Source organism: Thunnus maccoyii, chromosome 23, assembly GCF_910596095.1.
Source record: "Thunnus maccoyii chromosome 23, fThuMac1.1, whole genome shotgun sequence".
Lineage (NCBI taxonomy): Eukaryota > Metazoa > Chordata > Actinopteri > Scombriformes > Scombridae > Thunnus > Thunnus maccoyii.
The window spans coordinates 9,792,215-9,856,539 of record NC_056555.1 but is presented as its reverse complement, the minus strand read 5'-3'; the positions used below and the strand labels follow the sequence as shown (position 1 = coordinate 9,856,539).

The following is a 64,325-nucleotide window of genomic DNA, read 5'->3' as shown; positions in this document are numbered from 1 at the left end:
AAAGCTTTCTTCTTCTTCTTCATATTAGAGGCACTGTGAGATTAGGAACATGGGTGACTTCGCCGACATCAGATGGCACCGTCTCTTGTTAGGATCACCTCGGCCTTAACTCTTGATCTCGGACCGGTCGCCTTTTTCTTTGCACATCACAATCACACGCCGTCTTCATTCTTCTCGCACCCCCCACCTTCATACACAAACACTCGAATGTCCGTAGTATTTGTAAGACACTGCTTTTTATATCGCAGCCACGTTTTTTTTTTTGTTTTGTTTTTTAAAAAAATCCACACGAGGGCCAGAATGTATGCTGAATGAAATGAACACTGACCAGATGTATGTGGTTGATGCCTTTTTTTTTTTGATTCTTTCATCATAGGGACAGATTTTATTTCCTGTTTTTTTTTTTCTTTTCTTTTCATGGCTCCCTTTCTTGGTTTGGTTGAATGTGATGGTAATGGGTTCTTCGCCTTTGATATTAGCCGTATGAATTCATGGGTAATGCTGAATGCGTCCCCTTTTTTTTTCCCGGAGATGGAAAATGCTTCTTTGTGGTCCTGAGCTTTGAGGATGGGGAGGGAGGGAGGGAGACAAAACTGAAAAATTTTTTTGGGGGGGAGGGGGGGTGAGTCCACCTAAAAGGCCTTTCAGCTTTTGGGATCATGATACAGTGAAAAATATTTTGTGGCAGATGGTTGCAGGATATTCCTCCATCAGCGCTACTCATGATGAAACTATTCTCCATGGTGGAGTGTGGCTCTTATGTTTTCTTTTTCTACCTGTTCTTTGCATTGTAAACAGCATTAGCGTACCTGTTGTTGCCTCAGAATATCACACGTGTACCATGCCTTGACGAGCATCTCCGTGCTCCGACTTGAGTGGGCTTTACTTCCTCAGCGCTGCCTTGCTTTTTAGGCGACTCACCCCCCCCCCTCGTCCCCCTTCATCCTGACTGAGTGAGATGTGATTGCTACTATAGGCTTATACAATTCTGTACATAAGAGTTCACTCTGTGAGTGCACATTTGATAAAGTTTATTTATTTATATGTAAGCATTTAATAATAAACAGACAATATATTTAAAACCTTGACAAGACCTGAAATGTCGGGGTGGGAGGTGGGGATTTGTGGCTCGAGTCCACACATACACACTAGTTTGCGAAGTCTTGCCTGTGCTCTTGTCAGGGAGGGAATATTTTTAAAAAAAACAAACAAACAAAAAGGATGGATCTGTTGTTCTGGGACTTTTTTTGTAAAAAATAATCCAGACATCCTTGCATGATGACATAACGGGGGTTTCCAGGTTTGGCTGCACTTGAGTTCACTTGGGTTTACATTTGAATTGTGCATGTGTATTTATACACAATCTTCAATAAAGTTGTGTAAAGCTTTCTGCGGGTCCTGTTCTGGTTTTCTTCACTGCAGTGTCTCTGTCTGTGGTGTGTGTCTACAAATCTTGCCATCCCTGTCCCCGATGTGTTTCACTGTGTACCTTTTTATTAATGATAGATGGTACACTTGTTAGTTATCATCTTTACTCATGAAAAGAGGAAATATCCCCACTAATCAGTATCAAAATGAAAGAAAAAGAAATTATTTGTATTGGTTTGGGCTGTATGATCAATATTTTTAGTACAAATATAATGAAGCTGAAAAGCCTCAACCTCATGTTCTGCAGTTTCTACTCTTCAATAAGTATTCATCATCACAAGCATGCACTGATCATGGTCTTTCAGTAGAATAAAAAGCTTTCAGCCCTCTGAACCATGTATGAATTGTTGATTGATTTATTTTTAGCAGGAATTTAAATGAGGTTTGCCCTCCATTTTATCTTTGCCTCTACCTCAGTGTGAGCAGCAGCAGCTGCTGGTTGATCTGTGAGGAGGAACACGGTGTTCTCTCCGGGTTCTGACAGGTTCTCTGCCCGCTCACAGCTGGGAGGTTCCCCCGGCAGCGGCTCCATGCTGCTGGACCAATAGGAGGGAGGAGAAGAGGGAGCAACCAGTGCGCAGAGCAGTGCATCACTCGCTCAGAGGAAACAGAAACCAACTTACCGACAGTCACTGGAAGTCAATGTCAAACTAATGATTCTGGTTCTCAAACTTTCTCACGTCAAGGACCCCTAAACTGACTCAAATTAGACCACAGACCCCCATCTGATGAGATTTTTGCTTTTAGATGTTTTATTACAGAAAGTGTAAGAAACCAATGACCAAAATAGTCATACATCCTGTCATTGTGATGCTTATGGATGGAATTATAGTGAACCCCCTCAAGGACCCCTGGAGGTCCCTGGACCCCACTTTGAGAACCACTGCACTAAACAGAGATTCATAAAAGTTAACATCATTCTGAAACTTAATTTGTGATAGTCCCACTATTCACCTGAACCCACATATGTGTTAAGTGCTCATCAGACTCATGGATTGGTCCACCAGCAGATAATTAATCACTGTTAAGTTTAATGATCAAATCATTTATGTAGAAAGATTTAAGCTTCTCAAATCTGAGGCTGTGCTGATTTTCTCTGTTTTGTTTTCTGTAAATTAAATTTCTTGAGGTTTTGCAAATTGATGACATCACCTGTGACATTGTGAGGGGTGTTTTTTTATTTATAGACTAAATTATTCACAGATGAATTTCAAAAACAGATAAATAATGCAAACAATCAGTTTTTGCAAAAAGTTAAGGTTTTTTTAGACATCTATATAGCCTACAGCAAGTTTACATACAAGGGTGATTATACTTCACCAGACACTTTCTGATTGATTAGCTGGTGAAAGAAAAATGACAAGTACAAGAAGTAAGAAAAATAAAATATATGTATATTGTACCTTCAAGGACAGACGTCACAAAGTGCTTTAGAATAAAAGACAAAGAAGTCAAAAACAAACAAAAAACATACACAATATAAATAAATAATATAAGATAATAAAATATGTTAAAACAGGTTACAATTATCAATACTTTTGTAATTAAACAAATTGAATCTACTATATTTAATTACAACAAGCAAGGCAGACTCTTTACCATCCTTGTTATTGTTACATAAGGCTAAGAAATGCATCACAACAACATTAAAAAACAACAACAAATAGACAAAACTAATAGTCTACCAGATATATGTTTATGATGCAGTACAGTGCAGTGATATGTTGTAAACTGATCCAGCTTAATCCATGTCATAAAGGTGATGATGATGCTGGTGCATGTCTAGTGATGCTGTTGCTGGTTCTCATTTAATCATGAATTAGCGGGTTAAAACTCCCTCTGGAGGAATTCACAGTGATGTCTGTCAGCTGTTGGATGCAGCCAGCGGATGGCGCACTCTGACCGCTTATCTCCTCTGCTGGTGTTCACCGGTCAGAAAAAACCCGCCAGAGTGGGAGCTCTGTGTTTCCTCTCATCTCTGGCCGCGCCTACACCCGTCCTGACGTTCCCCGCGAATTTTATCCACGCTGCTCCGACTAATCCACTCATTTTCCACACCTACCTGACATGCGGCGTTCGCGGAGGAAAAAAAAGGGGGCAACGAAACGCGTAAATTATTTCGATCTGGACTTCTGTACATGTTTGCGTTTTAAATGGAGCGGACTGGATGACGGGACAACTTTCCTTCACGACGCAGAGACTCAAACAGACAACAATAGATTATAAAACAGTCTGCTGCAGTTCAGCTGCAAGGTGAAGGACTGTGTGAGGAGCCGATGTGGAATTATTACATTTTTACCTCAGATTCAACGAAATCCCGGTTATATTTATATGGAATGAAAGCTGTGAGTTAATTGTGACTTTTTGGTGGTCTAATTTTAATATGTGGTTCTGTACACGAACAAAAAGGATTTAAAACGTCTTGTTTTTCTCCCTGTTTTAAAAAATGTACATTTTATTTCATGTTAGTTAAAACATGTAAGTAATGTGTGCTTTGGGTGATTTTTTACACGCGTTATTTAATGTTTTGATGTCTGGAGACAATATTTCTCAATTAGGCTATAAATTGTTTTATTTGTTCGACTCGTTATTATTCATATTTAATAATAAATACATTTTAATCTCAATTATAATTAAAATTAATACTATAATCCGCTCTTTGTGCCCTGACAATGCCGTGAACGTCGCCTCTGCCACTCAGGAAATCCACGGAGGGCCTCTCCGTCCTTACCTGCCATTCTGTCATTTTCACCGAGGTCATCTGAGGAGAGCAGCGAGTGCAGGAAATATGGGGAAGGTACATGAGGTATTCCCCCCTCCCTCCCCCCCTTTTCGATTCTTTGGGTGGGGTTTTTGTCTCGCTTTTTATCCCGGCGGCCACGTTTTACGCGCACGCCATTTTCGTGCGCTTTTACGCACAGCGGCTCTAAACTGAAATTGAGATTCATTGAGACTGGAGTGAAGAGATCACGAAGAGGACAAAAGGAGGCAAACAAACACCAGGGGCCAAGCGCTGGTTGAGGTAGTAGTTTGTGCTGTTGGTCGGGTTGTCATATTACCCCTTGTGGAGATGACTGCGCAATCTACTGCCTTGCCGGCGCTGGTGACTTGCGACAGATGGATCGACCGGATCAGCGTGAAAGACTGAGCTCACAGTATTGTTTCTAAATATAATAAACTAAATGGAACCGTTACATGCATTCACAATTATCAAGTGTCCATTAAAACGGCTGTGCGTAAATTAACCGACTGTAAAGTGGAGATGGATATGTTCAACTGAAACGCATGCGAAGCTAAAACATCCCTGCTTTTTATTAATATTTTTTAAATAAAGTAATCCCAAATTGCATGCATCATGTGAGTGTGTGTTTCTTTTCTCCAGGTCTTGTTTTAATTCGTTTTCTTTTCAGAAATGTCCTCAGGTTAGCCTGAAATAAATGATCATCCAAGGAAATTCAGGATGTGTATCCAGAAGCATGCATAAACTTACTCACTCACACTCACAAGTACTTCATTTGAAATTTAGATCATTCCTTTTATATGTAAATGTTATTCATGGCGCTGGAACTAACCATCGGACCTGTGTAATGTAATTGGTGGAATTTCTGACAGTTTAGGGACTGTACGAAAGTTATCAGGGGGTAGGGGAGTTCACAAAAGGTGGATTTTTATTTTGTTTGTTTGTTTTTTTCTCTGAAGGGAGAGATGTTTGAGTTTTTGTGAGAGTGAAGGAGAATGAATTTTAACTCAAAAGAGAACATGTCATTTGTTGCTATCCTACAACAGCACCCATCTTAACAGTAAAATGTGTCAAAATGACAGCTCTTGGTTTAAAAATAAAGAATAACTGGAATATTTGGTAAAGATGACAAATATTTTTAGAGTAATTGTGGGGAGGTTGCTGCAATTTTTCCAAACTGAAACATAATGCTCATTCCCTCTCCCCATTCAAATAATTTTCATACAGTCTCTTAAGAAGGCAGTGGTGGGTTTGGAAAAAGGCATGAGTTGTTATGGACCTTTAGCTGGCCTTCATAAACCTAATGATTTAACTGTTGTACCAGTTAGTGTTATAAAAACAAGTGAGGATTCACCTGTTCCTCTCTGTGCTTCCTCTGTGATTAATGCAGATACAATAGAGGAAATCAATCTGAGTTAATAGCTTTTACCCCAGTTCACCCAATCATCATTAAGAATCATGTCTGTGGGGTCCGCAGTACTGTACTGTATGAATCGACCCTGTTCTGTCAGAGTGGTTCCTGTGAAATGTTTGACATTCAGTGAGCACTCTGTAGTTCCACTAATGAATCCCTCTGCTGTCCACTCACAAAGTCTAACTAGTTTTTGGGAAGTCAGTTGAACCTTTTTGGTAGTTTTTACTTTCCCATAAGAACAACTCAGAGAATACAAACAGCAACTATATTGATCAGCTCTTCATGCACTTCTCCTCTTTTGTTTCTTGCTCCTTGAGACTGTTGGACCGCAAGCAGAAAGATTTGGAGAACTATTGATTTTGAGCACTTGCATATTCAGTTTAAGCTTTACTTCTACTTCTTCCTGTTTTTAATGACATAAAACTGTACATTTCTTACATTGATCTTTAACATTTATTGTCGTTTTTTTTTTTCATTTCTGGAAAAGAAACACTGAAGGTAAACATTGCCTTTTTTCCCCAAAGTCAGAGTTGCACAAGGAAACATTAAAAATATTTCTTTTTGATTTCATTAAGTTCTCTTTCTGTTATACAAAATGTACATTTCACATTCACAAACGGAGAGGTTGAGAGGGAGCACAATGGTCACTTAAAACGTTTACCCAATAGGCTTCAAACTTCCTCTTGCTACAGAAAAAACCTCTTCTCATTGTCCCATGATGAACCCAATTAACTAAGTAGAAAAAAAAACAACAGCAGTAGTGACTATTTCACAATACAGCAACTTCAGAAAGGGAAACCCACAGCCTGGAGCTGTAAAGCTGAAGGGACAAAGTAAACTTTCAAATCTAAGAGCTTCCCGAACACACTGGTCTCTCCCATGTATTTACAAATGTAGTGGAACTAATAAAACCACCTTAGAGGACTTGTCCACGTTTCCCTACACCTCATAATTGAACCTGAGTTGATGTGCAGCAGTTGGGTGGCACAATAGGATGAGAAAAATAAATTATATAGTCATTCTTTGACATTCATCTAAGAGAAAAAGGCTTAATGACAGAAGGATGAACATTCAACGTATATTCAGACTTAATGTGTTGACAGTTCAAAACATCACTCTCTACTGTAAAGTCTGGCTGTTTGAAATATTGAACTGTGACAATTGCTAAGACAAAGCTCGGGTGGTGTCAGGACAGTTTGAACTTAAAAAGATCCACAAATAAAATCAGAGAAATAAAAAAAAACAGGCTTTCAATAAATAGATAACTAACTTGGTAACTGCCAAATAGCTTATTTGATGGAAAAACAGCAACAACAGGTACATAATAACGACATGTACTAGATTAAACATTTCTTTCATGGAATGTATAGGAGGAAAAAATGCACATACGATCTTCAGGTAAATGTAAATGACTGCTGCTTGGTGGAATGTAGATAGATAGAGAATTGTCGACTGCAGAAAAAAAAGAAGAAAAAAAGAGAAGATAAATAGCCATGCAACACAATGGCACATACATATGTGATCTAACAATGGCTTCCTCATCCTGGCACTGCACAGTTTCCACATGAGCATCTTTGGATTCAGTCAATCGCTTGTTTTATGAAACAAGGAGACGTATTCCCGCTTCGTAAGTCAAGTTTTACATTAAAGTAAACCAGTGCTACTCCAAAACTCTACATATCCACTTTAACAGCTTCTATAAAACACACAGTTTGTGTTTAATTTCATGCTGCCAATTGTTCTGACAGAAATATTTCCTCAACTTGGAATCAAACTTTTTTTCTAAAATGAACTTTTTTTACTGACTCTCTGAATTGACTCTACCTCTCATCTCCTTCATCTTAACTCAAAGCAGCTTGCTGGGCAGCGCAGCCTGTATGAATACAGAATAATAATGTAGGGAAGGGGTGTAAACACACACATGCACATCACTTTCTGAGGTCATTATGGAAGTCTCGACGGTCACTTTTCTGTCTGAAATCCGGTGACTGAACTCAAAAAGATGACAAATGTTTTTTTGTTTCATTCCCTTCCTTCATGATGAATCTTTATCCTATAGCTCTTCCACTAAATGTCTAATAATTCTAAAGGAAAAACAACCTCAAATATATGTATGCATGGTTTCTGCACGTTTACAAACAAATAACATTGTCACTAATTCTTCAATACGTTACAGAAACACAAATTCAGTCCATATAAAAAAAAACAAACAGCAGTGTAAAACATTGCACCATCACTCATGTTCCCAGGCCTACAATATGTCACTGCATGCACCGACACACAGTTAATAACTACATCCAAACACGGTACGTCGTTATTCCCAAATCTGCGGGTCAAGCATCTTCAGCTTGTAAAACATGCAAAACATGTTAAAGCAAAAGAAAGCTTAGCTTTTTTTTCTCTGTGAAATGTTGGTTCAGCTCAACTTTGATTGTATTTCATGATTTTTTTTTTCAAAGTTATGAATTTAATTCTCCTCCCTGCTGCAGGGAATACTTGCCTTTTCAACCTTCCATAGATCATCTCCTCGGTGAATGGTGTGGGTCAGCCTAAAGTGCATCTACACTGATGTCCAAGTCATTTAATCCAGTGTTGGGTGTTAGTTTTGTTTTTTTCATAGAGGAATTTATATAAGTTTTAAGGATATTTTTTGATATTTTTGAATTTCACTGCTTCTACTTTTCTCAATGTAGTTAGTTAGCATGTATATTATATTACCTTAAAGCTGCACTAATCAATATATTTATATAAACAATCAATCAAATGGCAATGTATAATGTGATAGGGTTCACTCATAGTGACAAATGCACAGAGAAGCTAGCACACCATTTTAGCGCCTTTTAGCTCTTTGTTTTGGTTTTATGTCCCCACAATTTTATTGTTTCAGTTCACTCTCACCGCTCTCATCTCCATTTTCAGCAAAGTAGCTCTGACACCTCCAGAAAATGATCTGACTTTGCACTTTCCCTCAGCTGCATGGAGCTTTTTGGCTTATTGTTTTGGTTTTTACGACCTGCCGCTTTAATGATTTGGTTCACTAACTGCAAACAACCAAATCCGCTGAAGTCCAACAGCTACTGGAACCATGTACTTAAATTAAAGACTAATTTCCAATGTTTACATCTTAAAACTCGACATCAGATTAAATGACTTGACACAGTGAACGTTTTTCTTGCTTGTACAGGTGTTGAATGATGGAGCAAGTTTGGATTAACCACATCAAAATTTGTTCAGAAACCTTTTTGTCAAACTACATCTCTGCAATTGATGCAGAGAGGCTCAGATTTCCCACTTGACAGTAAGAACTGATTCATGAAACATGTAAATTATACCCCTCAATGTTTCATGTGACATAAGATTTCAGCCACTCTGGGCTCTTACTGACCAAAAGCCTCCCGAAATGATGAACAGCAATGCAGGTTCCAGCCAAAATCTCAGTGCTACAATCAGTCTGTAATCTGTAAGCAGTTCTTCAACGAGTGAATCCTTCAAAGCCACACTGTGGCGAAACAGAAAACGCAGCTGACCTGTCAGCTTGGTCCACGGTCATGAGATGAAGGAGGTATTTTTTTTTTTATAAACAAGTTGACTGTACAGTATAAGGGAAGCAAAGGGAAATAAAAGAGAGGGGAGCCAAGTTTACAGCACTGCAAGAGAGGGAAGGAGAGGAAATAAAGAGGTCTTTTCTTCACTTTGGAAGAGCATTCAACCATTTCAGCTTTCACATGTCTACAGAAGTTCAGGACCAGTCAACCTCCATCATCCTGTTGAACATTAAAGATTGTTCATCATTGACTGCAGTTCCCCCGAGCAACCACATTTGGTGGCAGACCGATCCTGAACATCCACAGAGACATGAAATACCATCTAAATGTTCTACTTGACCTTCGTCCAAGTAAGAAAACAATTGTGCAAACGGCACCGGGGGAACTGAAAGGGGGATTCTGAGTTCAGGATTAATCCTGTTGGTTTAAGAGCCGAACAGGCCCTTCTGGTCCTCCTGGGCTCATCCTCAGGGCTGACGGTTGCCGTACATAAGCGGTATGATGAAGACCGAGATGTCATCTCCAGAGCCCAGGCGCTCGTTGGTAATCCTCCAGCCTCTGTCCCTCAGCACGCCGCGCGCTCGCATCACCAGGTCCTGTGCTGCCATCGTATACCTGGCCAACAGAGGGAACAGTGATGAAGCATTCAGTTCACACAGAGAGAAAGAGAGAAAGAAAGAAAGAGAGAAGGCATCCCACCTGTGGAGGTCATCAGGGTCACAGTTGGCTAGGAAGGTGGTGACGGCTTCAGCTACTTCCTGGTTGGAGAGGACGTCCCACAGGCCGTCGGTTCCCATCACCAGAACATCATCAGCCCCGTGCTCATACTGCGTCAGGTTATACACCTTCACCTGCAGGCCAAAACACAAAGGGTTTTAATCTAAAATACACTGATGGCTCAGATTTACACATTTCTCTTTTCACCACTGACATTCAGAAGTGCTCCCCCCCTTTTATCTTTAATAACCCATAAAAAATAATAATTTAATAATTTCATGTAAACATGAAAAATGTATAAAAAGAAGGGAAGAGAATAAAATGAGACTATTATTTGCATCATAAATATATACTGTATGTACTTCTGTTAATGCTCTACCATTGTCTACTGTCATTTAAAGTCTGTTATTGAATTCACACATTTATTTAACTATTGTTTTGTTCTCTGACATGTTTGATTTTATACCTTTTTATCTCGCTTGAAATGTGTGTTTTTGGAATTCTTGTATTTTTAACAGCGTATGTTTCTTTTTGGGGTGTGTATATAGTTTACAAGTTGTTTTTATTCAAGTATATCAAGGGTATTTTGTTACATGTCTACTTTTCTGAGCAGTAAATCCTTCAATCAAAGGAAATTTTCCATTTCAGAAGACAATAAAAACAAGCTTCGCCTTGACCTACTTTGCAATAAATAAGTACATAAAAATTGTTTTAAAAAGTGCAAGTAAACTAAACCAGTTTCATTTGATCAAAAAAAGCCAACATGTCAACAACAACCAATCAGAACTTCAAATTGTAACTTTACAAGTCAAAGATTTCTTTGAGCAGCTGGAAAGATCAAGTACATTCAGCTAAAGTGGCTCAAGTTTCACAGCCATAGTGAAATCTACACTGACCCAGCCCTCACATGTAACAATGCGTGGCATTCCCGCAACTCGATGAATTAAATGCAGCTTTCAGTCACTGAGAGCATCTCGAGAAACCAATCGACAGTCTTCAGCAAGAGGTGAGAGTAGTGTTTGTGAGAAAAAGACAGACACAGACGGAGACGCAAAGTGCTGAGAGGAGTTAAGTCTTTGGCGTGAACCTGCTATGAACCCGGGTATTAATGAATAAAAGATCAAGCAGAGAACTCTGGGAGGAAAAAAAATGCAAAACTTTATAAGACAAACTACATCAGGAGATGAAAGCGCTTTGAAACCAGTACCAGACAAACAGACAGGTGAGCTCAAGTTCCTCTGCTGCTGAGGACCTTGTTCAGACAAAGAGGCAGCAAAATGCTACTTTCACAGAGGGTTTGCAGATATGACAGCAGGAGAACTAGGGTAGGTCATGTGACGGGGCATTTTTCTTCTCATATAGGACAGAAATAACGAGAAAACGAGATGAAATAAGGAATGGACGAAAGACAGAAGAAGGAAAGATTGATTGAACATCTGATTTGAATCATTAAGCAATCAATATGTTGAGATTGTAATTGTACCAGCTACAGGAAACAACCCCGGTCCAGGAGTTAATGGGTTTAAGGAGATAGATGCCACGTTAGTCCAGAATCCCTCATGCATGGAAATCCTAGCATGACAAAATGAAGCACAGTCCAACCGCAGACGAAATTAATACCTACTGTATTTCTCCATGTGCTCTTAAATGGTGTGAGCACCAGAGAAGGGACAGCAAGTTTGTGATGTTCAGCTGAAACTACAGAGAGTGGAATCAAACCATTGCTGCCAAAATCTAACTGAACTGGTAAGGTAACTGAGCATTAAAAGTATGTCTAATAAAACAAGATGCTCATGAGTGCATGTCAGTTTCCTTTCAAAGGCATGATTCATTTGTAGTTAGGTGAACCTGAAATGACCCACATACAAAAAAAAAAGAAGTTACATTTCAAAGTGTATGCAGCCTTTTAAAGTAAAGTCAACTTAAGCTTAGTTTTCAAGTCTTCAGTTACTGGATGTGTCAGAAGGTTATATGCAGTGCTAGCTCTTACCTCGGGGCAACAGGAAAGGAACGGCTTGATGTAGATGTTGGAGTCGTGAACTTTGAGGTCGTGGTCACCGAGCCCGCGGGTCACACCAATGGTTGCCAACACCCGAGCCTGGAAAACATACAGTTAGATTTCCTACATGTTTTTATGTTTTTCTTAAAGGGGACATATGATGCTTTTTGTGATTTTCTGTCATTTATATGCTGTTATACTGTCGGATGTCTATGTTAAACATGGTCAAAAGTCCAATATTTGAGGTGAACACATGTTAAATGCTCCCTGAAAGTCAAAAGCCAAGGCTCCATTTGCAGAGTTACCTCTACTGACAAGCATCCGTCTGTTCAGTAGCCTTTGTTGCTAAGGTTTTTCCACAGGTTGTTTGGGTCGTCCACTCGTGTATTTCTGCTTGATTTTGGGTTTGAACATGTACGGATGTATATGAGAAGTTTCCATTTTGTGTAAAGAACAAGAAAAAGAAGAAAAATCCGATTACTATTGTTTGTTTATGTAGTCTCTGAGAGCTAACCAATCAGAGTAAAGTGGGGAGGGACCTTAAAGAGACAGGAGCTAAAATGGCCTGTTTCAGAAATAGGTTGAACTGAGCGGTTGCATAAAGGGCCACTAAAACATAAATAAAGAGTTTTTTGAAATGTAAATCATGAGAAGATATTCCAGTAGTACCCCAGAATAAAAATAAAGACCTGAAAATGTGCATGATATGTCCTCTTTAAAGAGAAACTTTTGGTATTTGGGACTGCTATGTAACTGAAAATGCGTTCAAATAGTAAATACTTACTACAGCCACCTTCACAGTCAGTTAGCTATCAATGAACATATGGATGTAAACATGGTGTCTGACAGTCTGACAGTAGCCATGATGGCGGTGTTTCAGCCTGTCATAATGTACGACATTGTGTGGGTGGTGGAGCTGGTGCTAATTGCTCACAGTACAGCGTGTTGCCATATAGCTACAGAATGCACTATGGGGGGGAATTGTACTCGGTGGTATATTAGTCTTATTCCAGAAATATAGTTGTCTCAATATCAAGTTGAAATATTGTCGGTGCAGTTTGATAAAAAGAAAATCTATGAAAACATAAGCAGTAAATTAGGTTATATTTGCCATAAAACTAAATAGCTAAACATCTTTAATTATCAAATTCTTTTTCAGTATTTTTCCACTTTTTCATGCCTGTGTGAAAACCCTTTGCTTTTTTCCCCCTTTTGAATTCAACAGCTATTCATCAGACAACAATGGCGCTGTGTGGTTGACAGATGCTGTTTTCCTTTCTGATGGAGATTCTTGTTATGTCTCTCTTTGCATCAAACTGAATTGATTGAAAATATGAGACAAACTGACATGACTGAGAGTTTTGAAGCGTGTTGTGCAATTTATTTGGTGGAGTGTGTTTTCAGTTTCGGTCTCTTCTTCTCATCTCTTTCCTGCTGTCCCAGTGGGGATTAACTTCACTTCTCAGAGAGACGACTGTCATCTCCCGAATGGTGTGTGTCTGTCTGAATGTCTGTGTGTGTGTGTGTTGTGTTAGATGTAGCTACTGGAGTGAAACAGATGGACCGCCTCCTTTCTCTAGCGTGTGCGCACATTGACACACATGCACAATGTGTTATTTGCACATCAGAGACCGAGTGTTCACCCACTGTCTGGGTGGCTGGCAGGCACTGTAGCGTGCGTCTGTGTGTCAGACTGACAATGTTGGAACAAGTGCTTTACTGTTTCCTCTTCAGTCTTGAATTCCAGAGCAGATACACACACTTTCTCTCTTTCTCTTTCTCTTACATACACACACACACACACACACACACACACACACACACACACACACACACACTTGCCTTTTTCCCTTCACCATATATTAGTGGAAACTTGAGATCTTCATCCTCAATTGTCTTATAGGCCCTGTGTGAGAGAAAAGAAAAATAGACCAAAAAGCAATGAATGTATCTTTTCTCTCTCTTCTTTCTTTCTGTCTGACACAAATATATACATTCTATGAAAGATAACTACGCAAGAGGAGTGAGATGAATATAATTAAAATAAATCAATCACATTAAAGGACAAATCTGCCTGACCACATTTGGGCCCCTTTTGTCTGTACCGGTGGGGAAATTCAACTGCAAACTTAATTTTTAATCTCATTCTAGCTAATGATTATTCTCAGATTTATATTTTGATGAAAATATTCAATAAAGCTGCACTAATTGATATTTTTTTCATTTCAAATGATGATAATGTGAGTCATTTGTAGTGACAAATGCACAGAGGATTATCACACAACTACCATTTTAGCAAGCGGAGCATTTTAGCGTCTTTAAGCTCTTTGCTTTGGTTTCACGGCGTGCAGCTTTAATGTTTTGTTTCCCACTCATCGCTCTTGTCTTCCTGGTTTCCCTTTTCTGCAAAATAGCTGTAATAAACCCACTATACTCTACCTGTCCAGTGCTCAGTGCCAGAAAGACAAAGTTAGCATCTAGCTGGTGAACACAGTGGATTATTTAACAGCTAAAGAGACTGATCTTTTTCTCTGGAGTTGGTGGAGACTAAAACAGAGTTAAAGAGAGAGTGAACATTGGACTTACATTCTTGCATTGCTAACATATTAGCCATATTAACTTTAATATAATTGGTTTTACAGTTATTTGGTTTCAGAACATCTTGCTAAAGGACTGCAGTTGAAAATTAGCCAGCAAGATAACACATTTACAGAAATGTTAATTAAAAAAGGTGACAAAACTGTATGTCAGTCTGTGTTTACACTTGTTCTGCTGCCCACAAGTGGCCAAAAAAAGAAAAAGAAACTTAAGGCTACTTTAAAGTTGCAATATACAACATTCAGCCACTAGATGTCGCGCTATAACACCAACATCTCAGACCAAATCAAAGGTGTTGGTTACTTAATAAAATTGGGGGTAAAAAAAAAGCCAACAACTCATGAGACTCAGATCAAACTGTCAAAATAGGCAGTGCTGATCAAATATGGATCAAGATTCTGTTACTGCATTGCCTTTTTCTCGCCTCAGTGTACTGTTTAGCTGTAATCTGAGAAAGTTTTTGATCCAGGCACCATTTTGGAAATCGACATGGAGGACAAGGAGGACATACATGCACTAACATACATGCACAGTCAATGCGGTTACCAAAACACAGAACACAGGTCGCCATTACTCCACTATGTCTTTACATAGCAAATAGTTGTTTGCTGACATCCAGTGAGGCTCAAAGTCATTTATTGGACCTTTAAGTTCATGAACATATGTAAATGCATAGGCTAATTTTCCTTGTGCTGTCATCCATTGTTAAAAGGTTCTAACTATTGAAACTATTGTCTCACTTCCATAAAACTGGGGGACTTTCCAGAGAAAAATGAAAAGCACTGGCTGAAATATCCAGACTTTTAGCCTCAAGTATGGAGCAAGTTCCAAATATAATGGATCCCACAATTCCCATAATACAACTTGACATCTCTAAGGTTGTGTTATGTTTTGAGACTTTAGAAAGCTCCAGAGCCACAGAAGACATTACCCAACTGTTTTCTTTTCTTTAATTTTCCCACAGTTTTTGATTTCGCTTGCGTCTTGTAACAAGCGAATCCCTCCTGAGTGCACACTGAACACTGAATTGCTACTGAAAAATGTAGTAGAGAGAAAGCACAGGGAGGGCGTAGATCTTAGAATACACAAGCAACACCCGAACAACAAAAAAATGAGTTCAGAAGTGCACAAATAGAGGCAGAAGATCTGAAAATGCACTTAGAAATGGAGCTTTGATGTCAGACTGAAAGACACTGATTTACTTAAACTTGCTAGATTAGACTTGGCGTCACCAGCCAGCGGAGAATATCAACAACTTCAAAAGGCTTCAAATCTGACCAGGGTTTGCTCCATCTGTCAGGCCGTGTCTCTCTCTCTTGCCATTTGTCTGTCTCAAAACTGAGACGTGTACTTTTCCTGACCCTAACATATAAAACTCTGTCTGTCTGGCTTTTTGCCTTTCCGTTAGCGCAGGAGAGGTAGAGATACAACTTCTTTAACCCAGCAGGCACCCTGCAATCTTCCCATCAAACTTTACAGCTCACAGATAGACAACAGTGAGTCACACACTGCACTCTTTTATCATACCTCTATTTCATAGGAGGTGTTGAAGGGCTGCCAAATGAAAGTGCAGGCTCATTATCAATATTGTACTAGATTGTGTTTCAGAGTTTAAATGATTTGATTAGAGATGAAACCATTAGTCAATTAAATGATTAGTAGATTGACGGAAAATTAATTGGCAACTATTTTGATAATTGAATAATTGTTTTTCAATTCAGGATTTTAAGCTTTTTTGTGTCATACATGATAGTAAACTGAATATCTTTAGATTGTTGTTCAGACAAAACATGACATTTGAAATTGAATTTTTCACGATTTCTTGACATTTTACAGACTTAAGGATTAATCGAGAAAATATAATTGACAGATTAATCAATAATGAAAATAAACCAAACCAACAATTTAAATAATTGTCACAATGCCACAAATTTGCTTATTCACGTTTCTCAAATGTGAGGATTTGCTGCTTTTCTCTGTTTTATATTGTTGTAAACTGAACATCTTTTAGTTTTTGACTGCTGGGAGAATAAAACAAGCTGTCTAAAAATGTCACTTCAGACTCTTGGAACTTGTGATTGGCATATTTCCTATTTTAAAAACTAAATGATTAAAACCACAGCTTTTACTTTGGCCTTTGAGGAGCTACATTCAGTAGGTAGTTAAGTATTGTTGTGGTAGCAGTACCAATCTTTTAAATGATACCCAGTCCTGCTGAGATGTGGATTAAATGACTTCAAACTACTTCCTGAGAAATGTAGTCCATACTGTACAGTGGCACATCTTGGCAGGCTCATATCTGCTCCCGAAGGGTGGTTTTATGGTTAAATTTACATCACACACCACAATACTCCCAAAGTATGCGTCTGTGTTTGTGTGTGTTTGTGTGTGTGTGTGTGTGTGTGTGTTTGTGTGTGTGTCAGTGAGAGTGAGTCAGAAAGTCAGTAAAAACACGTCTCATTACTGGCTTCAACTGCAGCCGCAGTAAAACAGCATGGTGTCTTGCTAACCCACATTGCACTGCACAAACTGTCCGGGACCATCTCTGCCGTATCATTATGTCATATCAGGTTAGGTTGCTCTCTCATTAGCTCTCTGCTGGTCTCTTCAGCTCTCACTGTGTAGAAGTGTGAGTGTAAGCAGCAGCAAAAGAGGGGAAATAAGACGGAGAAGCAGAGATACAAACCACAGTTTGATCAACAACTTCAAACTTTTTCAGATTTTGATTACTATTTCATTTGAGTTTTCATTTAAGGTCAAATTATAGCACGCATTTTGATGTTTGCTGGTGTGGAAAAGAAAGAAAATGAAAGAGACAGGGGGAGACTTACCACCCGTTCATGGTGAAGTCTCTGTAGAGCATCCTCTTGCCCACCTCCTTCCTCTGAACTCTCCTGGGAAATTCCAGGTGCGTGAACTCGTTTCCTAACAGGTGAGGCTGCATGAAACCCTGGAGGACAGACAAGGATGGTCATCATGTGGGTGACTTTCAGATTACATAAAACATTCTTCACTCAATTTAATTATTTTTTTGCTCTGTTACTTCACTCTGAAGCCCCGACTAATACTGGACATTTAAGGACAGTACAACTTGATATTTGAGCCTTAAAAAAATCTGATAATATGTCTGCTGACTTTAGTTATTTAACAAAACACACAAGATAAACATGCATTTGAATAGATTCCTTAAATTTGGTTATTGAAGAATTGTGACTAAACTGTGTAGTGGGTGGTTTATTTTACAGTTGTCAATGCTCTCTGATGGAAAAAACTATGTAATGAAAACACTAAATGAGCACAAACATATTTTTGGCATTTCTGTACTGCAATTTCTTGTTGTTTATTGGCTGAAATAAACACTGGTTTATAAGAGATAACCTGAAATCATGGGGTAATAATGGCCATGCTAATATACTGTACATATCTATATATCTATATATCTATATATATCTTTTACATTTTACATTATATGAAGCACAAAACAGATTAAAATGCTAACATTCTTCAATGGCTACTGTTGAGAGCCAGCAGAAGAAGATTGAAATTCAGTACTGAACTTTCTGACCCGAAGAGGCAACATCTGAGACATTTATTCAAGAAATCAAAAGGAATTGCAGAAACCTGATTCACTGTTTACTGCCACCGACTATAAAAAGGTCAATCACGGTCAACTATTCTTGGCTGACAAGCTCGGTGAGTGTCGGTTGATTTTGTGTCGTACGGCTCTAAAGGACATTGATGGACTTTCTGATTGTGTTGCTTGTAGTGAACACACAGCGAGAAACTGTGGCAGGAGATTAGGTAGGCTGGTATGGCTTCGTGTGACTAACCTTATCATAAATATTTGATAATATTAAGATTCAGATAACACTTGTTGCTGTTGTGCAACAAAACTACACTTTTGACTGAAGAGACATTTCTTGCATAGAAAATAGGATTTCTATATAAAAATCAATACAGAATTTTCTTACCAGGAACTGGAGTCGCTGCCGTTCTGACTCTGGTGTGAACTCTGTCGACATGGGAATGATCTCATTGTTTCTAATAATGATAGCCCTGCAGAGAGTAAGAAAAGGTAGAAATGTACAGTACACCCACCCTTACATTTAAGATAACGAGCAGCTCCAACTGTCTCTGCCCCGACATGTTGATGTACTGACATCATATGTCTTTGGGTCCCTCGGGGCCTTGCAGCTTAATATTACTACATCCTTCACAGACCCTTCTCATTTAGAAGCTCACACACCTGCTGTCACCTGCATTCCCAACATATAGTTTTCCAAGCAGGTACACCACGGTGAGAGCGGTACATCCTCCTGTGATGCTATAGCCGTGCTTCTCCCGCTCAATCTGGGCATCCTGGGAGAGACATAGACAGAGGCAAATGTAAATACTGTATATAGTCTGACCCTTTTCTATTCAATAGCGCTTATAAATATTCATAAATATGACTGCAAGACCCAGAAGAAGAAGAAAACTGAAGGAAAGTGAGCGAAAGGCAGACTGAGAAAATCTGATCAACTTTTCAGAGGGCGGTGTGGGCATCGTTGTAGACTATTGATCGGTTTAACCTGAACCTTTTATTTGACCACATGTCAGTAAACAAGGATTTGTGTTGCGCATGAATAATGTAGATGGAGATATGTGAGAAGGTTTGTGTGTCGACTTTGCATGTCCAGCGCGTACAGCCTAGAGCATTTTTCCGTCCATGTCATAACGCATATTTCTGTATTTGTTTCCTTTTATCCTTTTTCTGTCTCAAACCTTCTATGTCAGGAATATATTAACATTATTTTTTTTTTTTTTACATATTTTCACACAGACTTGCAGGCATATAAACAAACCCTGCAGACAGAGCTTTCTCTGCAGAGCAGCTCTCTCCTGCAGCCTTAAGATGGTTGACGTGTTTCTACAGGGGCCGCAGCTTTAACTGATGCAGCGATAATCTTCTACAAAGGATGTCCAATCAAGTGTAAGAGTGCTTCTTTTCACTTGGGGAAAGGGTGGTGAGGGGTTGATCTGAGAGGAGCTTCCTTAGTGATTTTTTTCCAGTCTTGGTATCACAGGGTGCAGCTTGACTGTTTTCCAGTGCCATCTAGTGGTAATATTGCACACACACTTGTAAAAACATTTCTTCTTAAAGCAAATTAGAAGAAACGTACAATACAATACAGTTATAAGGAAACACACCACTGGTAGGGATGAGAGAATCTTAATTATGACAGAGACATGTTTTTTTGGAGATCTGGTTATGAATGAAATGTGTTAGAATCAACTTATACAGAAGCATATTTTCCTGTATAATAAACTAAACATTAAGCTTTTAATTCAACAGAAACTTATTAGAGACATATTTAGTCAGATAATGCTTCTGTACTACACAGGGCAACAGAAATCTGAAGTCTGGGTACTGGTGTGCGGTTCATTGACAAGTAGCCAGGGGCCATGATTTCAGCTCAGACGCTTCCAATCTGTCTAAACAAACTCTAAAATGAGAAAGCCAAATGTTGTGGTCTGAAAATAATCTTTGTGTGCATCTTTTTTAAGTGTGTCTGCCTTCTTGTCCTCGGGTCAGTGCAAACACAACAGATATAACAGATACAGCGTTTGTTTATCTGCACTTGTTTGCACGTGTTGCATTTTCCTTCAGTAACTACATTTCCATATCTGCTTGGTTTCCATGTGAATACTTGCATGCCTGTTGATACTGCAGAAAAAACATATAATTTGACACATTGTGTATTCTAGTGCTCTTATTTCCTTCAAATAAGAAAGAAACCAGAAAATATTAAAAAATGCGTGACATTTTTTCAGTTTTCAAGTCCCTCAACTCATCACCAAAGTTGTGTTTCGTACCGAAGGTAATGTGTGTAAATTAACTTTACAGCTGTCAGGCAGTTAACAGATAAATCACAGAATGTTAGTTGGATATTTGTGGGTAGTGAACTGAAACAAGGTAAATACATGATGAATTCACTGTTAAAACTACTCATTGACAATCTTGTCTGATTAAATGAATCTACTGATCTACTATTTCTGTTCTGATATAAATCTATCTTTAGATAATTTAAACAAAAATGATGTGAAAAAATATTACTTGACTTGTGTAAAGCACTAATAACTAATGTCACTAATAACATTAATGAAGGTTCTGTTCCAATAAGTGTTGCTGTAAGCCAGTCCAGTGAGCCAGCAAGCACAATACAAGGACAGTCGGACTGGCTCATCTAAATGCAATGCAACCATCGTTAATGTTATTAATTTCACCTGTGCTTTTCCTGCTATAACATGTCACAGCAGCCTAAGTAAGTTAGGGTGGATATTTATTTTCACAGGATGGGACTTGGAACTGAGGGCAGAACAGTGTAGGTGGTAAAAATAGCGATGATGGGCTGATGACAGAATCACCTGTGACTGTAAAGTAAAACAAAGGATCCCTGCAGGAGGATAATGAACACCTTTCTGTAACCTCACAGCATTTGTGTTGTTCATATGACTATTTGGCTTATGATGATTTTGGAACAGTTTAGTCCTTGAGGGGTGGTGCCCATTTTCCATTTCTTTACGAGTGGCAGCAGCCGTTGTTATGTATAATTTTTTTTGGCTTCATGACATATCTGACTCACTGTCTGTCTGTCACTGCCAAATCAGTGTTTCCATGAGTGGATCTATAAGATGATCAGCAATCAGAACCATTATTATTTATTGTAGAGTCAAATTCACTAGTTCAACTGTTTCTTTTACTATGCATAAACAATCATTACAGACTTTTTCAGTGTTTAACTCCAGACAAACACAAGCATATATTTGTATAAACGTAAACCAAGTAGAAAAGCCCAAAATAAATTACTGACAAACTGTTGTTCTTATGACTAAATGGCTTAGAATGATTTTGGAACAGTTTAGTCCTTGAGGGGTGGTGCCCATTTTCCATGTCTTTACGAGTGACGGCAGCCATTGTTATAAATGTCAAAATATGTTGATAGTGGAAAAATCATCAAATGGGCAGAACAAGCACAAAACGTCTGTGTTCCAGTAAGGGCGGGCATCACTGAAAAAGACAAATAAATGACTTAAAATCACTGTATTACTACTGTCACAGCAGCCTAAGTAAGTTAAGGTGGATATTTATTTTCACAGGATGGGATTTGGAACTGAGGGCAGAACAGTGTAGGTGGTAAAAATACCGATGATGGGCTGATGCAGGAGGATAATGAACACCTTTCTGCAACCTCACAGCACATTTCCTCTAGATAACAGCGTCAGGCAAAATTCAACTAGAAATACCACTTTGTGGTTATATGCCTCCACCAACTAGTCAAATTGCAGTTTACATCCATGTTTGTCCAGACTCATAATTTTTGTACTGAGGACTTTGAAGGAATTTAATAAAAGGCGTTAAGTGTATTATCCTTGTATATGTTCACATGCTTGGCCAATAAAGCTGATTCTGATAGAACACAAAGTTGTAGCCATGACAGTAGACAAAGCTTGAGATATGGATGTTGCTGCAAAGAAGCTACAAATTCTAAAACATGGATGTTTCACACACATCTTCAACCCGGCAGCACAGAAGATCTATACAATCACCACAGTTTCAAGGTGGGCACCAAGATTAGTGTCACCAATTCAGTATCTGACCAAATGTGAAACAAGGTCACAATCTCCCCTTCTGTTTCTGAGTTATGGTGTTGAGTAATGGCCAGAAAAGACATGGAAAAATGTCACATGGAAAAATGTCACAAGGAAGTTGACCTTCGACCTTTTGGATATAAAATGTCATCACTTCATAATTTTATCCTATTTGACATTTGGGTCAAACTTTGTCATAATTAGTGTATGAATTCTTGAGTTATGGAAAAAAATGTGTTTTGTGAGGTCACAGCGACCTTTGACCACCAAAATCAAATCAATTCATCCTTCAGTCCAAGTGGACGTTTGTGCCAAAAAAGTAATTGCATGTGTCTCTCACCATCTCTTTGAAGGCGTTCTCTATGGCTCCTATCACCAGGCTCTCGTGCTGGATCTTCTTCTCGGTGAAGAAGCGAGGGGGAGGCGGGGTGCTGCACGGGGAACCCGGCGCGCCCGTGGCACCCCGCAGTGAGGCGGCTCGAGTCAGGGCGCGGTGAGGGCCTGGGGTGTTTCCCTGGAGGTAGGGGTTGTTGTCGGGCTCCTCCCCCATGATGGTGGGGGGCAGGGAGGCCAGGTTACGCAGGATCTCGATGACGGCCTGGAGCTGACAGGCGATGTGGTGCTGCAGCAGGCGGGAAGCGACAACTGCCGCACCTGAACCGGCATGGCCGTCGAACAAGGCCCAGTAGTGGAATACCAGTCCCTCACTGTCCTGCAGACACACATATACAAAATACGCATATGTTGATTACACATCAAGAGGCAACAGCACACAGTAACAAAGCAAATTCACAAACATAATCACATTCAAACACAATCCTGACCAAAAAGATAAAGGGATTATCATTTTTTTTGGCTTCAGGACATATCTGACCCACCGTCTGTCTGTCACTGCCAGATCAGTGTTTCCATGAGTGGATCTATAAGATGATCAGCAATCAGAGCCATTATTATTTATTGTATTTATTGAGTCAAATTCACTAGTTCAACTGTTTCTTGCCTCTGTTACAAAGAGGCTGTAATGTTTTGTGTTCCAGTAAGGGCAGGATGACCTAAAATCACTGTACTACTACTAATATGAGTCAGTGTAGACACAAAATGATCCTACAGCCCTCTTCATTACAAACACTGTAAAAATAAAATGTTTCTGTAATTTCCTGAAAATTTGTACAACCAGAAAAAAAGGGAAGAAAGCTCTGGATTGACCTCATAATAGATGTGAGTCATCTCTGAGAGCAGATCTTTAGGAGGAAACATCATGACTCATCCTGTCCAATAGTGTGTGTGGGTGCTACAGAGGTCAAATCTTTTCTCTGTAGGGAAGAACAGGCCAAGCCCCACATATCTGTGTCACTGTACACTCTGCTCTCCTGGCAACACACATTCTTTGTCAACTAAAGTTCAGTTTTTTCCAGCTGAACTTCCAACTAAGGCTTGCAAATACCAACCTTTACATAACTGAGTGCAGTTCATTTCTTTTGGTCTGAAGCAAAGTGAAAAAGTTCACTTCAGTTTATTTAATATTTAGTTTTTTTGCATTCTGTTCTGTTAAAATAGCACCAGGATGTAGTGACTGAAATCACATGAACTCACAATTATATTTATCTTATATCTGGACCTTCTGAAACAATTCCCTGAAAGACTTCAGCTCAAGCTTTCCCATGCAGCGCAGAGGGTGTAACTTTAACAAAAATTTCCCTAGCTATTGGAATGACCTCATTCCTTAGTTACAAATGACATGACTGCTTCCACTGGGCCTAGACCCACTCTCATTTGGCCCAATCAATTTTCTATGACAGAAAACCAAATTGAAGGTAAAATTTCTTTGGAAGTGACGTAGTGAAACTGACGCACTGAACTGAAATATTCTTAACTTTGATCTTAATCATTTATCATACAATATGAACTCCTGGGATTGATGAAACCTGCCTTCTTATGAGGTGACTTTTCCTTGAACTTTCCTTCTTATAGATGTTTTGTTTTTCGCATGATGGATCATCCGCAATGAATGTCAGAAACTCAGTCACATTGTCAGCTATGGTTGAGTTTGTCAACTAAATTTACTCTTAAACAGGAACTTTATTTCAAAACACTTAAGTAGCAAATGTCAAATTATATAACAGTTCAGTGATGCAAAAGGCCATTCTCTTGAAAAGGACACACCTAGAACTAAACCAATCAAGAGAAAATTAGGCCATTCTGATTGAATTGTCATTTTTCAAGGATATACATTTTGGTTATAGGAGACTGTGATGGACATTTTCTTATATTTTAATAGATTAAATAATTGATTGAGAAAAAAATCTGAAGATTATTCAGTAATGAAAAAATTCATAGCTAGACACATCATTCAGCCCTCACTCTTTGTACTTTTTTTTCAAAATGTGCCAAAACCAAACACACTAACGCAAAAGATTCCACATGGTGTGAACGTACACTGTGACTGTCGGCTACTGATAAGCTAGTTAGGTCACAGCTCTCTGTGTGTGCCTGTGAACAAAGCTGGTTCTAAATGCATCATGCATGTACACTGTACAGCCTTTGTGCCTATATGAAGGCATTCAATCAAGTGTGTATTTGTGTACTCTCTTACCTCCCCCAGCTTGCTGTGCTCCATGCGGAGCCCCAGGCCCTCTCCGTTGGGCAGGGAGTTGCGTCTCTTGGCGGTGGGCGTCTTGCTGGGCGTGGAGGGGGGGCAGTAGCTCATTGGCCTCCTTCTCGCCACTACCACCTCACAGCATGCCTGGTCCTCATTCAGCGCACTCTTACCAGCATTAATCACCCTGCAGGAGGAAGGAGGGGGTAATGGAGGGTTAGATGGACATGATAAATACAGGCTGAGTCATAATTTAGGCTTTGCTTGGTAACTTATCTACAGCCATTCAGAAGTCTTGTTATATAAAAATCATATTTAGCAACAGACTTTTTTTCCTCTATGGCGAGTAAAATTTTGCTACAAGTAACAGATGCACCCCTTGCTGGGATTTACCAGTCTGACAGCTGTGGTCTGGAACGAGCGGTTGAATGAAAGCCGACATCAGATGCTTTTTGTTGGATGAAACGTTACTGGAGTCTTTCATAGTTATTAGGGCTCACTGCAGGATCACAACAATTAGTCAGAGCCACAGCCTGAGGTTTGTATCTGTGAACCCAACGAAGCAGCTGGCTTTGTATGTTTCCTGTTCCTGATGAAGATCAAATAGGAGAGCTTGTTTGTGGTACTGCTCTCCTGATGCATCGGGACAGTCGCTTCTGGGTGAACTGGAAGTCTTTGTTTCTCTATGACTGTACATACAGGCCCAAAGCTATGTGCGTGCAGCCTTACTCGGCTTTATTTGTGCCTTATTTAAAAAAGCAGACCGCAGAGAGAGACCAAGACATGTAACCCACTAACAATTGGGGACAGCTCCACAATGACTGTGGTTTGGAATCTACTCCAATACTTTGGAGTAGATTGTTATTATTGGACTAGTCCAGACTTGTTTTAAATTAAAACATGTAATTATAGGTGGATAAAACCCCCAAAATTACCAAGGACATGACCTTGATATCCGCAAACGTAGATGTCACTCTGACATTTCTACTTATTGAGAAAAGTTCTACATCCTAAATTTGACACAAAGGTTTTCTGGGTTAAAGCAAACAAATCCTTAATCTGCAGCACTAACTTGTTACTGGCCATCTTAAAAAGGTCATTATACAGTAAACCCACTGAATGATAGCTAATGATTGCTAACGCAACTGAGCTACCAATAAATGGTGAAAAAAAAGTGAGATTATGGAGACAGCTCCGATAAGACCGCCAAGTCTGACAGACGTCTCTGGAGGGTGTTGCGAATGCGTGAGTTGAGAAAATGGAAAGACTATTTATAGACACAGACTGTAGGTTGTTTTCTGCTGGGCCACATCATTGTTGGTTCTTAGCCTCAAATGCTTGTTAACCTCATATAGAAAGAGAAAGAGGGACAGTCATAGAGAAAAAGAAACAGCTAATCAAACACAGAGAGACTACACAGATGTGAGTATATGCATTATAATAGCATGAATATATAGTATGTTTAAGTACATATATGTATGTATGTGTTTCTTTGACCTTACAGGTAAGGACTGTTAAGATTTGTCAATGTCTGGTTTATGTATGTTCCATTTTTTGGTGTCATGGAGGCTCCAACTAACAATTAATTTCATTTTCAATCAATCTGACAATTGTTTTCTTTATTAATTGTTCATATGTCCAGAAATCGTTAAATTGCTAAAATGCTGATCATGGTTTCCCCACCTGACGTCCTCCAGTGTCTTCCTTTGTCCAGAACAACAGTCCATAACCCAAAGATACTCAGTTTACTGTCATAGAAGACTATTAAACCACAAACTATTCACATTTGAGAAGCAGAGAATTTGGCTTTAAAAAACGACGAATCAGCTATCAAAATAGTTGGCCATTGAGTAATCGTTGCAACTCTAGCAGTCATGTTTTTTTTACGTTGCCACAAATACTTTTGTTTGCAATGATGGCCAACACCCATTCAATATTTTAATCTGAAAAACAGACAAAGAAAAAGAATCGCACAGTGAGTGAAAGAAAGAGAAAGCTGTCTGTTGCACCTGTCCTTGATACTACCTGGGTTTCAAAAAGGAGAAGGACTTTGTATTTGAAAGCGTAAAGCTGTAAAAAGCCCTCTCAAGCTGATTTTCCTTTTGTTTTTATTCTTATCTGACACAAGACATTTACAGTACATGTTGATGGATGAGCTGTAAAACCTCAAGCTGTGTCCTCTCCAAAATCTGTATAAAAAGCAGAATCCCTTGAGCCTCCGAAACATGAACGTGTGTCCTACATACGGTATCAAGGGAGCTGCTGAGCTAAGACAGACACTACTTTGGTTAAAACTTGTCATTTACCATACATGCATTGTATAAAAGCCATTATGTCCAGAAGGGCTGATTGTCACTGTGATTACCCAGCTCTGCTTTCAAACCTAATGCTTTACCACTGCACCCATAATTACAGTAGAAAATGCCCTCTGAGTTATAACAGCCATAAAACGCTCCTGACGCATCGACCACTTTTGAGCTTGTTGATACGCAGACATCCAGCCTTTGTCTGCTTCATCTAATCAGCTGTCAACAAACACAGTAATGTGATGACCTGTGTGCGTGTTATGAACATACGCTGCTAATTTTATACGTTTATGTGAAAAAAAAAAAAAAAAAACAGGTTTACATGCACTTTTGAACCCTGAATGTAAAAACTATCAGCAAAATCAATCCTCACCCTTCATGACTACAATGCATTCAACTCAATAATCGTATTATGTTACGGTGTTTCATGGAAGGTGCAGCTGGTGCCATTGTGTTTGTATGTGAGTGACTGAAAGTACCCTTACAACCAATCTAGTCATTATATTTCCCTGCCAATTAAATTTTTGTTTCATTTCAAACAATTAGCTTTCCTCCCATTAGGCACAAAACCTAATTTTCCCCTCCATTGTCAGACATCTAATGCCCTCTTTGTTTCTCTACCCTCTGCAACAGATTCTGGGCCAGACATCGGCCCCGAGGATGTAATTACTATTTGGTGAGGCACAATGGTTGAAAGCTTTTGCCTCTGTTTAACTCTGTACATGAAAGGAACAATAATAGCAACACATTCAGCTTATACTGAAACAGTCTAAATTCAGTACTTTGTCATGCGGATTTCGGTCAGTATAGCACAACACCCGACCGTTGATAAATACAAGGGCAAAATGGGAGAGTTTGAATGGATGGAATGGATGGTTTATATAACAAATATATGTAGTCCTAATGGGACTGTGAGGCACTAAAAATCAATAAATATCTGTGTCTTACAGCAGCAGAACGCATTTAGTCTTACAGATCTTCAGAGTTTCGTAATTACACAAGAAATACAAGCTCAAAGCACTTCTGGCACAATTATGACCTTTTTGGCAAGCACAAAAGATTTGACTAAATGACTGATTCATCTTGGCCTTTCCTTTGTTGCAAAACAAGAGTCAACAACCATGCTAGCAGCTCTGTGAGGCTGTAAATGCAAAAATACTGATGCTAGCAAGATAGCATGGTCACAATCAGGGGTGTCATTTTTTTTTTTTTTTTTTGAGGGGGAACAGTAGGACATTGATCTTCACAACAAACCAAGTTGTTACCAGTAATTATCTGCTTTGGCTTCTATGTTTATGATTCACGTGCCCTCCCATCAGTAACTATCTAGAACTAGAAATGAATGACACTTTTTACAGTCCGTTCTCACTCCCAACTCATCACATACCGAAGCCTGGTCAGGACCACTTGGTACCCCTTTAGCGTCATTTTCAACGTGCAGTATAGTCCGATAGGCTTCTATAGAATTCTTTGTACTCCCAATGCTACATGTAATGTAAACATAGGCTCTTCCGGTCTGACTTTCTGACTTGGTGGCAGGCATTTAGAATAACTATATAGAAATAGCCAGTCTTCTTGCTGATGGTCTTGTTCGCTTATGCGGGTCATACAAAGGCATTCTTTCATAACCAGTTAAAAGTTCCTTGTAGTAACTTTAAGTAAAAACAGCTAACAAACACGTAACTAATGTTTTTACTTAGCGTTATGCTATTTAGCTATTGAGACTGTGAACTCTTTAGGACACATTTCAGTGCTGCATTTGTTTTGACAAAACAATAATTTAGCTGCTAATAATAGCAAAGGACAACAAGCTAACACTAATGTTGATGTGGGATATAGTTAAAACGACTGATGCTAAAATCACTGTGTGTAGCAGGCAGAGTTCAATGCAAATAAAAACATACAGAAAAACGACTTTTGTTTAACACTCACTAAAAACACTTATGAAAACAGAATGGAACAATTTCTAACCCCATCCAATCTCAAATATTTGAGGGGGCACGGCGCCTCTGGTCAGAATGCTAACATGCTGATGTTTATCAGGTATAATGATCATCAAATTTATCATCTACTTAATTTAGCGTGTTAGCTAATATTTGCTAATTAGCATTAAGCAGCTGAGGCTGAAGGTAATGCCATTAGTTTTGCAAGTATTTGGCCATGAAACAATGTTTTGCTTCTTGTCTACAGTTGAACGTTTGAGCTTCACTGTGCAGAATGATGTATGTGTAGAGTTTGACACTAGAAAGCTGTTTTCACATTCATCTGCTGAAAATGGAAAGTTTCTCTGTGCTCCCTCTGTAGATATAAAGGGCTCATTCTAAGGTAACAAGAACACAATGATTTTTATTTTTAGGTGATTATACACTAATGAAAACATACTTATGAATATTATATTCCCTTTCTGCCAAGTTCGTTCCGCTAGATGCCACTAAATTCTACACACTGCACCTTTAAAAACATGTCTGGAGGGGATCTTTAAGTGATCATAAAAAGTTATTACAATTCATTCTGAGGCAGACATAAATATGTTTACAAAATTTCATGGCAATCCATCCAATAGTTGTTGAGATATTTCAGTCTGGGCCAAAGTGGTGGTCCGACAGGCATCACCAACTGTAGAGCTGCTATCCTGCTGTTTTGTTGTAACAAGTGTAGAATGAGGTTAGGTGTGAGGTAGGAGAGGTGAGAGCCAAAGCGGCTGCTGTAATGACAACACAGGAGGCTTTAATTACAGATAAATGCTGATACGAGCTGTACTCATTAACCACACCGGCCCCAAAGAGACACTTCATGCCTGCTCTGAGTATCTGTGTGTGTGTGTGTGTGTGTGAGACAGAAAAAGAAAAAAGTGTCCTTGCAGACATAGCTATTGAGGAATATCTCTCCCTCGGAATATTTTCCAGATGTCTCTAATTTTCTCAGTATTATTCTATTACGATCCAGTGGGCGAGAGTAGATATTCCTAAAAAAGAATTAATCACTGTGAGAGGAAAATCTTACAGGAGTCAGCAAATCTTACCCAAAAATAGGAATGATGAATATGATGATGTTTTTCATGAACTGATGGTGCATTATTGAGCTTGTTAGGACAATGCAATGGGTGGAACGATAACGATAAAATTAAGAAAGCCAGTACGTAGTTTCACAGCTATCTAGAAACTAACTGTTAGACAATGGTTCATTAACAAAGTATCTACACTCACATCCTGCTCTTATCCTTGAATAATGTGATAGTTATTCTTTAGTTAGCATTGAGTTCCTGATTTGTTCCTTCATTCACAAGAAAATGTTAAGCAAACACACTACTGGTATCAGGGTGGAGAGTGAGATTGTGTTTTTTGTGTTCAAGTGTTTAAAGACATGTGGGTTGCCAAGTGTTGTGATTTCTTTTTCTCTCCAGAACAAACATGAGCGGCAAGTTAGTACAAAATATATTCATCAGCTCAAGTCAATCTGTCTCTGTATCAGGTTCCTGTGATGCTTTGTTTAACTACTGATAGGGCCTTTCATCAGTATTTAAAAAGAAATTTCCTGCTTATTTATTGTACTTAGGGTGGTGACGCAGCAGATTAGATTTTTACTTGAGAAAACATGAACATCAACATGACGGGAAATGTAAAAAGGCCCATAAACTTTCTCTGTCAAGTTGAAATCAGGAGCTTCGTGCTGCACAGTGTAGCACTCCAGCAACATCATCATCATTAAGGCTGCATTCACACCAAATCCAGAAATGTGTGAAAAACGGCAGTCCTCCCGTTCATTTGAATGGGGGCGGTGCATTTACGCTACGGGAGGGGCTGAGCAAAAAAACGCAGTGGTTGTCTGGCAAGAAGTTCAGTCGGAGTCAACTTTTGTCAAAATGCAACCCGACATGCGGTAGCCGATCATGTAAGCCAGTGATCAGACTGAAAATGATGGGAAGAAGAACCTTGTTTACCATGTAGCACTCCACTGTTTACCAAGCAACTGTCAAGATGGAAGAGAGACTTGCCGCTGTGATGATCTTTCCAGAGCTGTACAACCCTGCCACGAGGGAGTACAAAGACATTAATCGTCATGCACTCGCTTGGCGTTGTATCGCTCTTCAAGTTGGGATTTCTGGTTAGTATTTCTACTTGTGCTACTATCAGCATGGCTAGCAAATGCTAGCAGCATGAATGACCAAAACACAATGGAGTGTAACAATATGTTACCATCTACTCACTCAATTTGGCCTTGTGCACCAGTTTTAAACCCATCGTAATGATAGGCCTTGCATCCTGGTTATTATTATTATTATTATTGTTATTATAAGTTCATATTATAGTTTATTAAAATTTACGACATGACATCACACAAATAGGCCATGTAGTGATGCGCCAACACCTCCGCACAACCCTGCAGGGAAGTGCCACATTGCTGGATTTGGTGTGAATGCAGCCCAAGCCATTAGAGGTGCATTTTCTCAAGCTATCTATTTGATATTACATTTTTTTTAAAATACTGACCATGCCACAAGTCTGGACACTTATAAAACTATTTCTGCACACTCAACCAGGCAGATTTGAGCAGCACACTGTGGAAAGCTGCTATGCTGCGCTTGTAAATGAGTTAGTATTTGTAGAATCAGCAAATCTTCAGTGTTCTGGGTTTCTGTGCGTTTTTAATATCAGATTTGTGTATCTGAATATAAGAGCGCAGATGTCTTTCTGCTACGTTGATGCTGTCAGACCCTGCAATGAAATGCATACAGTTGAGTAGGATTTCATTTCATTCCCTCAACAAACAGCGGCAAACTTTCAGAACCGCAACGGGTGTCAAAAACTAGTCAGGAAAGCTGAGCCACAATGTGAGTTTGCATCTTTTTGAACTGGATCTGGAGGCTGTTGACATACAACCTCTCACTGAGACACAGTTAGCCATGAATAGAGCACAGCTGTAGACCAAATATCCAGATGCTGCAGGTAGAAGGTGCATCATCCTCTTGCATGTGAAACCCAGCTTGGGCTCTCGCAATTTGAATGTGATTTAGAGCTTGGAGGGTGCATGCAAAAGCCATGTTGGAGATGGATGGATGTAGGAGGTCACAACAGGTGCAGCTTTTGTTCCAAGTCTTTTCATGTAAGTGGGACCCAAGTGTGCAGGTGTAACGCCCTTATTTCAAGCTGAGGAAGCGCAAATCAGTGAAATAAACAGTTGTGATGAACACCTGCAAGTACTTGGGCCTTCATAAGACTGAACGCAGATGCTTCACATTTAATGCCACCGTGATGGCACAGCAGTCGCTTTGAGAGCCGCTGCCGCCGGGTTACTTACTCAGCGTATCCGGTGGCCCAAGGTAATCTTCTGGTTTCCTTCAGGATGAGGATGGGCCGGGCTATGTGGTCCGCGGAGCACTCGATCTCATCCGGAGACAGTCCAAGGAACTCGGGTCTCATATATGGGAATTTCAGCGGAAGCTCCGAGCCGGGGTTGCCCCCTGCACCGGAGCTGCCACCGGCCATGATTCCACCCATGAACCCGGCCACGGCGGACTTGACCCGTGTGAGCATGTTGGTGGCGCGTCGCGGCGGGGCGTCCGTCGGCCGGTGCGCGGCGCCGCGGCTCCCTTTGCCCGGATTCCCCCCCAGCTCGGCCGCGCTGGTCGACGACAGGCTCAATGGAGAACAAGAGGCGGCGGCGGAGGATGAAGAGGAGGAGGAGGAGGAGGAAGAGGAGGAGGAGGAGGAGACCCTCAGATGGTTATGGTCTCATTCATCCAGAGCGGACACGGCGGCTGCAGCAGCAGGGGAGGATGATGAAAACAGCAATGATGCTTCAGGTAAAACCCAGCACACCCCCATGGAGAGTCATTGATAACAGCTCGGCCGTCTTGAAAGCGGAAATACACGAGCGATTAACGGGTCATGTGACGCGTCCGTGAACGCACACTGCAAAAAGTGTTCGCTCTATGCATGGTCTCCAAGCTTATATCTAGATACAAACTTTAAATGCATGACATAATAGAATAATATATTAAAACGTCTAGTCATATGAGATGTCATTTTTCGCCCTTGCTATTTAAATTTTTCCGATTTTTTTTTCTGACTCACTCGTCTAATACAGGAGTCATGCTTGAATTAATTTAGGCCAATTTAGGCTATTATCGCCTTTTCTGTAACCCGCACGTAACTTCATTGAACATAAGTATAATTCTATTTTTTTAAGGAACAGATATGAATAAATTTAGGCGAAACAAAATTTCAAGGCTCCTTTTTTGCAGTGCAGGATGAGCAGAGATGGATAATTCTTACAGTGTAGGATGAGCAGCTTACAGCGGCTGACAGCAGGTTAAAGGTAAAACCGGCCTATAGCTGTAGGCTGTAGAGACCCACTGAGAGCATTATGCAGTGCCAGCACTTTCATCTAGAATAAGCGCTTCACAGTCCGTGTAGTAAGTGCTAAGACGGCCGGTTGACTAATCTCATTGTTCCATCTCTTAAATGAAAAACAACTAAACAGCCCTTTAACTTGGTGACACTGAGCCCCACAGGCGCATTAGACATTTATGGGTGTCTGGCTGTTGATATAAAAACGGATGCGTGGGCGGCTGAGTCTCGATAGAATCATTTGGAGGAAACCCAAAAAGGAAAACCAATGGGGAGTTGCTCACATTAAAAAAACCAAAAAGTCTCCACATATTTTGGTGGAGCTCAGTCGTCTGGTGTGTTTTTAAAAACTCACTATTGTGTTTCATTACACTTCTGCATGATGTCACGGGGCGGTGCCCTTCTAACTATTTCAGATGAAAGCTATTTAGCTAAAAGGAAAGGTCTTGGATCATTTACAAGCAGTTGTGGAAGATATTGATGGTAAGAAAAATATCATATACATTTGACTTTGTTATATAATGATAATTATTTTTGTAAAAATCCTATTTTCTTTGTGTGAAGGCAAAGACAAAAATATAAGACAGTAATCACGTTTTGAGATATCATCATGAGAATTATTTTACTACTTACTTTTACTAGGCATAACCATACTTTAATGAGGGCTAAGCTTGTTGGGAATGGCTTTATTATTTGTTGATAAATCATTTGTAAATGCATTATAGTTTGTCTATAACTTCAGACTTATTAGAACTTATCTAGATGCTGCAAAACTGTACACGCACGCAATGACTTTCTCACATTTTCACTATCACGTTACAATTTGGTCCCAAATTGGAGTTTCCATTTTAAAACCGATACAACCACTTTATAAACAAAAGCTCAAGGTACTCTACAAACAAACCCAATTATTATCACCACTGTAGTATCATTCAGAGATATAATTTAGTATGGCACGTTTTTTACGTTAATTGACAGAATACTTTATGCAGAATCTTTAAAATGTCATGAATAGATTTTATTTTTCAATTAACTTCATACAAAGTTCAGTAAACAGAAGAAACCTTAATCAAATCAATATTTAGTGTGAACAGCTTTGCCTTTAAAACAGCAGCAGTTCTCCTCGGTACACCTGCACATAGTTTTTCAAGGTACTTGGCGGGTCGATTACTCAAAGCATCTTGGAGAACTTGCCACAGTTCTTCTGTAGATTGAGGTTGTCTCTGGCTCTTCATGTAATCCCAGGCTTACTCGATGATATTGAGATCAGGGCTCTGTAACATACCAGTCGCTGAGGATAGTTCTTTGTGGCTCTGGCTGTATGTTTGGGGTCATTGCCATGCTTCAGAATAAATTTGGGATCGATCAAATGCCTACCTGATATTGCATAATAGAAAAGAATCTATACTTCTCAAGTGCCTAAAACCACAAAAGGATTGCGCGGTTAAACTTGTGCAAATGAGAAAGTTGCATTTGCATGTATGTAAATGAGGTAATAATAATACTTTCTCCTTTCTATGCAAACAAGCCTCTTTGCAAAAACAGTCTAATTCACAAAGACCAGCGCTAATAGCCACAAGCAGTTAGAGTGGTGCTGACTGGATAGTTGGCGTTAACTTCGAGCACACTTACTCTCTCTGCTTCTCTCTCTCTCTCTCTCTTTCTTCAAATCTTCAAGCTTGTGAGGCTTGAATGATATTGAATAGAGATTGTGTAGATGTGTAGCAGAACACAGAACATTAAGTACCGTCAGATCCTGACCGATCTGGTGTTAATGAAGTTACCGCTGCTGTGCCGTGTGCGTAAATGCGCACAGCCTCTTTCTCAGTTTAGCGACGTTCTTATCGCTTCAGCTGCTGTGTGATGCTGCAGCCAGCTGTGTCACACAGCCAGCCGTAACTGACGCTTCTGCGAAATCCCGGATAAATTCAGTGACACCTGAACGACATTATTGTAAGATTCAGACATTAATCTAACACATTTCACATTATAGTCATATTAATAGCTGTATTCTATTTTAATGGACATTTCAATATATTATGTTACAGATGAGAAATAGTAGAGAAGTAAAAGAAGCAAAATACATGAAAGTTGGTTTGTGATTGTGGAGAGCTCTATGTGCCTGTATCTGTTAATTAAAGACGCGCAATTTGAGGCGTTTGTGCTCTCTGCAGTTTTCATTGTGGACCAATCTCTGTGCTCAAATGTGGGGAAAAAGCCTGAAACCCTGGAAACTGCTACGCTCACTCAAACAGACGCAAAACAAGGGCTATTTGCACTCAACTGCAAAACTTTATGGGCGTATTTGCGCCGGCATATCATTAGCGTTAACTCTTTTGTGAATAGGACCTTAAAACGGGACATTAAAAACTGCAGACTTGATGACTTAGTATAAAATAATGAACCCTTGATTCTAAAAGAATTAATGAATTGACAAAAGTTATAAGTGTAGACTGATTTATTATTATTATTATTATTATTATTATTATTATTATTATTATTATTATTATTATTATTAATGGCTTACTAACTCTTATAACTTCGTCATTGTCACATAGAAAACCACAGCCATTGTGCCTGTGACTGTGGAAAAAAATGGTATATATTGTAATACATAATGGAAAAGTAACGCACGCCAAGGGTTGTAATGAGGTGCTGATCACTGGAAGTAAACTTTAGTGTATTAAAAAAGTGTAGCATGCTCTGGTTCTGTGTGCTTTTCTCTTTTATTAAGATCACATTTTGGCCCTCAGGCCAAGAGATAAACAATGATATCAGGACACAGTCACTGGTATGTTCTGTTATGTTTGCATGTTATTTTAGGCTACACCCTCGTAACACATCTGATGGTGATTAGACAATGTCATGTTCCAATAATAGGGTGAAAAAAGCAATTTAAAAAAAATCAAGTCATGATCTATATTCAGTCCATGAGGTGACAGGGGTCTCAGACAGTGGATCCAATAGTGTTCCCTCCTGGAAAGGGAAACATTCAAGTTACCTCCTCTTGGGGGGAGTGATACTGTCTCAATACCAATATATCTTAAAAAGGAAATAGGATGATTAAATTCAACAAAATGTGCTGATAACGTGTTGGATAATTCATGTTTTTGTGCTCTACTCATCTTATCAACATATGACTTTCCACAAGGGCAAGTGATAAGATAAATGACCAACTTAGTGTAAAGTGACATAACTCTTTTTATAGGGATCTCTTTACCTATGTGAGGGTGTTTAAAACTGTTCCAATAGTAAGTATAGTTACACTGATTAAGACAACCACAACTGCAGCTGCCCTCAGGGATAAGTGCTAAAGTAGCTTGGGCTGGTACTGATTGAAGGGGAGGTAAATATGAGTGTACTAGGTGGTCTCTCAGGTTTTCACCTATTTTATATACCATGAGAGGTCGTTCTTTGAATACACCATTGAGCTGACAATCAGATTCAAGTATATGGCAATGTTTTGTTATTATTCTCTTTATCTATTCTGCACCCTTTAAATACTCTGTTGTAAACATTAAACAGTCATTTGATTTTACTGTAGGTTTAATTTTTAATAGATCAGACCTAGATCTGTCTTTTATTTTAGTGGCAGCATCATTTAGGACAGATTTCTTGTACCCTCTTTGTTGAAAGTTGTTTTTCATTTCACTCATGTTGGGAGACTATTTTTTAACGATAAAGGATGATCAGAGTCTGCCATTAGTAAAGTATTTCTAGCAGTAGGTTTTCTGAACAGATCTGTATACAAGTAATTATTCTCTCTAATGATCCATAAATCTAGAAAACTGATGTGTTTGTAGTCATAATCTATAGTAAATGACAGAAATTCAGAACATGAGATGAGTATGTAAAGAAATGACTCTAGATGGGTCTTGGACCCTTTAAATAAACAAAACACATCATCCAAGTACCTCTTCAATAAGAATATATTCTCTTTGAAGCCATGGTTAGAATAAATAAACTTCTCTTATATAAGTTAGAAAATGAGAGTGAAAAGGAACTACCCATAGGTACTCCATGTTTCTGAATATAAAAGGTATCTTAGAACATCCAATAGTTGTATTTTAGAATCAACTTAGCCAACTCTAAAAGACAGTTCTTTGATGGACTTCAAATAGAATTGTGTTTCAATTTCAGGGCCTCAATACATCCATTATGTGGTATGGATGTACACATAGCATTCACATGAAAGACCACTAAATAAAGTTCCTCCTTGTCTAAGAGAGGGTCGATGGAAACATTATAGATAATGTTTACTATGTGTCCTGCGTCTTTTGTAAAGGAAGGAAGGTTCTGAAGGTTCTGCTAATGGTCTGATAAAATAATCAGAATATACTTAACCAAAAAAAAATTGGAATGTAAAATTTAAATCTCTATATGTGGTATGAGACATAATGGTTTTTGTCACTTTATTTGAAGAGAACTGATTGGCTGTAGTTCCTGTCAGTGTGTTTGTTAAAAGTTTTGATTCACTGAAGGCGTCTTGATTGTTTTTTTCACACCCTAATGGTGGAACATGTTTATCTAATCACCATCAGATATGTCACTAGGGTGTGGCCTACACAACATACCAGTGCCTGTGTCATACTATGATTGTTGTTCTTGAAGAAATGCCCAAGGGCTGAAATGTCATCATTTCCATCTTTAGGGGTTACAAATTGGACAGACATCAAACCGTCCTGTGTGTTTATCTCCACTGAAGTGTTGACCATCGCTCAGAAATATCCACAACAATCATAATAAAAAGATAAAAGCATACAGAGCCAGAGCGTGCAACACTTTTTTTCCTACTCTCATATATTGTAATACACACTGAATCCCAGTAGATAGAGCCCTTACACAAAAGTAGATGGACAAGTTTAAACAGACTGGTTAAGGTAGCATGTACACCAGATACAAAATCATTTTTTAAAATGTTTGTTCAAGAAATGCTTCAAACCGTATTACACGTGATCTTGTGTGAAATAAGAGCTGCCAAGAAATACTACAGTAAACAGGTTCAGCTAAGGTCAACGGCTCTTTCATTGATCTTTGCTACCTGGTCTATAGGTCATGTCAGTATTGTGTTACCTTGTCTCACGTTCTCATTGACATGAGAAGTCTACAGGATAAGTGCAGATATGCAGACTAGCCAATTATCTATTGTTTGTTTTTTAAATGCTTTTTGTGTGCTTTTATCTCTTACTCATGTGATTTTGGCACGTGTGGGTGTGTCACAGCAACGGAAACATAGCTCGATAATCTCTATTCTATTATTAGACACACATCTTTGTAATGGAACAATGTGGGGTTTATATGATTAAAAGATGACATCTGTTTTTAAAGGCCATGTTTTGTTGGGCTGAAATCAAGCCTGTTGGCAATAAGCCTATACTTGTCCAATTGTCTCATCTTTTGTACGGCCTTGCACTTTGAATTTATTGCACAACAACACATTTCAAAGAAGCGCATTACCTTACAGTAAAACATACACAAGGACACTATCGCTCTTGCATTTCTTTCTCTACCTGCGTTGTCCCAGATGTTGTTGTTTGGTGACTAACTGCTATCAAGATGTTCAAATGACCTGAAATTATTGTCTTACTTGAAAGCTGTATATGCCAGTAAGGGAAAGCTTTTCCCTAAGTCATTTACAGTGTTAGGACAGTAGGAAGTTCTGGTGTTGCCTTAAGAAATTCCTTTTTTTTTGTTTTATGGAAACTCCTCCCTGTGTGTCAGAACATTCTGCCCTTGGTGGTGTGAGCTGTTCTTATGAATGGCCAAAACAAATCATACTGTCTGGGCTAGTGTGAGAAAATTTCATGCTTGTACTTCAGTGCTGTATGTTACACAATGTAACGCTACTAAGTTACATTCTTGTAGAATAACTCTTTATTCAAGGTTTGTGCAGGCAAGGCAAAGCAAAGCTGGCAAAGCAAAGCAAAACAGAACTAAAGGATCCAACAAGAATTGGGAATAGGCGACTAGACAGAGAACAGGAAAGGAGCTGACAGACAGACTTTGTTAGCAACCAGCTGGTGAACACAGTGTAGGATTTAGCTGCTAAGGGGCGAGATTATTCCCTCAGGAGTTGGTGGAGAACAAAACTGAGCTAAAAGGACGGTAAATATTGGACTATTGTTGGACAGAGACGCACCTCTAAATGAATGCTTATGTTGCTCTATATACATTGGATGTGTAAATAAGCAACTGTATGCTAACAAGTTTGCCATATGGGTGCTAATATGTCAGCATTGTGTTCAGAGCTCGTTTCAACTTGTTCCCAAGTGGCAAAAAAAATTGATTAATTATTACTTTTAAAATAAATAACTCTTCAAATGTTACCTTCAGAAAGCAGAAACTAAATTTCAGCCCTGTTGAACATGTTAAGGCAATCATAAAACTAGGAGGAAGTTCAAAACAGTAAATTGTTGGGGAGTTAAATGTCAAAGGGGAAATATTATGACTAACTCTTTCTCTGTGTGACTTTGTGAATCTTTGTCATGTTGACACAACAGTCGAATGTTAAGAAACATGAGTATTCATTCCTCCAGTTCATTTTTGTTTTGTGCTGAAGTTCAAATTTCAACCAGCAATTATGTTTTTTCGCACATAGCGCTCCTAAAGACGGTTGTACAGGGTGAACACAACGTAATGAACATCATGCTCAGATCACATTACACATTATACAATACGTCTCTGTCTACATGACTTATGATTGAACTGGATTTAATTGGGTAAATTTACAATGCTGTTTTCTAAGGAAAAATTAAGTTGTAGTGTGCACTTCTGCCCCTCTCCTGTAAATCCAGATACACACTTACTGCTCGTTCTGTTTTTGTGTATTTATTTGTGCAGTGGTGCGGGTGGTGGGCAAGGATTCAATACCATTTCCACTTTAGTATGGTTCATGACACTCAAATAGAAAAAAATTAAAGTGTGTCATCAGTGCAAAGGAAGAAGTTAATACAATGTCCAGCATGACTGTAACATTACATTAAATCCTTTATATATTGCTCACACACACACATATATTCAATAAGCCCCGCCTCTAGAGGGAAATATTAAAAACTCTTTTCAGCAGCTTGTCTTCCACTCTAGCTCTAACACCACAGCTAGATATCACCACATTCAGGGCTAAAATTAACAAGTAACCTCCTCAGCATCAGATTTCCTGTCATACCAGGTGGTCTCCCAGCCAACCCTCATCAGAGCCTGCCACTCAACCCTACTTGAAAAGAAGAAGAGAAAAGGAGGAATATAAAGAGTGCAAAGAGTTTACAAGATTACAGGACTTGGAAAAGCAGAGGAGTAGCAGAAGTCTGTGTCCAGTGCTGGCTGGCTGGTGAAAATGATCCTGTGGGTTGCCTTGCTGATGATGTCTCACTGCTGTTTGAATGGAGCTGCAGCAGAAAACATGGGACTGGAGAGGATACAGAAATGTAGCACTACATGTTCTCAGGTAAAACTGCATCCTCAGGAGCATTAACTTTAGCACAGCTTACTCAAAGATTCTCATTGTGCTGTTAAATATCAGTGTCTTCTATTATTAACTACTTCTATTTACAACTACTACTATTTCCTACTGCTGATGACCTCTAATACTACATACACCAGCTGTGAAGACCTCTGCTACCACTAATTATACAGCTACTGCCATGACTGATACAGAAAGAGAAATAAATCAGTATTAGAGGGGGATTTTTTTTTGAAAGGACTTATGAGTTAACCTTGATTCTGGATTTCCTTGAAGGCTTTCCAAACAAGACGTAATCTGTTGAATCCAGATGAAAGTGCTTCAAGTGTGTGCTGCTGTAAAGCTAAGACATTTATGATTCACTTAAGCTAACTTTAGTATTTACTTAAGCTCATGTTAAGTGAGACTGGATACGTAACTCTAACAATGTTCTTCTGTCTCAGTGAACAGACTCTGATCCTATAAGCTCTTGAGAAACTGGTTGCATTATCTTTCTCATTGTTCCAAGTGCACAATAAAGATACAGACACTCAAAACAGAGATAAATGTCTTGTTGTAACAGCTGATAGTTCCCCAGAAATCCCAACCTTTTTTTTTTCCAGATAACTGGTAGTATTTTGACACCACTGTGAACTGTGTTGACTTTGACTGTGTTGACCTCATATCCTGTATTGACATTGGCCTCCTGCTGGAGACTGTTTGGTCTTTGATCGTGTATACTTCAGAGCAATGTTAAAACTGCACAAGCATTGTAAAGAACAAGCTACCACTCACATCTCTGTTGAGATTTTTTTCAAAACCCCGACGCATCTTGCGATAAATAATGTACTCCAAGTACACAAGTCAAATCATACTTTGTCAGTCATTACTGGCTGCAGGTATAGCAGCACATGTGAATATATTGAATTGTTTTCTCAGGGCACATTTCCTGCCTGATGGATAAACAAGGATGTATTTAACATCAGTTAACAACAGTTCTGATATTGATCCAAGTCAAATAATGCTTGATAACCTTGGTGATGCATGATTTGCATGTGTCATCTTTCAGCTCCATATAAATTTTGCACACTGCACAGAATTTTGTTGCAACTCTCATAGCAAGTGCTGCCAAACCAAAGCACACAAACACAACTGCAGTTCTACACCACAGTATAAATAGATTAACCCTGGACCATAACAAACTGCAGCACAAATAAAAACAGGTTGGGTTTCACCAGAAGGAGCAATGAGGATGTAAAAAGCTCCTTATTGTCTGGGAATCCCCTGTCCTGGTGTTACCTTTGGTCATTTTGATAAGAATTCATTTATTAATGGAGCCCAATAAAAAAGCCTTAAAAAGGATTTAAAGAGTTGAAGTGCGCCTCACTCCAGTGCCTCTTGTTCCTCTCTCCTTGTAGGGTCTTCGCTGCAAAACCACACCAAATTGTGAGTATAGACACGCATGACTGCTACATCACATCTGTACTCATGCATGCACACACACACACTAAGTGCTAAGAGCCAGTATTATATTGTGACTTAGTATTTTACTGTTTTGTTCAGTGTAAAGGTCTATAAAACCTCATTTAAACAGTCATGTGTCACCAAAACCATCTATTGAAGCATGTAAACACTTTTGAATATCTGAAAGCAGGGTGCCCCACCTATCAAGCTAAGGCATCAGGAACTTAACCTACTTAAAATAATTACCTGACATGCTATGAAAATAAATGCCTTACATGTTATTCTTATAATTATTACTCTGATAGGTATGAGGGTGTCAAATTGAATGTGGAAGCAGATGTGTGTGTGCTTCCACATTCAAATTGAATCTGTTTTGAGTGTCTGTATCTTTATTCAAATTGAATGTGGAAGCAGATGTGTGTCATGCACAGAACTTAAAGCTGTGCATGACACAGATGATGTGTTTTCTTCCTCTCAGTGAATAATAGCGGAAATAAAAAGTATAGATATTTTTACTGGGGTACAATTGGACTGCATAACAGATTCCATTTGCCATGGCAACTGCTTTCCATGGAAACACACACACACACTACTCAACAACCTGCATTGCACGTACACATACAGTATTACGTCACTTTATGGGTAAGCAAGCAGAGAGTTTCACAGACAATGGATGCATTGAAAAAATAATGTGCACTTGTCTTTTTTTCCTGGTCCCTGCCCTGTGTAGATTTGTTCCCTCCTCCGTGTCAGAACCCTCCTGTAAATCTCACCACGTCCTCCCTGTTCCACAACATCAGCCTCTCCACAGTCATGAGTTGTGAGGGGAGGCAGAGGTGCTCGCTTCAGCTCAGAATCAAAACCATATTACAACTCACTGGTATGTACATGTGATGGCTTGAAGTAGACAAAACATTTACTGGCTGCTGCTATTCAATATGCAACTGAGCTTTGAATTCCTATCCAGCTGACTTTTCTCATAAACTTGGGTCATCCACAGGGTGGGAAACTCTAATGCACACTCACCACATTATCTAGCGGACTTCAGAATGAAAATTTAGATATTCCCAACTAACTAATAGTGACTAACTACGTTCAGCAGAGAAATGTATCTACAGTAGTTATCTGACACCAAGGTATACAGGATATTATCTTAAAATAAGAACCAAACCCATCCAGACTGTTGAAATGTGTTTGTTTACAATGAATGTTAAAGTTGGAAACTAATGAATTAACTGATGGTTTCAATTCCAGATGTCTAAATAAAGTACATCTTAGTACACAACAGAATGTAGATGGCAGGTATATATATATATATATATATATATATATAAATATTAATATTTAAAGGTACCTTGTGGAGTTTTTGACCACTAGTTGTGCCATGGACCAATGTTTTTAAAGAAAGAAACATAGCTATGCCCCATCAAAGGCAGTGAAGAAGAAGACTGCTAGCTAGCAAACATGGATGTAAACAATGTAAATGTTTTATGAAGAAGGAAACGCACCTCAAGGATACGCACAATGCATTTGAGTGAGAAACACTTAGAGATCCCCTCCAGTCATGTTTTAAGACATATAAAAAAAAACTCTGCTTGGAATTATAAATTGAGTCTGATATGGGTTTTTCCACTAAAAAGTTCAATTACCTTGTTCTTCTCCTCCCTCTTCTATAACTGAAAAATGATCTATGATTATGGTTCCATCATGCTTGGTACACCTTAAACTCAGATTTTCAGTGAGGAGATTAAGGTGGAAACAGCCTTCTGCACAAACATCATTCTGCACAGTGACGCTCAAATATCCAAATGAAGGAACAAGAAGAAAAACACATTTTTGAGTGGAGTTGATCTTTAATGTAAATATAATTTTCCAAGAAAATCCCACAGGGCACCTTTAAGCACAGTGTGTACAGAAATGATGGCCTTTTGATTATTACTTGTTCTTGAAATGCTGTTGTATAGAGAGGCTCAATTTTAGTCAAGCAAGGAGAGTCACCCAAACATTTGGGCTGCTAAACATGTAACATTAATAATTCTGGTGGTCAGGAATAAGGTCCTAATCAGGAAGGTGGTGCTTGTATCTTAAAATCATGATATAATCTAAATATTGTCCACATCATTTTTATTCTGTAGAATGACTGTGCATTCTCTAGAACTGACCTTCACACCTACAGAAGTTGTGACTTCAGTTATTTAACTTTGTATTGACAAGGAAGTATCACATGCAACTCTTTGGTTGTAGTCAAACACAGATACTGTCATGGTCAGAGATGACTATCATTGATGACACATTTAAAAGCATCCGGAAAGTGCAGAGTAACAAAGCTGAAGGAAGTTTGCATTTACGTAGCTAACCACTTTCAATGATCGAACTTCTGCTTTTGCATTATCGTCATGCCAATTAACATGTTCTGTTCCTGATTCCTGACAGCACAAGCTGCATGAACTGATAAGGTTTGGGTAAAACACACACATGCTGGCACTGTTATAACCGCTGCAGATAGCTTTACTCTGCAGGCTGGCATGGGGAAATCCCTTTAATCACTCAGTCAATAAAATGTGAAAGATGTCTTCCTGCACAGCACTTTAACTAATTATATGCACCAACAGTTTTTACTATAACTGATTAGTTAACTGTCTGGTTAATAGTTGATGTTACTGTTTGCAAGCTGCAGTTTCAGCTGTCTTCTACACAGGCTTCTGACTGAGACATTTTTTTCTCACCAGAGTCCGTCCATGGTGTGTCCATCTGCACGATGACACCAGGGATGTTGACCAACTGCCAAATCTTCGGCTTCACAAAAAAATCTAGAGAGAGGATGTCTGGACTGAAGGTACTGTTAACAGCACCACTAGCATCACGTTTACATTCAGTTTCTCCACATTATTGGGTGTAGGAAATAGGAGTTTAAGGGAGGGAATTATATTGCTAAAAAAGCAAATAATGAAGAAAATATTTCTCTGTAACACCTGTATTATTTTGTTCATGCGTGTTCTACATCAGTAAGAAGAAATTTAAAATATATTTGATTTCATTTCACAATTAAATTTTCACAAAACTTAATTTATGGTGTATTTTTTATATTATAAATAAGCTATGAACTCTCAGAACTTGGACTAGAACAGCTAATTTGACACTGAACCATCAAGTAGGTAGAGATATGGGTCCAAACACGTACAGTTAGTAGTTTCCATGACGACATTGCTGATCCATGGCAGACATGTGACAGCTTGTGTGTTTTTATTTCCCTTTTTCCTGAAGGTGGAGGTTGAGGATGATTGCACTAATATATCTCCAAACCAACGAGTGCAAATATTGGTGAAAACATTGCCAACCTACTGTGGCATAACATGGACTGGCACCTATCATGCTCCAGGTATGAACATGTTGACATTTGCATATGCACACACAGACATACATGCACGTTTATGAGCAAACAGGAAATTTAGTATCTGTAAAGGAATGTTTTCGCATAGTAAATAGTTGAGGTCAATGTGTAATCTCTCAAGTATTTCCTTGTAATTGATATAAACAGTCAACATCAGAAACACTTTGAGCCCAGTTATATTGAAATGAAGGTAAATAATTAAACTGTATTGATGGTTATTATGTAAAAGCAACACGTGCAGGGGCTAGGTCACATTTCTCTTGCTGTCATTTTTTCCTATGCTTACTTTTTACTAGTTTAAAAGTACTTACTTTTCACCACAGGATGCACCAGTGAAGATTTGAGAAGACATGTCCCAGAATGCATCAGTAAGTAAAATTTTGTTTCTTAAATAAACAAGGCAACATGTCTCACATACTATAACCCTTTTTGTCTATAAGGAGTTGTTTTGTCTACTTGGATTGTTTTGATTGAATAGATTTTAGGTTAAACTGGAGAAGGTTAAACTATAAGATTTTTGAGAAAAAAGCAAAGATGAGAGAAAAAGCAGAAAAAAATACAACTAATTTAGTGTTATGTTTCTTTTTCTTTCCTGTTAATCATTGTGTTAACCCTCAAATTTATCTTGTGGCCCCTTAGGGGGTCCCGTCCCTTAGTTTGAACACTACTACAATAGGAGAGATGTAAGCCTTTACATGTACCTATGAGTGAGTTGAAAATCTTTTACTAATATTGACCTCTGTCTCTTGCAGCTGGAAGGCTGTCGTATGATGTAAACCCAGAGAGGAAGGAGCTGAGTGTCAATGTGACAGACATGCTTGAAGACCACGACTACCACCTCCGTCTGTGCCTTAACAATTTCATCTGTGCTGGCACAGGGGCCCATACCCTGGTTAGTCCCTCTAATAATTGGAAATGAGAATCAGAATGACTTTTTTGTGCTGTAAAATACTGACTATAAACTCAGAGAGCCAACAGAATCTTAAATTCAGTACTACAGAACAGTGCAAGAAAATATGAATACACCACGTATACGTCTGTCAGAGAGTCAATGAAAACGGTATGAGCACAGTTGTACAGTGTTAAGTTCACAGCAGGAAGATCCTGGGTTAAAATCCACTGACTTGCTTGAAGATTTCTGTTTGTTCTCCCTGCACCTGTGGGAATTTCTTTCAGTTGCTCTGGTGTACTCCCACAGTCCAAAGGCATGCAGGTTGGGTGTACTGGAAACTCTAAATTACTCATAGCTGTGAATGGTTGTCTGTGTCACCTGTAATAGGTTGGAGACAGTGGTGGAAGAAGTACTCAGATTTTTTACTTAAGTAAAAAAAAAAAGCGATACCACAATAAAAAATATGTTCTGATTCACAGTCTTACCTAAATAATAATATTGGCAGCAAAATGTACTTAATGCTTCAAAGGTACTCATTATGCAAAATGGCTCCATTTAGAGTGTTACGTTTATCATATACAGTATATTATTGGATGATTAATAATGATTCATTGACATGTATATGTAAGCAGCATTTCAGAAGAAGAAGAAGATAAAGCTAATTTTAACAACTTGCACTGTTAGCTATTTTAATCCAAAACAAGGCATGTATATCTGAAAAGCAGCTTGTAACCATAGCTATCGAATAAATGTAGTGGAGTTACAAGTACAATATTTTCCACTGAAATGTAGTGGAGTAAAAGTATAAAGTGGCATAATATAGAAATATTCAAGTAAAGTATAAGTACCTCAAAACTGTCCAGGGTGCTTGGTTAGTCTGGACAGTCATTAGATGTATGGACTTTGAACATGCCGTAATTTCTGGCTGTGATGTAATGGCAATTACTGTGCCATCAGCTTCACATCAGTAGTAGTGTATCTATGACAATTAACTTTTTAAGGTTAGAGCCCTTTCTCACTTAGTCAGTGGGTCGTTCACTTTGTATTTCAATGGTTAAAATTACACACTCACTACTTATCATCAAAACTCTCAAAGCTGTCTTTTAACTGCATCTGCCTTTCAGTCTTTTTTATTTTCTTTCATTTCATTTCATAGCTTATAGCTAATTTTCATCTGCAGTCCCTTTGGTAAGTCACAATTAAAACATCTAACAGTATGAAGCAAAAAAAAACAGGACAGATAATACAAAGCTACACACACATAGCACATCACACATAGACCCACAATGTCAGCTAGAAATGACTAATGTATGCTTGTCAAAGTTAAAATGAGATTATTTGCGTTCATGAGAAGACCATGAGATAAAATGTAATCAATGTTTAGAGCTGATTAGGTTTTAGCAGACTTTTTAATTTGGTTATAAAAGTACTGGTGGAGCTGCAGTTCTTCATATTGTCAGGCAGGGCATTTGACTGAGTTGTGGCTTTCACAGAGAATGCTGATTGTCTGAATACAGTGTGACGAAATGGTGCAGTACAATCTTTTATAGAGAATATTCTTGAGGATTTCACTGAATGAAAATACACAAAGTCACATAGTGGCGGAGGGGCTAAGCCATTTAAAATTTTATAAACAAGGCAAAAATTTGAATATGATCTATAATTCTCTTATTTCTCTTAAGCTCAATAAATTGTATTTCTTCAGTATCCTATAGTGATGATAATGCATCATCTTTTATCCAGAGTTTTTAAGGTTTGTTTATATAAAGATTCTAGTGGTTTTATGGCTGTTTCTCTAGCTTGCCCCCAACATGTAATGTAAGGATCATAGCATGCATAAATATCTTGGCTGGATCCAGAGAGAGACATTTTCTAATGTGTCTAAAGTTTGCCAAGTTGTACTTTATGGTTTTTACCATTTTTAAACATGTTTATATAAATTGTAAACATGTTAATTTAAATTAAAATTTGGATCCAATATCACGCCTAGATATTTAAAATCAGTGACTATTGACTAATTTTCACCTTTGATGAGAATTTATCAGCATTAGGAGGTTGTACCATGGTTTTAGAAAAAAAAAACATACCTTTTGTCTCGTCAACATTTAGACTAAGACATGATTGGCTGTGTGATCCTTTCCATCGCAATTGCAATACATTTGCAGTTCTTTACCATAGTTCACTGTTGTGGAACATCATTAATATATAGTCTAAATAATAGGGGACCTAACACTGATCCTTGTGGTACACCCATTGTGAACTTCATGTTACTGAACAGTGCGTCACAAACTTTAACACATTGCATCCTACTAGATAGATAGGAAGACATCCATGTCAGTGATTTAGATGATAAGTTAAATTTAGAGAGTTTCGAGATTAAAATGTCATGACTGACTGTATCAAATGCTTTACGCAGATTTAAAAATACAGCACCAACTCCTTTATCAAGCCTAGATTTAATTTGTTCTATTGCATGTAAGGTAGCTGTTTGGTGGAATGATTTGCTCTAAAGCCAAACTGCATGCAATGTAAACCAAAATTGCTTGTGTTAAGAAATGCTGTCAATTGTTCAATGACAACTTCTCTGCAACCTTTCAGAGTACTGGCAGTATGTTTATCAGTCTATAGTTACTGGATTCGTGGCAGTCTCCAGATTTAAAAGTTTCACGTGCCAAAGAGAGATAGATAAATGTTATAAACTCTGTTTACATTCCAGATAAAGAAGGAGGAACCCATGAAGAGAGCCACCCTCCCTTACTCCAGACCTTTGCCCTGCCTCTGCATTGAGGTAAAAGTTTCTGTCAACACGCCTGGCTTTCAGCACTTAGGATCTGTTTATATTAGTATTAGTCAACTGCACACAGGAGTTAACCTTTACCATTTACTGATAAATTCCTTACAGGGATGGTCTGCTGTGACAGATGCCCCCAGAGTCCGGGTCTGCCCGTTCAAAGACCGTGAGTCACTTCATTGCATTTAGTCACAAAAGATTCTGTGCTGTAAAAACAAATACCATATCATTTGACGAGATTGTAACATGACCTGGGTTATCCCCGCAGGTCTTGAGGAGCTGTGGCTTGGAATAACTTTTGACCCACTGGAGGAGGCACTATCATGGGAACTTGCTTGTCCAGTTGCTGTTGTTGTTGCTTTGTGTCAACAAAGAAAGGACGGCATCTGTGTGGATCTGCCCCATTCCTCCCGGAATGTTAGCAGAGAAAAGGTAGCAGCCTTTGACCTGCTCAGTAGCTTCAGGGCAAAGGTTCTGGCTGCTGGTTTTGGTCACAAATCACTAAAGCATGAATCTGAAGGCAGTGTACACATAAGCCAATGGTACATAGGATTATACACATTCTTGGCATGCTAGAAATGCTACACAGATGATAATTATTGTAGGATTTAGATTATGAATGACAGAGCAGATGACACACTATCACTGGGTGAGTGATTGTGATAAGGTGTCAGGAGTTTGAACGTGTCATGGTTTATGACATGTTCAAATGTCTTAAGACTATGACTCAGCACAATTTTACACATCATTTAATGGGGGAAAGAAGTTACGATGACAACAGCAAGAGTGCTTTTTTATTGACGTCAAAATGTGCTCTTAATGCTGCGTGGGTCTCTGCTACACAGATGATGTCAATGTCAAGTGTTTACATATTAAAGTAAACTGTGGAATACTTAGCCAGTCGTCTTAAAAAAGAAGTGAGTATGGGTTCATGTTTTGCTTCAACCCCATACTCTTATGTTTTTCTTAAACATCAAACCAAACTCATAAACTTATCTAAACTGTTGCTCATCTAACAGCAGTAAGAGCATGGAGCAAGGGGGGAGATTATGCACCTGGGAATCCTTAGACAACACCAAGATTGTATTTTGATCAGAGATCATCATCAGAAAAACCATGAGGTCATGTCACTTGAGAAGGGACCTGCCTGTTGATATAAAAATAGCCAGTGACGCAGGGAGTCTCTCAGCTGAAAGCTGAATCCACCTGACATAAAAAAACAATGAAGTCTGAACCCAAACAAAGCGTGTGATGAAGCATTTAGTCAGTCTGATCTAAAATAAATACTTATACATCCACTTAAGTAATTACAACACTGTACGTGCGTAAGGACTGTCATTTCATGTGTAACTTATTCATAAAACTTTGCTTTGCAGATAACATTTACCAAAGTGGATCCACACCCTCAACTGTGCATGAAGGTAATGATCATTTTCCCCCTTTGGCGCTTTAGGAGTTTCACTGTAGAGAAATAATACAGCTGACACACTCATATTATTGTTATTAATTAATTATTGATAGTACAGTACCATTGTATTAGTTAGCTAGTAGGCATTACTTCTCACTTGTAGGATTGTAAGTCTTTACTTAAAGGGGACGTAAATGCTTTTTGTGGTTTTCTGTCATTTATATACTCTTACAGTGTCAGTTCAGACACCCAGAATATAAATACTTGGAATTGTGCATATGTGAGTGTAAAGCTGTGGCTATTGTGCAAGTGTTGCTCTTATTAAGGCTTGAATAGCAGAACTCAGGGTTACAACATAGCTGCGTTAAAGGAACAGTTCAACATTTTGGGAAATATGCTTATTTGCTTAGAGTTGTGGGGAAAACACCTAGTCTGGTTCTAAAACAGAGATAACAAAATTCACTATATAAAATATAATTTTAATATGTTCTTTAGTTCACTGCAGGCTCTCAGTCCTGGACCAGGTGTCCCTTTGCTGATGAGAGATTCCAAGGTACCAGTTTTTCTCACATCAGCATGATAATCACGTCCATCTAATTATTGCATACAACAGTCAGTTGTTGTACAATTTGTCATTATAATGATAGCAGCACAATCATTTCCAGCATGGGAGGTGACTGTGACAAGACAACAGGGTCACGAAGAGGTGAAGATGTCGTCAAAGATCAATGCGACTTTCTCTGTGGGGCTGTGTGAGCAGTCAGCAGTGTCTCCCATGTGCCAGACTACTGAGACACACTCTGTACATGTGGTAGGTGTCACACACTCTACATCTGTGAATTGAGGGCAGTGCCAGCAGTGCAGATTCAGAAAAGATGATGGTGGTATAGAGATTGCAATCTTATAAGTAGCTCTGATATCTTTTCATTTGGGCTCAAAACATTCTTGTTAACTTTGTTGTATATTTACTTTTTGTTGCTAGGAAACACTCTCTGTGATTCTGGAACTTTTTTTGACCATAAATCAGATTAAGTCACTCTGTGTTGAGAGCTGAGATGTATCAACATTTTTCTGAGCTCCAATTGCCATCTCATATCTTACCATTGTTCGCTCCAACAGTCACTTTTTTCCTGACTGGTGAAGCACTACGACAACCGGCAACCTTAAGTTATCATGTAATTAGCTGCGGTTAATTGTATTTCATGTTTAATGTAGTGAAATGTTATTAAAAAGGCACAATAAATGAACAATTATATGGTTAATCTTGCGGCTCCCTTTTGGAACCGCTGCTTGTAAAGCATAAACCATCATTTGTGATCAACAAAGCAATTACAGGTAATTACACCTTTAAAATGAGGTGTATAGAAATCACAAGGCATCTGCCAAAATAATAAGTTTGAACTCGTTGTTGCAGGAAGATTCTTGTACTCTGATGTTAAACAGTATCGATTATCTAATCTCTTTTCCTCAGTTACTGCTGTAGACAAAACAACACAAACAAGCAAAACAGAAACCATTACAATCTCCACAACACCTGAAAGGTTAAGCATTTCATGTGTCTTTTGTCTTTCTCAGGAGAAACATAAGTCTGTTGACTTAAACCTGCCAGGAGAACTATGCAAAGTCAACTCTTGTCTCCAGGTTTGTTTAGTAAATAGATCCTCTGAGTTTAACCAGCACATTACTTGAATAGACAATGACTTTGAATACACATTTTGTATTTGGACAGATAAAGAGGCTCGATGTGAAGTTTGCAGCCACAGTCATGCACTGTTATGACCAATGTGGTAAGTATGCTCTGGTTTCCTGGCATCATTTTGAGAAAGGAAAGTATTCTTTGTCCCAGCGCCATTTACTCAGTGATGATAATTACTTTGCAATGATGGAAAAAAATCATTATATGTTAATATAAGGGTTCTGTGGAAAGTGAAAGATCCTGTCTTTGTTGCACCCTGTTATGATTTGAATTCCAGTTTCCCCTGGCATAATTAAGAAATTTGAAGATTGTGAAGCTGTGGGAAGCAGAACGTACACTGATTATATCAGTTTGTCTGACCAACTGTGAAATTTGCTTCATTATCCTCAAGAGATATTGCTTTAATGGAAGAGTTTGACATTTTGGGAGATATGCTCTTTCACTTTCTTGAAGAGGGTTACATGTGAAGATTGATACCACTCTCATATCTGTGGGGGAGACCGGGGATGGTTGTAACATTTTTGACATATCTGTCTGTAGCATGGAGCTCTTTTAAACCACTGCATTCAAAATGTGATGCAAACTAGTGACATGTGTCTGCTATTAAATGGTGTAGCTTTTATCTCTGCAACACAAACAGAAAATGCATGGTTTAGTCTCAAACACAAGGAGTTAAATGTTACAACTGACCCCATAGTCTGGGTTAGTTGTAACATACCCTGGGGTGAAATGTAACATTATGAAATAAGAATTATGACAAAAACTTAAGATATTGAAAACTTTTTATTCAACACTTTAATGACTTTTTAACATAACTGGGATGTGTTTGTGTGTGTGTGTGTGTGTGTGTGTTTGTGCCACACTAACATTTGATCATAATAATAAAACTGAAAACAAATGTGCAAATGTGCACCAGCTGTGTGAGTTTCTGTGTGAGTGTGTCTGTGTGTGTCAAGTATGTTAGTCAACGTCTGAGTCACAGTGGTGACAAATGTATGGCACTCCTGGTGTGCAGGCTTCATGGGCCCACAGACGACAGGTCATACACCAAACCCAATCTTAGCTTTCCCCGCTCTTTTACATCATTTGATGCTCTCTTCTAAATGTTGAGAGGCACCCCCCTGTCAGTCTTTCTCTTTCAGGACCTAGGCAATTCAAGGTAAACATATAAATATAATGAAATGTTTTGCTTGGGGAAGGTTGCAACATTTTTTGACATGTTGTTACAACTAACCCAGACTCTTGTAGTCATGAACTAGCTGACCTTACAGCTAACAACTAAAACATTAGCACTAACATCTTGCATGAAAGATATCTACACAGACACATAATTAACATGATTTAAGTTTGATGAGTTTATCTACAAAGCAGGCAATGCTATCACAAAAATAAGTGAAGTAAAAAAAAAATTACTTTCTTACCTCAAAATTAGTTTTGTCTTTCTAAAATGGGCTGTGTCTGCCACAGGGTGCTACTTCCTCACATTTGGAACAAGTACTAAAGTGAGCATCTGCAGAGTGACTCAGGTGACTTGTAACTTGTTCCTGATTGGAGAAATTGACAGTGTTACAACTAACCCATGTTACAACCATCCCTGGTCTCCCCTACGCTAAATATGAAGCTGAAGCCAGGGGATGCTTAGGTTAGCTTAGCATAAAGACTGTAAACAGGGGCAAACAGTTTTTGTACAAATTTGATTAATTAGCGAGCTTTACAGGTGCTGGTAGGCAGATTTTGTTACCTTTGGACAGAGCCAGGCTAGCTGTTTCTTCCTGTTTCCAGTCTTTATGCTAAGCTAAGCCAACCGTCTGCTGGCCCCAGCTTTGTATTGAACAGACAGATATGAGAGTGGTATCGATCTTCTCATCTAACGGCAAGAAAATGAAGAAGTGTCAAATTATTCTCTTAAAACATATGAAATCCTTCCAACAGCCGGGTGTCATGTGTCCACCAGTCTTCATACTGTAAATTCTCTTCACAGATCCATCACTTCTCTTCACCAAACAAGTCACTTGGGACTTGACCTGGTTCATTGTGCCTGCTGGTGTTTGCCTGTCTGGCATCATAATTGTCACTCTGGTGCTGCATGTAATGTTAACTGGTAGGTAAAAAAATCATGCTATCATGCTCAGGGCTGCAGTTATCTCTGGTGACATACTCATAACACTTGTACCAAAATTGAATTAAGCCTAGTTCCAGTGTCCACCCTTCAAACTCAAAGACTTTGTCGCATGCTCCTGATAAGTCTGCACGCTCTTGGTTAAGTCTGCAATGCTGCAGACTTTGTATGACAGATTTACCCAAATGAATAGTGGTTTACTGTAAAAACAAAAACCAAACTCAAAACAGTTATTATGTTTGTGTGCTTTCCCTCTCGTTGATGTCTGATTAAAGTCTTTTAAGTAGTAACTTGTGGGATCTCAGGAAAAGATTTGTGTTTATAAAACATTAGTTGGATTGAATATGCACTTAAAGCCAGACTTCCTCTGTGAATTGAAGTGTTTACAGTAAATTAAAATAGCACGTACCACAGATGTGGTGGGAAATGCCAAATGAGCAACTCATTTAAATGAATTTGTCATCATATTGGTCTATGTCCTCATCTGATTTCCCACGCATTCTGTTTCAGTGTATAAGAGGAGGAAACAAAAGGGAAATGGAGGCGACTGTTCCTCTGAAATGCACACAGGTAAGATAATCAACTGATTTTATTTTATTTTATTTTTTTACTTTTGATGACCATGTAGCCTATAGATTTAATGAAAATCACCTGAAACTTGAACCTGATTCTGTGTTTTGTCAGAATCTACTCTTGACTGTGTGGTCCCTACATTACAAACTCATCCTGCTCGCCATGGAGGGGTCCTCATACCTGATTCACCGCAGCGTGGAAACACAGAGAAAGCCAACTTACTCTCTGACTGACCAAAAGAACAGCGCTCCATTACCCGCAATGTGCAGTATGAAACTGTAAAAATGTTACACAAACCAAAGGAGTCCTCTGTCGAAACAAGTGTGAGATGTTAGGACAGATATTTCAGATATTTTATATATGTTACTGTGTATATGCTGCTTTGTGTGTTTGTTATAGTTAGTGGCTGATGTTTATGTATTCTGTGTTGTTGTCTGTATGAAAGTTATATTGTCATTTTTTATGTTGAATATTCATTTTGCTTGCAGCTAAAATGTCACAATTTTGTTACATAATAAATATGTAACGGAATTGCTTTTGAAAAAAAATGTTTTTGTCTATAAACAGCAATACAATACAATATTTTTTCACAATAATATGTCCTAGATGTATTCTTAAGTGATGCTGTGCCATTTTAGCAGTTCTCATAATGACGCAAACTGTAGGAAAGCAATAATTAACGTTTTTAGTTCTGTGTTTTCTGATCTATTGTAAGCCTTAGTAGCCTTAACTGCCTTAAATGTGGCACATCAGTCACAACATTACGTGACATGATAAACACCTCTCATGAAACAGCCTCACCAAACTGGTATTTACTGGTTGTACTGTATTGCATAGTGTTTGTCCACACCTTCAGACAGTCTCCTGCACACCCCCATACGCAAGAGGTCTACTTTGGTATATAAACAGACCAGCTTCCCAGAAATGAGTTTCCGATGCAGCTCTCACAGCACTTTGTTTGAACACCTGTTCAGACAAGCTGACACTGTTGTTCGCTGTATTTCCTTTCAAAATTCCCTTCCTTCATCCTTTTGCATCTTTTGAATAATGCCCCACATGCTTCTGCTGGGGCATGTTATCCCTAATGTACCATTCTTCTTAGAATGAAAACACAGGTTTAGTGACACACAAAAAATGCATTTGAATTTACTGGAGGAACATTATCAAGTTACAATGAACATATTATATGAGCAGGTGAATGAAACTGTAGTAAAATTATTGATGCTGCTGTTCTCAATATTTTCTTACTAACACTTGATAAAATGACTATGTGTGATAATTATTACTGTACCTTGCAGTTCTCCTCGGTTTTATGGAGTGTTTTACTGTTTTTGATTCATACACACACATCTCAAAATGAAGGCTAATGTTGCTCTGTGCCTGCTGGATGTGTACATAAGCAGCAGTTAACATTAGACAATTAGATTCTTATCAATTATGCAATATCATACTCTGATTGGTCCCAAGTTTATTCTGCAGCATGACAATGACCCCAAACATACATGAGTCATAAAGAGCTATCTTCAGTGATGAGAAGAACGAAGAGTCCTACATCAGATTATATGGCTGCCCACAGAGCCCTGATCTCAACATCATGGAGTCAGTTAGGGATTACATGAAGAGACATGTACTTTCTCTAAGATGCTTTGAACAGCCAACCTGCCATGTACCTTGAAAAACTGTGTACAGGTGTACCGAGGAGAACTAGTGCTGTTTTGAAAGCAGAAGTTTTTTCTGTTCACTGAACTTTGTATGAAGTTAATTGACCGATTAAAACTGTTTGTGGCATTATTTTTGAAAGAATCTTCACTTTACTTTTAGTTCCTAAAACTTCTGCACAATGCTATACTGTACATCAATACTGTATCTAATAATACTTATTTCTATTGAAGTAAGCAAAAAAAAGGGGAAGAAGTTAAATTGTGCAATGATTTCTCCTGAAACTGCTGTACAGGGGCTTTTAAGAAGCAGATAACAATCTGTGGTTGCTGATACATTTAACACATCATAATGGTGGAACAGCGGTACATAACTAGGAAGCTTTGTGGTATTTTACTACTTAGCATGAATACAATTTTAAGCAGGAACTTCTTGAACATGTTTATATTTTCCTGTTAGTCCTGCTGTATTTCCCTACTTTAATTATCATTATTATTTGTAGCAGTAGTAGTAGTGATAGCAGTAGTAGTACTCCTGCTGCTTTTCATTATGTGTTCACAGTACTTTTATTTGTTAGTTGAGTTTTCATGATCAGGTTTTGCGTTCCTCTCCATGCCTCCATGTTTTCTCCAGTTCCATTTTGCGCATTGTCGGCATGTTTGTGTGAAACTTTTGGGAACATTGTAATGGAGGAAATAATGGTTTTGGTAGGAACAGAGATTAGTAGATGCTAACAAACCTGCTGCCTTTTGTTATTACAAACAACAGGTTACACTGTGAAGAATGGCACCGTTCTACAGCGACTACATCTTTGACTATGACACTCTGTATGACTACGTGTTTGAAGAGTTTGTCTTTCTACAAAATTATTTTCCTATATTCTTACGCGTGAGTACATGGACTGTGATCTCGATAGGTTTTCCACTGACCTTAGTGGCTATCTTCACACTGTATTCACTGGTATGTAAAGAATGATCAAGTTTTCCTGTATGTAGAGATACGGAAGCCCTGAGAGGCATTTAACTAATTTAACTAATACATTTATAACAAATCAAATGATACATCTGCAGCTGAAAAAAATGACACTCCTGACGTTAACATTCAATAAGCTTTTTATTCTGACTGAATTAACATCATTACATTAAGTCTTTAACCCTCCTAATTTAGTGTTTGTCAGTCAAATTTGACCCCTGCTTGAATTCATTAACAAGCCCTGAAAAAAACACTAATTAACACTAACTATAAGTAAAATGTTGTATCTGCTAAGTGACTTATATTCATCAATAACCATAATATATATATACTTACTTTGATATTTTATGTACCTTAGACCACATTTAACTTACAATGTACAAATCGTTTTTAGTTTAAAATAGGATCAGTTTATCTATTTTATTGCATATGATGAACAGAACAGGCAAATAAGACCATTAGATGATCTGATAAACAAAATAATTCCCAAAAGTGAAAAATGTGCATGCTGTACGGTGAGATGTGAGAAATAAAGCATGAGATATATACTGCTATACAGCTAGGGGACAGGAGATGTGTATCTGTGTCCTTGGGTGCGTTCGTGTGTGTGTGTGTCTGTCATAGGCTACTTTTCGGGACAAAATTCAGACTAAAGACCAGTTAATTTGGGACGGCTTGTAAAATTGGGGACAACAGCTGTGTCCCCAACTGAGAAAAAGCTGATTTTTGGGTCAGTGGTTAAGGTTAAGGTTATGGTTAGGGTTAGGGTAAGTCTCCAGGAAATTAATGTAACTCTACGTAATGTCCCAGAAAGTGATGTAGGTCAACGTGTGTGTGTGTGTGTGTGTGTGTGTGTGTGTGTGTGTGTGTGTGTGTGTGTGTGTGTGTTTGTGTGTGTGTGCGTGTGTGTGTGTTGTGCCAGGTGTGTGGTGAGATGTGAGAAATACAGTGCAAGAAAGCCTCAGCCTATAAACTGCTATACAGACATATCCACATATAGCTGGGAGGCAGGAGATGATTGCATTGATCACATTACACAAGCTTGTCACTACATCATTCAGCAAAATTTTATAAAAATTCAGCAATATTTAATGAATAATAATTCAATTCAATTTAATTTAATTTAATTTTGTGGTAATTTCAACAAAATTTCAAACAACTTACTTGCTTATTATATCTACTTACCATGAAAGTTGAGACAAATTTTGAGGTAATTTTGAGTAATTTCAAAGAAGTTACTTGCTAATTACCACCTAATTACCATGAAATTTGTGGAGCCGTGAAATGAAGTGTTAACATTAATTATTGTTAATATCTATTATTCTATTACTATTATTATCATTATTATTATTATTATCATTATTATTTGTTGTAACATGCATTTTTGTTTGGTGGTGTGGTTCTGCTCATGTGACGCTCTGGAACAAGTCTGAGCAAGTTTGACACAGACTGTCCTTGAGCTCACAAACCCACACGGTAGAGCCTGAGATACATAACATTTTATGAACATGAACATGTTAAAAAAGAAACATTAACAATTTACAACCAACTGAACATTAATACAGGGAGGTGAAGGGAGTTCAATTCCGAAGCTGGCAACAGTGTAGCAGAGAGGGCAGAACTGTGAGAACATATGATTATAACTGACCTCTGTGCCTGAACTACTGCAAGGCTTCTTGCATGTTAGCATGGTATTATTAATTAGTGTAACCCCATAAATTTATCAGAACACAGTCCAGTTGAATTGTAGGGTTAATACTGCGGTTTTCAAAATATCCCATAGAAGGAACTAGGTGCCTGCAGAAAGGTCCATTTTCAGCCGAGGTCAAAGGGAAAAAATAGACAGAGATAGGCTGTGTTTGAAATTGCATACTAATGTACTGCCTATCAATCGCAACATTACTGATCCGAGAATGAACCATTGAATGAAAATTCAGCGGATCATGTTCTCCCAGGGGATGACGACATGTTGACCGGCTGATCATCTCAGGAATCGGGCTGCTAGGGGCCGAGATGACCGGCTGGTCTCATCTACCCAGCGGCTCCTCACGGAAACGTAAACTAAACTGACCACATATTATGAAACTAAGTGGTGACTTTCTCACCTGAAAAAATATTAAAACTTAATCAAGTGACATACTAATAGTCCTACAGTGAAAATTACAACAGCTTTTAGTCTGTCTCAAAATCTCCGCCATTATGCAATGCATTTTAGGGGACTTCAGTATATCCAGTGAGCTCATGTCGCATAGTAAGACATTCTTGCTAATCTAGTGATATGATATGATGTCATACTTATGCATTCATGTGATTCCAAACAAAGTCACAGAAAAGAAAAACAAGCATAGTCCGGTATGCATGCTAGCTACAGTAAAAAGAAAAAGTTGTTTTACTACATAAAAGTTGATGTTAAGGTTAAACAGAACAGAGGTACCGTGTTTTGGTATTTTGTTGTTCACAAGGAGGTTATGGAAGACCAAAAATTGATGTGTTTTGGTGATTATTCTCTGGTTGTTTTTTTTTTGTATGGTCGATTTCCGAGAGAGGACAACAGAGGATTTTCAGCAAGCGAGAGGTACAACAATGGCCACTGCTGCCGCATGTTGCAGGGTTGAGGAGCTGCTCCATGGATTTGGACATACCAGATTCTCCACTTGGATTACAGATAAGTTTAAACAAAAAAATAGGGGGCCCCTTACTGAACTGAAACTATGTAGTTGACTGGAAAAAAAACTTGTTGACTTTACTGAACTGAACTAAACTTCTTTAAGAAAAATGCATCCAAAGAGGAAATAAACAAGGAATAAAGAAATGTATTGAACTCAAAATGTAACACTATATATATACTCATTCACACCTCAAATCAACTGTATTAATATTTTTACGTGCTGAAGTAGCGGCTGGAGGCCAAGCAATCAACCTGATCTGAACAGGCATGTTTTGAATGGGCACTGTACTAGTTAGCACTAAACACTAAGTACAGCAGGGTTTGATGGGTATGCTATTAGTTTTGCAGGCATTTGGTCTCAAAACAAAGTATCGGAAAGACTGAAACTTTGACCTGCTGGCGGCTCTATGAAATGTTAGAGGATCACCAAAGTCACTAGGCAGTTTCATGGCAATCCATCCATCCATGCTTCTAGCATAGCTAAAAGATCCACAATACATATTTTAGGTAATCTGAGGAAGGTGGGAACATGATTCTGTGATGGAGTTGAATCCAAGAAGTTTGCAGTACATTTTACGTTAATTTCTTAAATGATTCCCCCCAGTTTTCATCTCATCATCTGCTTTGTTTTGGCTCTCATTACTGTACATCTAAACTCATAATCAACTCAAAGTAAAGTCCTAATGTCTGGCCCAATGTTAGATCACCATATTGTGTAAGTACATAAGCTACAGGTCCAGAGCTCCAGTAGCAATTTATAGTTTTCTTTAAGGTTTGGGTTTATTTGTTCCTGTTGATTCTAGTCCAGTGCTCTTCCTTGGAGAGCATCGATGTGAAGCTTGACTTGCATTAGTCTCGACAGAAACCAAACATCATGCATGTCTGGAAAGAAAGAAGCCTTCATCTCTGTAGAAAGATGCTTACACCTCTCCCATCCTGCCTCAATCCTTAACTGTGCTGCCTACGTGTTTCTGGGAATGATTTCTGCTTGGTTTGCATAAGCAAATGATGTTGCTCAAAACAGGACATTTTACTTGTAAGACAACAGAGGACTCTCTGTGCAGAAAGTTACATAGAAGTTCCGGTCAGGCATAAATATGCAGGTACACAATCTACCTTGTGACCAGGCTTTCACACATGAGGAACTTGTTACTGTAAAAATGAGTCTGCCTTTTGGCCTGGGCGAGATGAAACACATTTCCTTGTTAGATTGCTGGTGAATGCACAGTAAGCAAGCATGTAAAACATCTGGTGACTCAAATACAAATCAGGAGAGGAAAATAATGCCCTCTTTGAAATGAGATTACATAAGTAATCACCTCACAGGAAGTAGGAAAGCAAAAAGTATGTTTATTTTCTCTGTGTTCACCACACACGTGAGGGCTTGAAAACACATTAAATGACAAAGCCATGTATGCCACGCCATTCCCTGAAACCTATGTACACAGGGAATGCTTCCTTACAATAGATAGTAACTGAAATTTCTTGTGTGACTCATACAGCCTGTCCATACCCATATTTAGTAAAATCATAACTGAACTTTAGCTTGCTTTATATTAGTCATTATGAATCATAAGCTAATCATATTGAGGAAGTAGTTCTGCTTGATAGTCACTTGATAATTGCACAATATCATTATTATTCATAGTGACAAAGCAAAAAACCGTAGCAGACAGTGCTTCAATCCACAAGTGACCTTGAGCCTGAAACAAGTGTTTGGTAAATGTTCAAAACATTTCAACCAATTCTCCCTCTTACCTTGTTTGATATCACATGTGTGTGTGTTTTTTGGGATACCTGCCACTGAGATTTCTGAACTTATGGCATCCAAAGAATTTCATAAGAGACATTTGATAAATTAATTATAAAACGTCAGTAGAAAATAGTTCCCAAATGGTCCACAGTGAAGTCTGTGGGTTTTCAGATTAACTAGGACATGCTGTAAAGCTTTTTACATTTAATACAGCGAATAAAAAAGCAAATATAAAATAATTTGACCTCATTTAATTATCTTAATTTGTCCAACTACATAGCCCCCTAAAATTGGTGGACTATATTATATTGAAATGGCTATGATTTCTTCACCTTTCCCCTACTCTGAATGTAAGTACCTTTGAACTAAAGATAAGGCGACTCTTGACTATAACTCATAGTCACTGTTTGTCATTTCAAATCCAATGAGCCTTATACTGTATTAAACAACTGCTGTCATTGCTTAACACTTCAAGTGACACTTCCACTACTTGAACATTTTGGATGCTGTCGCTTCTTAGATACCAACTGGCAAACTCTGGCACTTTAACTTTTAATTGAAATGTCAATTGTTTTTATGTATTGCTCTTTAAATGACAGTTCAGCTGCTGTTAGTGCTTAGGCATTGACATTGACATTTTAGTGGCTTTTACTTTACTAATCTGTTGCATTCAGCTCTTACTCTTTAACTGTTAGTTTACCTACATTCAGCTTTTACATACAAACAATTCAATTCAACTGCCTGCAGAGTTCAAACTCTAAACTAACAATGCAACTGCTTTCAGTGATCGCTTTTTTCACACATGTATTTTTATTGGAAACATACAGAAACTTATGTTCCTTAACCCCCTCCCTTTTTTTCACTCACTCAGAACAACCGAGACCATTCAAGAACTAGAGTCAACTTCTGAATAGTGATCACACTTAAACTGATTTCAACTGTTTTCAGCTCCTGTGCTTCAAATGACACCTTAACTCCTTGAAATGCTTACAGACACAACATCACACCACAAGATTCATCAGGTTCTCCCTGACTTTTCTAAGAAAAAAAAAACAACATATGAAAAGCACAGTTGCATTTGTTATTTAATAAAAAATGAACTATTGAAGAATATTCCATTTATTATCATATGATTCTTGCTCTCATCAATACCTGGGAAGGTATTCTTGTGGATGCTGTGCATGGAGCAATTCTACTTTATGGACAACAAAATAATGTTCTTTCATAACACTCAAAAACAGGAAGAATTAAAGAAGGAAAAAGGCAAATCAATGCAAGAGTCAAATACACATCTAGACCTACTGAACAAAGCAGTAAACAACATAAGTCAGCAAATGGTTTAATGCCACAATGAGTAAAAGAAATACTATGGGAAAAACACGACAAGTGAGTCACTCTGCTCTAGTTGTTTCCCAACCTTAGGAGATTTCAGATAAAATCTCAATCTGATAACAATTTTGTTTCTTTGATTTATTGGGAAAAAACAAGGTGGGGTTTCAACTAATATCCCCTTTCACCATCAGATATGCTGAAACGTCCAACGCTGATCTCATTCAGTCAAAGGACGGATGCATGTCGGTACCTGGCAGCACATGAGGTGACATCACTTGCCTATCACACTGTAAAAAAAACTCCAAACAAAAAGCTGACAACTAGCACTGTGCAGTCAGTTATATCTTGTGTAAGATAATGCTCATATTTATATGAGGAAAATGCCCATATTTGATCCATTTTGAAGAGGTGAGCAATTTTTGAGAACAGGTAGCATAACAGATTTTTTCCTTCATAATCACCACATTTTTAAAATAGATTTTCTCTGTTGAAGCTACTAAATATTTTAAATCTGCAAAAAGTATTAGTTATTATTTGTATCATTTCCATGGTAAAATATGATGATAAATGATATCCATCAAAAACATAGTAAATAGTGCCATCTTCAGGACAGTTTTACACAGCAGATTTCTGAGTCTTGACATGCTCTCATTGGTGTGCTTCTTCTAAGATATGACTGCCATATTGATTTCCCTTTTTGTCATAATTCAAATGTTTATTAATTTTCCAAATATACACAAAACATAATGCAAGACCACATATTACAATAAATCGATGAATAAAGGGTGACAGAATGAAATAAAACAAAATAAATCAGGGCAAACAATTAAATAACGCAAGTAAA

The 64,325-nt window shown here is 38.4% G+C and overlaps 2 protein-coding genes across 5 annotated transcripts; one reads left to right on the top strand and one right to left on the bottom strand.

The window, feature by feature from the left end:
• Nucleotides 1-5,987: 5,987 nt before the first annotated feature.
• Nucleotides 5,988-32,509, bottom strand: LOC121890879 (protein phosphatase 1H-like). Of its 2 annotated transcripts, none has more exons than XM_042403494.1 (10): nucleotides 32,274-32,509; nucleotides 24,667-24,856; nucleotides 22,414-22,785; nucleotides 18,688-18,800; nucleotides 18,413-18,497; nucleotides 17,273-17,391; nucleotides 13,686-13,749; nucleotides 11,835-11,942; nucleotides 9,827-9,978; nucleotides 5,988-9,742 (listed from the first exon to the last, which is right to left on the bottom strand). In XM_042403494.1, the coding sequence occupies exons 1-10, from the start codon at nucleotides 32,507-32,509 to the stop codon at nucleotides 9,595-9,597; spliced, it is 1,587 nt and encodes a 528-aa protein (XP_042259428.1). In that variant the 3' UTR covers nucleotides 5,988-9,594. The 2 variants fall into 2 exon arrangements, with proteins under 2 accessions (XP_042259428.1, XP_042259429.1); XM_042403495.1 differs by lacking the exon at nucleotides 32,274-32,509 and adding an exon at nucleotides 25,063-25,222.
• A 181-nt stretch (nucleotides 32,510-32,690) lies between these two features.
• Nucleotides 32,691-56,868, top strand: il17rel (interleukin 17 receptor E-like). 3 transcript variants are annotated; one of them, XM_042403491.1, is made up of 19 exons: nucleotides 32,691-32,778; nucleotides 40,494-40,769; nucleotides 42,182-42,209; nucleotides 42,958-43,107; nucleotides 44,957-45,063; nucleotides 45,492-45,606; nucleotides 45,942-45,986; nucleotides 46,371-46,510; nucleotides 49,227-49,298; nucleotides 49,413-49,467; nucleotides 49,570-49,733; nucleotides 50,678-50,722; nucleotides 51,205-51,262; nucleotides 51,375-51,520; nucleotides 52,285-52,350; nucleotides 52,439-52,496; nucleotides 54,387-54,506; nucleotides 55,035-55,094; nucleotides 55,209-56,868. In XM_042403491.1, the coding sequence occupies exons 2-19, from the start codon at nucleotides 40,659-40,661 to the stop codon at nucleotides 55,328-55,330; spliced, it is 1,662 nt and encodes a 553-aa protein (XP_042259425.1). In that variant the 5' UTR covers nucleotides 32,691-32,778; nucleotides 40,494-40,658; the 3' UTR covers nucleotides 55,331-56,868. The 3 variants fall into 3 exon arrangements, with proteins under 3 accessions (XP_042259425.1, XP_042259427.1, XP_042259426.1); XM_042403493.1 differs by lacking the exon at nucleotides 32,691-32,778 and adding an exon at nucleotides 33,669-33,808; XM_042403492.1 differs by lacking the exon at nucleotides 32,691-32,778 and having other exon boundaries at nucleotides 40,396-40,769.
• The last annotated feature ends 7,457 nt before the right edge of the window (nucleotides 56,869-64,325 follow it).

Coding starts and splice junctions, on each gene's coding strand:
- LOC121890879 (XM_042403494.1), bottom strand. CDS start 32,509: ATGCTCACACGGGTCAAGTCCGCCGTGGCCGGGTTCATGGGTGGAATC. Junction 17,392..18,412: donor GGCAGCGACTCCAGTTCCTG/GTAAGAAAATTC, acceptor TCTGTCCTCCAG/GGTTTCATGCAGCCTCACCT. Junction 13,750..17,272: donor GACTTCACCATGAACGGGTG/GTAAGTCTCCCC, acceptor TCTCTCACACAG/GGCCTATAAGACAATTGAGG.
- il17rel (XM_042403491.1), top strand. CDS start 40,659: ATGATCCTGTGGGTTGCCTTGCTGATGATGTCTCACTGCTGTTTGAAT. Junction 43,108..44,956: donor AACCATATTACAACTCACTG/GTATGTACATGT, acceptor TTTTCTCACCAG/AGTCCGTCCATGGTGTGTCC. Junction 50,723..51,204: donor ACCCTCAACTGTGCATGAAG/GTAATGATCATT, acceptor TATGTTCTTTAG/TTCACTGCAGGCTCTCAGTC.